The 72,089-nt window shown below is 36.9% G+C and overlaps 1 protein-coding gene across 8 annotated transcripts; it reads right to left on the bottom strand.

The window, feature by feature from the left end:
• Positions 1 to 25,764: 25,764 nt before the first annotated feature.
• LOC18421384 (DHHC-type zinc finger family protein) lies at positions 25,765 to 64,771 on the bottom strand. Of its 8 annotated transcripts, none has more exons than XM_020672964.2 (9): positions 64,289 to 64,771; positions 39,402 to 39,515; positions 38,893 to 39,297; positions 32,242 to 32,310; positions 32,048 to 32,119; positions 31,825 to 31,953; positions 28,321 to 28,401; positions 28,019 to 28,222; positions 25,765 to 27,613 (listed from the first exon to the last, which is right to left on the bottom strand). In XM_020672964.2, exons 1-9 carry the CDS (start codon positions 64,331 to 64,333, stop codon positions 26,540 to 26,542), a joined length of 2,193 nt encoding a protein of 730 aa, XP_020528623.1. In that variant the 5' UTR covers positions 64,334 to 64,771; the 3' UTR covers positions 25,765 to 26,539. The 8 variants fall into 8 exon arrangements, with proteins under 8 accessions (XP_020528623.1, XP_011628961.1, XP_088716172.1 ...); XM_011630659.3 differs by having other exon boundaries at positions 25,765 to 27,610; XM_088860046.1 differs by lacking the exon at positions 38,893 to 39,297 and having other exon boundaries at positions 64,289 to 64,669.
• Between the last annotated feature and the right edge of the window lie 7,318 nt (positions 64,772 to 72,089).

Genomic DNA, 72,089 nt, shown 5'->3' with positions numbered 1-72,089 from the left:
TTCGAATCACCAAGAATTTCATCATGCTTCCAAGACCATTTTCAAAATAGATTCATACATATTTCATTTAGAAGTGTTTTGAGCTCATTTTGATAGATTTTTGTCAGTGAACAATGCCTCACAAAAGTACACAATGTTCCGGGAAATTCATTTCACACTTATGGCATACTTTAGAAAATGGCTGATAATTTTCAAATCAAAAGAAGTATTCTCATGACGTATTTTTTATCTTAAAATAGACTCAAAGAGGCACTTTCTCATAAAATTTCATGATCAACAGAGACATTTTCGATGCTCAAACAATTACACAAAAGGAGTCACTATTCTGAAAGAACAAAGCACATACAACAAGATTTCAAATTCACCACCACTTCCATGCTCATACTTGAAATTTCACACTTTGATAGGCTAATTAAACAAAAGCATGGAACATGGAACTAGATCCACTTGCAGCAGCACTAAGTGAGAGTCCCAAGTGCACCACACAAGTTTATCTTCAAAGTGTCAAGCTCCAAGGGTGGCTCAAGCTTGGGGCTCAGAGTTGGAGAGGGAGGACATAGGTGAGAGAGAGAGCAAAGCCCCTTGGAGGGGGTGTGAAGGTGGGTTTAAATATGCAAAGAGAAGGGAGGCGACAACAAGCAACAAACAAGTGGCAATCAAGGGGCATGGAAAGTACACAAGAGGCATGCAACAATCATGAGAGAGAGAGAAAAATCCCCTGAACTATCGCGCGCTCGGCGGCAACTCGCACTGCAGCAATGCGCACGGCGGCAACGCGCACGGAGGCATCGCGCATGGCGGCAACATGCACAGCAGCAACGCGCGTTAGATCACCTGTGTCGATGACTAACCGGCGCACTACCATATGCCGGAAAAGTCCAAGTCCTTACATTAAATCTCACCCATCTGAGGATAGCCATGGATGGTGATGAATAAGACTAGGATCAAATCCTCTCTCAACCCTAGTATAACTAAATTGATGGTTTAGATTAAATCTAGGGTTAAAACCACATCTGAACCACCTATGTAAACACCTTAACCATAAATCATTTCATTCCTTTTCAAAGTGTTAAAATAAGCCTAAGAAAGTGGGATGTCCCTACCATGGTATACCTCCTTGCTTCAATCACTTCATGAGTGAATGGTTCATAAAGAAGAGGGAATAGTGCACACTATTTAAATGCTCTTTTCCTCTTCACCTTGGCTTCATTTCTATATCATTCCAAATCAAACCTTGTTGTAGAATCATCCAAAACGATAAGATTCAGCTTCACCTTTAATCCTTTTCTTAAGTTCCTCTTCATATCTTAAAGCTAGGTGTTGGGGTGATTTTAAGCTAAAATGTGTGAAGAACATAAGATAAACTTAAAAGTACTTCAACAACCACTCTGTCAAGGTATATTCATGAACATTAGCTTTATTTTATTTTCATAAATCATATAGTTCCAAGGTATTCGTGGATGTCTCTTATTGTAATTCTATAGGCTCAAAGAACTTTCGATAGTCTCTCATGTCAATATCTTTTAGAAATAGAAACTACATTATTTAGAGCATTGCAAAGAGTCTTGTTGAACGCTTTAGCCTGGCCATTAGCTTGACGATAGTACATCATCAAATATTTTTAGGATAGACGGAACTCTTGTTGTAACTTACAAATATCTTGATTCTTAAACGGAGTGCCATTATCTAAGATTATGGCATTCGGTACCCTGAAAATGATACGAGTCTGAATAAAATTAGCCACAATCTTCCCTATGGCCTTTTTATGTGGGACAACTTCTGCCCGCTTGGAAAAGTAATCGGTAGCAGCCAAAGTTAATACATGGCCATTGGTCGAGGAAGGCATAATATACCCCACCACATCCATCCCCATTTGGCAAAAGACCAGGAGGTGACTGTCGGATTGAGTGGTTCTGGTGGAATATGTATGTAATTGCTATAGAACTGGCAAGAAGAGCAGCTCTTCACATAGTGTAAATTCTCTTATATCATAGTGAGCCAATAGTAACCCAAACGTTTGGTCCTTTATGAAAGGATATGACAAATTGATGTAGCCCACATATTCCTTCATGGGCCTCTATGAGAACCCTATGTGCTTTGTCTTGATTAAGCACCACAACAATAAGCCATCAAAGCTTTTTCGGTTCAGGACTCCATTCAATATCGTAAATGTAGAAGCCTTTCTTCAAATGAAATCTCTTTCACTCTTTTCTTTTGGGAGGAGTCCATATTGTATAAAATCTACAAATGGTTGTCTCCAATCATTGGTCTCAACGGATCACAATTTATTTGTGCAGCGAGTTGAGTTACTGCTTCAAGATGTTCCGAGACTTGTCCATCTTCTAGAGGTTTTGGGAGTGAATCATCTTTGATAGAGAAGGAGAGCAACCTTCTTTCTTGAGTCCAAACTTGCAAATTTTGAGATTTAGAGAGCATTATGGTCACTCCGAGCTTGGCCAAGGCGTCGGCCTAGTTGTTTTAGCTTTGTGGGAAATGTGTGAGGAATATCCTTTAAAAATTATGTATTAGGATCATAACTTCTTGGTGATATGGGAGGAGTTCTCTTTCACACTTAGTAACTCCCGTCAATCTGACGACTCACTAGCTGTGAATCACCGAACATGGCCAATTCTTGAATTCCCGGGGCGAGAGCCATTTGAAGCCTGGTAATAAGAGTATTGTACTCGGCTTGATTTCACGAAAATTTACTTTCAAAGTAAAAGAAATAAGGGAGTAATCCCTTCTCGGGAAGTTATGAATAGGATGCCCATGTTGGAGCCTTTGATTAGGGAAGCACTATCGAAGTACATTTTCCATTTTGGATGTTCTTTGTTCAATAGAACATCTTTGTCCAGCAAATCTTCCATTAAAGGCACCTTTCAAGCACAGGGTGAGCTGCTTAAAAATCAACTAATGCTTGTCCTTTCACTACTCATTGGGTGACATAAGTAATGTCATACTCCATGAGGAGTATCAACCATGTGGCCAAACGACCGGATAAAACTGATCAGGTGAACAAGCATTTGATGAGATTGGCTTTGGATATGAGCCTCACCGAGTATTCAAGGAGATAATATCTTAATTTCTGGACTGCAAATACCAATGTGAGACATATCTTTTTTATAGGGGAGTATTTATGCTCTACACCCACCATCATTATGAGCTACTTCCTTCCCTTCCTCGTTATCTTGTGCAAGAAGTGTTCAAAGCGATCTTTCTTGGGCTACAATATAAATGTTTATGCTAAAAATTCTCAAGAGGGACTACGGTCCCCACCTTGTTTTTAGGCGTAAACTCATCAAAAGAGTTGGTAGAGAAGAGAGTATTGTAAAATTGTAATCTAGGCAAGAGTTGAGCCACAAGACCTTCGCCTAGTCGGATGGCCAGCAGAGCTGACATCCAATATGCTTTAATCCGAAGTTCGAGAGGGTTTTGGAACTTAGGATATGAAAAGAGAGGGAATTTCCTAAAAGGACTTTGGAAATAAAATAAAGCAAGTAAATAATAATAATAACAATAACAATAACGAAAGAAAGGAACAAGGAGTACCTTAGGATGGGACCCTAGTCCTGGGGACCGGAGTCGGCGCTAGTTCAAAGCCAATGGTCGCATGAGCCTTTCTCGATCCTTTGGGGTTTTCTTGAGTGAGGTTAGTATGGGTGGAAGAGGGTCTAAAAATTTTGGTTATTTTGACTACTTTCAGTTTGGGGAAGTCGAGTCTAGGTCCTAAGGTCCAAGACTTGGGACTTGGGATTCAAATTTGGGTTGGATAGGGTCTGGAGTTAGAGCAACAGAGCTTCGGTGCTTTATGTGAGAAGTTCATCTTTTGAAGTTGGGGGATGACCCCTTATTTATAGGAAAACCAGTCTTGTAATCGTCGTTGAGTCTTGATATTAAATCTGGGCTGTTCAGATTGTGGTGCAATTGCTAATTCCTCCAACACATTTGTCACAGGCATCACTCTAGCATTAATGTCATGACCCTGCCCCACCGTACTTGCTGAAGGGCGACAGTTCGCTACCTCGAGTCGCGATCTTGTACTTTGTCTCCCTCCTGGAAGTATAGTAGGGGTCAAGGGGCGGGGTCGTGACAGTTAATTATAGTCTTAATGCTTAAGCAACCCATGATCATCATAGGACATTGTGAGGGCGGGGTCGTGCACCCCTAATCACCTTAAGACGTCTTGCATGGGCCTGGTTGTCCTTTTTAAACCTTGGTATTTGGCATCTGACTGCACAGATTATCGGGTTTCTCCCGAGGGTCTTGGGTTGAGCCGAGTAGATGGATGTAGGTTAGTGCACTTGTGGGTAGGTTGTTGCCATACGGGCAGGAGGAAGGGAGGTTGTTGTTGATGGTAGTAAGGATATTGTAGATCGAATATGGGTCCCTTCCTAGTGTCAGGCTAAACTCAGCTGAACTGAGGGGGCCATAAATTAGGTTGGGCCGAGACGTTTTCTATATGCCTTAGGCTAGGATTTCTTATAGCCTGGAGAACAACTTGGACCATGGCCAGGTCTACCATGCTACCTATCGTATGTGGACTAGCCCTAAGAGGAATTTGGGCTACGGTCGGATATCATATGTGGACTAGCCCTAAGAGGGATTTGGGCTATGGCCAGATCTGATACTCCTCCTATATTAGGTGGGGTCGCCCTAAGGGAAGGTGGATTAGCCCTACAACTACTATGGATATTGGAGGACTTATACACACTAGGCCGAGAGGGAATTTCCCTATTACCCTGAGCAAGGGCGATTGGCATCCTAGGGTTACTTATGCTAAAGTCATCAACCTGGTCACTGCTAAAAGCTTGGATATCTACCCTGACCTAATCATAGCATCAACGGTTATAATATCCTGGATTCTTTGAGGACTATGCCCGGCTTGACACTCTGGCTATTCAAGGTGTTCCTAGAATGCACACCTGATGACAACTAGCATCCAATTGGCAACCTAGTTGGTCACCATTGAGATAACTAAGAGACCTGACCATGTTCTCTGGCTGGTCCAAGTCTATTGGACGAGCTTGAGTTTGATAATTCTAGGGGATGACAGCGTATTGTCCCCCTAAGCGACCGGCTAACGCACCTGACCTGTGGCACGATGAGGCGGTGGACTTGTATCCGAGTCACGTGCTCTCACGCTCAGGTCAAAATGCATCTCTCTAAGTTATCAAATAAGATACACAAAAATACCGGGTACCTCTAGACCGCTATTGGGTGAGGCAAGGCCAAGGATTCTTCTCAAAGGGTAAATTTTAAAAATAGGGTCGGATATCAGGATACGCCCACCTTTGGTCCGAACCACTCCTAATAGAGCAAAGTAAAGTAGGTTGTTCTTAGAGGCCAGATATATATAGAGGGTGCGCTCCCGTTGGGGCCCGTTCTCCCAGTTGCCCTTCCTTTAGGAACTAGGTGCTTGCTCGAAAAACCTTAAGGTTTGATACAGGCTTTTTGAAAAATAGATTTAGAAAATGTTTTTTCACCTTGCAGTGTGTGTGAGTAAGTGTGTAAGATAGAACAAGCATGCGTGCAAGAGTGTGATGAGCAAAAAAAAAGTGTGCAAGCAGTTAAGAGAGCGAGGCACGATTCATGTCGAGCAATGCATGCTTCGAGCCGAGGGGTCAGTCGAAGTGCGATCGATATGGAGGGGTTCAATGCCTCGACAATTATTGAGCATTGGGCAAACTAATGCCTAGTGATGTGCACCTTGGGTCGGAACCCGATCAAAGGGGCGGCCCAAGTTAGAGGCACGACTTATGCCTGGTCGGACGCACTTGGAGTCATGTGTGATGCTTCTCGGAGCACGGTGTAGATGAGTGGGTAGAGGCTCTCTGTTTTGGTCTGCCTAGAAGGCAGAAACAAATGTAGGAAAGTAGTAAAGACTAAACTAAGCTACCACAGAAAAATTAGAATGGTCCAAGATAGCCAGAGGCCAACGAAACTGGCAATTGCATCAATGCCTATGGCTAATGCCTCGATACCATGACGTACTTAGAAGCAATAGAGATGGTCCCAATCTTGGTGCATATGAATTTGCTGAAATTGAAAAGAGAGTCAAAATGCCTTCTCACCACTTCGCAACATAAAAGCACAAAGAGCATAAAGAAAGGGATGGTAAGAGAGGCCAATGACTATGCTACTGTCACTGATGATTGTGGCAACTACACCATGCCCATACCATACTGAAAGGATCCCAGGAACGATATGATTGACGCTCTCATCAACGCAAATCGCAGTTGTGTTGTCTATGGTTCTCTCTGAACCCAACACAAGAAGCAATAAAGGCCTTAAGAGGTAGCTTAGATGCTTAAAGCCTCAGTGGCTTGATGTTACTGGAAAATGCGCCGATGTAGTTGCCAATGGCATCTCGCCTTTGAACTTCCAAAGAAACAGGGACCGTATCAAAACGAACGCTACTGGAACTTGCACCAACTCATTTTCCAATACCATTTGTTTGTTACAGACCCTAAAACAACGAAAGGAGGGGTGAATCAAGCAGACATTATTGGAATATACATTAATGCATTTTCCAATGGCGTTTGCTTGTTTCATGCCTCTAAAGCAAAGAAAAGGGGCTCGAAATGAGCCAAACGAACTTTGGGTTGATGGTAGCCTGTTGGGACCAAATCCAGAGGGTCGCTTCAATGATTAAAGTATGTTAAAAGCTTGATGGCCCCCACAGTAGGTACCAGACTATTTATACTCGAAATTCTCGATAGAGAATGCGGTCCCCACCTCGTTTTCGAGTGTAAAATCATTGAAAGCATTGTAGAGAAGAGGGTCCCATTAAATTTCGATCCGTGCAAGAGTCAGTTCACAAGAGTTTCTCCTGCTCGGATGGTTGGCATAGCCAGCTTTCAGTACTCTTTAATCTTAAGTTTGAGAGGGTTTTGGAACTCGAGATCGGAAAAGAGAGGGATTTTCTAAAGGATTTTGAAAAATAGAATAAAGCAAGTAAATAAAAGAAAAATAATGTAAGAAATGAACAAAGAAGTACCTTAGGCTGGGCCCCTAGGCTCAACACTCAGAGTTAGTGTCGGTTCAAAGCCGATGGTTGCACGAACCTTTCCTAGTCCTTGGGGGTTTTGCCGAGGGTTAATATGGGTGGAAGAGGGTCTAAAAAGTCAAGTTATTTGGATCGCTTTTGGTTTGGGGAAGATGGATCTAGGTCCTAAGGTCCGCCACTTTGGACTTGGGGTTTGGTTTTGGGTCGGATAGGGTCTGGAGTTAAGAGCAACAAGCTTTGGAGCTTTATGTTAAATGTTTGTCTTTTGAAGACGGGGGATAGCCCCTTATTTATTGACAAACAAGTTGTGTAATCGCTGTTGAATCTTGAGATTAAATCTGGGCCTTTCAGATTGTACTCCAACTACCAATTCCTCCAACACAATTGTCGTAAGCATCCCTCTAGCATTACTTATGGTTCGCATAATTAATTATTAAGCAACCGATGATCATGTAGTATGGTGCGCTTTTAGAGGCGGATTGTCAGAGATTCTACGAAGCTAGTAATGGTGTTGGCACAATTTGGACCTCTGTTCCTGGAAGACTGCCACATGTCCTGCTCTGGCCGTTTTCTTAGACGGTGACCGGTTAATCAGGGGCTGACAAAGTTGGGAAGGGTGTTAAAGTAATAGCCACCTACATCACGATCAACAATCATTGGGCACCTGCATCCCAATGTCAAGTTGATTTGATGTCTGACGTGTCAGTCCATATATCTAAGTTGTCGGTGGTTGATTTGACCTGTCAGAGACTAATGTCAATGCCATTGTTGTTGACATAATTGGCAACTTTGTTGCCCGCGTTTTTTGCATGTTGATCTTCGTATCCCAAGGTATTTGCTATCATGCATTGTCCCATCTATTTTGAATATTTGGACAGATGTTCATTTGATGAGGTTTGGATGCGTAACACGGTTCTCGGGGTCGTTGGAACTTCTTGCTTCCTGTTTGCTTCCAGACTGGTAGCTTTGTGTTCCAGTTTGCTTGGTTCGGCCATTCGAGGCATTCTTTAGTGCTCTAGACTCCACCAAGTGGTCTGGGTGTTTAGGGTGTGGTTCATGGTCACTCATGAATTGTTTAGGTTTCAGGGTAGCTATCCCGAGGGATTTTGGTATCCTACAATTTTTTCAATCGGGATCTAGGTGTCTACAATAAAGTATCAACGTATACCTTTGACTGAAGCAGAAAGAACCAGAGGGGTAGACAAGTAATTTTTTAGGCTATCAAAGGCCTTTGGACAAGATTTATCCCACTCAAAGGGAACTCCCTTTTTCATTAGTCTAGAGAAGGGTTGCACCTTCCAGAAAAGTTGAATATAAATATCATGATATATACCAACTATCCCTGTAACAACCTGGGCTCCCTCAGATTTCTAAGGGTGGCATCTTTTGAATAGCTTTAATTTTTGTAGGATTGATCTCTATACCCCCGTTGTCGTACAACAAATCTGCGGAACTTTCCAGACTGAATGCCAAAAGCACACTTCAGAGGGTTCATTTTGAGCTTGTATTTATGCAGATAGTCGAACACCATATGAAGATCTTCGGTATGGTGGTTACGCTTATCCGACTTCACTATCGAGTCATCTAATGTAATAAACTTTTATAGATAGTGGCCATAGCCCTTTGATATATGGCTCTAGTATTTTTAAGGCCGAAGGGTATGACTGTATAACCGAGTATCATGAGAGGAGTACATCTAAATTTTATCATAAATATAATAATTTTGATATAAAAAATTCTTAGGATGCTTGAGAATCTATTTCCATCTCTAATAATAAAAGTTTAAACTCTAAAAATGGTTCAAATCAAGTAGACCTAGAAACACATGAAACTCTTGAAAATTAATTGTCAAGATAATGTGTTGCAAGATACACTATTTGGCGGACTTGAAATATTTTTTTCTTTTCATATTCATACATCTTGATGTCGAGATGATCAACTAGAGGGTTTTCCAACATCCAAACAACCTTTTATGATGGATTTTTGAGGTGCACCTTTTAAGGTTGTGAAGCTCTCATCACCCTCTCATCTCTCTGCGCTGCTGCCACAAACGCTACACATGCCTTTCATCTCTTTACGAAGCTGCTACCACAGATGCCATACACGGCTCTGTTTAGGGCATCAATATGGGTGAGTTTGTGATTTTTTTTGCTCGAACCCAACCTCCAATCTCTGAATAAACTCCAACCCCAAATCATGAATAAATTTGATTTTGTTTCCAAAAAAGAATCCAAATTTTTTTAGTAGATCCTAAAATGAAATATTCAAATAAGTCCCCACGTTTTTTTCCTAATAAATCATAAAAAACGTGGGAGAAATCACAGTCACAGAAAATGGATGAGAAAATGACATATGAGAGAGGAAATTTTGGATTTGGATTAAAAATATTCAGGTTTCTTTGATAAATTTAGTTTCACTCACTATTGCAAGGTTTACTTCTTATGGAGGTCCATGGTGCTTATTGCTTTGTTATATTGCAAGGATTACTTCTTATGGAGGTCCATGATGCTTATTGCTGTGTTGCATTGCTAAATTGTTTTTGTCAAATACATGTTTATTAAGGCCCAATTTATGAATACTTGGTATTAACTCTTAGGTTTAGAATTTCAGATTATTATGATTTGTAATAAAAATATTAAAATTCAAACACTATCAGACATTTGTGACTGTCTTTAAATTACAATAAAGTCGTAGGTGAAGTACTGTAGAACTTTATATATATATATATATATATATATAGGAAAACGCTACAAAACGCCTATAGGTGAAGTTCTACAGTGCTTCACCTACACTTCATCATTGTCCAAAGTTCACCACATGGTCACAGTTTTTCGGTAGTAATTGAATTTTTATAATTTTGTACTAATAAGATTTATCTAAAATTTGGGCATGCGTGCATATGACCAAGTCACACCAAAATAAAATATTAAAAAAATAATAGTCATCAAATAAAATGATGAAACCCCTAAAACTTTATAGGGGTATTTTGCACAATTTTTATCATTCAAATTATTTTTTTTATATTTTATTCATGTGCATCTCACTAAGGCGTACACACTACAAAATTTCAGATCATTATGATTTGTAAAAAAAATATTTAATTTCAAACACTATCAGACATCTGTGACGGTGTGATAAACTTTGAACGGTTATAAAACCATAGGTGAAGTACTGTAGAACTTCACCTATAAGTGTTTTTCTATATATATATATATATATATATATTTGGGTAGTTTTGTCAAAATATCTAGAAGGTACTAGTCCTTCATTTATGCAATTAAGATCAGCTCCTGAATCTATTAGGGCTGAAGTTTCAAAACTATAATCTTTTGCAACAATTATTTTGATTTGAACAAACCATTTTTGAATTATTATTTTGTCTATTAAATTGACAGAGGGAAGTGGTATTTCTTGTGGTTTCGCTTCTGAAACTCCTGAGGATTCTGGAATATCTGGTGAGAAGCCTGTCTCATGTATCATGAATTGATCAAAGTCTATTTCGTCAGTATCTGAATTTGGTTGAGATAAGTTTTGTAATTCCAAAGTTCTAATTCTATTTTTTAATTGAGATACTTCTTTCTTGATTTCTTTGATTTCTTGTTTGAGATCAGAAATCGAAGGTTCTTTTTGTTGAGAACTATGTTGTTGACTTACTCTTTTCATTATTGAGGCGAAATTGTATTCTTCCGATTTATTATTAATTGGAAGTGGTTTTGCCTTATTTTTTGTCAATGAAATAAATTGAGTAATGACAGATCTCTTTTCATTAGGATCAGAAATCTTATCAATAATGTCTAATATGAAATTATCCTCTTGGGTAAGTGTATGAACATTATGTGTAGGTATAGGACAACTACAATCATTATCTTGTATTGACATAGAAGAGTCTGTATCAGAAGTATTGGAAGTATTAGATGACTCTGTCCATATCAGATCATCATCTTGGATTTGATCTATATGAGAATCAGTAGAAGTAGAAGATGAAGAATCATAATTGATTATATTATATAATTTTGCTTTTATTGCTTCTTCTAGGTGTAATGATTCTATTTTCTTTTTTAATTTACATTGGTGTTTATAATGTCCTACTTTACCACACTTATAATATACAGGTAATTTTCTTTTCTTCTTAGTATTGGGGGAAAATTTATTGATTAATTTTCTTTTGGACTTTTTATATGAATCTTTATTTTTGGATTTATATTTGTCTTTTTTGTATTTTTTGTATTTTTTCTTTTTCTTATACAATTTTTCTGGCATATTTTTTCTATCAAGGTAATATCCAAATTGCTCACAGAAGTCACCAAGTTCTTTTCGTTTGGTGATCTTTTGTTTATCTAATTGTCTTTTGAGCTTCATATCAGTGCATAAGGCTAAGCCTTCTGCACATATTTCTGCGGAGAGTTCTCCGAGTGTATAAGCTGAATATATGATGACTCCATTATTTTTCTTTCGCAATCTTTCTTCGACTTTTTCTGCGAAGAGATATGGTAATCGGGATAGGAATTTCTCTTTCCAATGGTCTAATTGACAATCTTCTCTTATTAATAATCTTGAGAAAAATACATCTTTATACCATTTGTAATGGGATAGTGTAGGACAGCGTAAATTAGAGAGCAGGTCTTCTGCTCTTGCTGCTAGGAGTACTGTACTTCCTACAAAGTGAAGTGTAATGGTATATATGAGCGTATTTACTGCATCACTTTCAGTGTATATTATTTCCTGATTTTGTTCATTTCTGGCGGTCCATTGCCTTGTATTGGTTAAGATTCTTTTCTTGGTTTCATCATCTACATAGAAATCCCACCAGCCTCTTAACCAGCCAGTAAAACCATTCACTATTGCCTTGGCAACTTCTTGATCTGGGTTGCTGGCCATTTTATTTGTAGATGCAAACATTGTCATCTGTCTCATGACATCTAATATTTTTAAATCTGATAAACCATCTATTGACCGATTAACTATTGATCTTCCTGAATAGGATATGACTTGTTGTATTGGATCCTCTTCTAATTGAATATCCACAGGAGTTGGTCTCTTGTAATATGGTAAAGCTGTTATCGGCTTCCAATTTTTTTCATAGGCTATTCTATTCAAATCAATAGGTGTAGTATCCATGAAAGCATTTTCTTGGTTTTCTATTGTATCTTCAATTTTTTGTTCTATTTCTTGGAGCATCATAGTGTCATGCTCTGGGATTTTAGCCTTTCCTTTATCTGAAGATTCAGGTAGGGGACTAGATATAACAGGTGTAATTGGTTTAGGAATACTGATTTGAGGAGAAGGTATTCCCTTTATATCAAGTTGTGATAATTTTGCTATCAATTGATCCATCAGGGATTTGTTATTATCCCCTATATGAAATTTGTTTTTATTTAACTCTGGAGGAGGTTTGAACAAGACTGCCTTAGGAATAGTAGTAGGAATAGTCGGAGTTTTCTCTATTGAAACTAACCTTTCTATTCTTTCTGCTTGTTTTCCTAAAGATTGCATATACAGATTTGTATAATTATTTTGTTTTACTATATGAGGTATTAATTCCTGTTTCTTACCAAGTTCTTTAGGTAAGATTTTGTATGGAGTAGCAATTATATCATACATCGATTGAGGTTGTGGTGGTTCATCCTTTGATGGGATGATTGCCTTAAGTATTATACTTTTTGCAGGTGGATGTGTACTAGCAGTTGTAGTACCATCAGTACTTAGATATGTTTTTTCTTCCAATGTTTGGAGTTTATCAAATGAAGGGATATGGAGTTTATGTTGATAATTACTTATTAACCATAGAAAATATCCTTCTGTTTCCTTTTCTTTTTTAAGAAATTTTTTATATTTTGCTTGTAATATTTCTCTTAGTTGTAATGGTACTTTTGTATGATACCATTGTCTTATGTGTTTATTTTCTTCTGACATATAGTCTTGTTTGATATAATTCCGATCAATCTTCTTCTTTTTTCTTTCTATTTTAGCTGCTAAATAAGCTGCTATATATTCATCTGAATATTGATCATCTATATTGTCTTCCATTTGTAGGGTTAATATTTGAAATTCCTCTAGGTTGGGTTCAGGAGCAGATACTGGAATATATGTGGATTCAGTATATGTGGGAAGAACAATATTATCTGGTGTTCTTCTTGTTCCTGAGAATTGAAATTCTGACTGAGGATTTGTATGGGAAATAGATTGAGAAGAATGTGGAAGTATAATAACATTTGAAGATGTTGAACAAGATTTTCTATTAGGAAGTATTTTATTTTTATTCCTTTTTCTATGAACATCTATGTCATCTTGTGATTGATTTGGAAATTTTATTTCTATATTTCCATCAGGGTGTTCAATGATTTGATTTGGAATATTATTTCTTGGTACTTCTTGAAACTGAAAAATTTGGAAAACAATTGAAATATATCGGTCCACTACAAAGGCTGGATTCAACCATGCTAAGTAGTGAATCTGTGAAATTATAGTGTCTTGTATCTCTTAGGCATACAAGCACAGAGGTGTTTAACCCAAGTCGGGTTAAGGGTTTCACTGCTATTTGGATTAATCCAATGTGTAAATATTTGTATTTATTTGCTATATGTTTTTCAATAACCTTTTTCGATAGTAGTTGAAAGTTTTCTTGATTCTGAGTTACGGATAAACTTTCTTCTACTGTTTTGATGGCATAACCCATCTTTAATTTGAATGATCCTTTATTATAAATGTCAGTAATTGGTACCTTGGGAATATTCCAATTTTGAATATGATCTTCAATATCATTGATTATAATTTGTTCCTTATTTTTTACTCTAAGTGTTGAGATGAAGTTGGACTATTACTTTTAAGATTCCTAATTAAATTTGCCATCCGTAGGTTGCGGATAATGACAACTCAGGACAATCAAGGATCCAGCGTTTTCCCTAAGCGGCTTTTCCTGGCCTTGGCGGTACTTTGCAATAGATTCCTTTTGTCTCGTGTCTTAACTCTCGGACCAACTTTCTTGGTGGTAAATTTAAATAGGTTTCCTTAGTAATGGTATAACTTATACTCTTACGACTTAGTGAACTATTCAGGACGTGTAACAATAAACTTGTTCATGTACTGTATAAACAGTTTCCTGTTTGCACAGTTCTTACTGTATGGCTCTGATACCACAAACGCCCAGGATCTACAGTCTGATCCTATTTATAATATTAAAGTACTAATTGAACAAGCAGTCTTATTAAGAGATGTTTAAAGTAGATATGTGAATATCAAACTATTGTATTTAATTAGTTCCTGTAAAATCCTATAATAGTTTAGGATGAACAGTAATATGCAGATAAGCGGAATAATAGAGATATCTATGACAAACCATTGAGCATAATTTAAATTACCAATTTTGATACTGAATAATATTTTAAATTGCATAATTGATGACAAACATATCAAACTTTATTCATAATAGAAATCCCACACGTTACAAACAACTTGCTGAACTTACTGTTTATACAAACTATTGAACAAACAAGCAAGAGCAAAAACAGAAAACACAAAAGCAGGAATTAAAATAACTTACTGGGTGCATATACAGTAACTGGAAAATAACTTCCAGTGGTGTGGACAGTATGAAGGTAAAGAAGTAATATTGCAATCACACATATTGAGAGAGAAAAGGTAGTGAAGCTATGAGGTCAAGATAGCTTACTGAAATTGAAACAATGAAGAGAGAGATATAGCAAAACCTGTTACTGGGAGAGAAGACAACAAGTCTGAAAGGATGAGGGAAGGTGCTACCTGAGACCTTGTGACGACTTCGGAAGGATGGTAGAGAAAAAGAAAGAAGCTGAAGAGAAAAAGAGAAGAGAGGAGCAGAGGAGAGAAGACCTCTGAGAGGTTGAGAGAGGGGAGAGGCGACCTTCGGGAGAGATGGGAGCCACCTCGGGAGTAGGAGCGACCTGCCTTAATGGGAAGGAGGAGGTCTTCTTATATAGGTAGGCTTCCTTCGTCTCGAAGCAAAGGAGAAGGGACGTAAAGGTAAAGCAAAAGGAGACTAGACGTAAAGGTGAGTGACGCGACATAAAGGAATAAAACAAAATAAAAAACGACAAAAGGAGATGCTTTTAAAAGCATCTGCTACAGTGATTTTTTGTTTTTTCTACTAATGGTCACAGTGAAAGTATTTGGCACAGTGCTTTTCTTGTCTTTTTGTGTCGGTGCCACAGTGCTCTTCTTGTCTTCTTATGTCGGTGCAGAATCTTTGTACAGTGTTTTGTCGGTGGGATGTTGGTGATGAGATTGGAAGAGAATCTTCTTTTGTTGGTATTCGTCGGTGGTACTATTGACAGCATTGGTGATTGAGTATCGTAGGAATATTCTTTATGGTCTTTGACTGAATTCATGGATCATCTTCTTCGGGATCAGTTTCTTCTTCCGGATCTTCCATAGGGAGATTGAGGTATTGATTGGTATTTAAGGGAGATGATTGTACTATTTCTTCAGAGGAGACTGGCTTTCTCCCTGCCTCGGCAAATATTTCTTTCATCTGTTTTTCTAATGTCTCTTTGGAGGCATTAGGGTTTGATTGAAGCATATTTCTTAGGTATGTGGGAAAATCAAAGGAAGTATTGGCTGTATTCTGGCTTGGTGGTTTTTCCAGGGTTTTCTGAGGTATTCTTTTTGGAGTTAGTGATGCTGGGTCCATATTGAATATGTCCCACCATTTAACTGAAATGGTCTTACCAAGTCTAGGGATATATGAATAATCAGAGGTAGTATCAAGGGAGATAGAATACTCCCATTTCATTATCCAGGGTATTTGGTATAGGGCCATGAAATATAGGTGAATGTCTATGGTATTATCACTCTGGTTATATTCTTGGAACTTTTCCTGCACTGTTTGGAAAGCAGGAGGTAAAATTTGAGAAGTTGAACCCCACACAAAAAATCAGTTTTTAAACCAAGTGGGGAATCTTTCGAAAACAGGTAGTCTGAACTGGATGTACCAGCAATGAGTATAATTGGGATTTTGATAATAGAAAATTTTATGCCATGCCTCAATGTATTCGGCATACTTGAAATATTTATATGAAAAATCTGGGTTATGAAGTTTTTTCCCATACGCGGGATTGCAACCCCACTCTTCATAGGAAAGTATATTTTTAATTTGGACCTTAGAATATGCAATGGTCCTTGTATTCTGTTGGTAGTAATGGACAACATATATGGATCCTGTTTCCATCAATATTGCTTCAAAATATTCTCTTGTTTTAACCCCATTGGAAGGGTTAAGATGATTGAGGAGATAAAGAGGAGCAAGTTTTATGGGCTCAGTATTTATATGTTTCTCATCGATAGTAATATCCATGAGATAGGCTCTTTCAATATAAAGGGATCTGGGTATATTGGATTGAGAAGCAGATTTGCTTTGTGCTGGAGAATATATGGGTTTTGAAGCCGTAGCTTCAGGATAGATAATTTGATGGACTGGAGACTGGGAAGGTGAACCGATTGCCAAAGGCAGTTGTTCCCCTTCATATGGTATTATTTTACTGGTCATGGGTTGTTTATTTCTACGAGAAGTGTCTCTAGAACCCATATTAGTAGGTGAAGGTAAAGGTAAAATATTATTATTATATATATGGGATATTCTAAACTTTACAACCCTTCAAATTACAAAAGTCTAAGATAGAGAGAGATGTGAAGGGTGGATTTATTAATTTTGTTTTTTATTTTTTTAAAAAAGTTACTTTTGTGGGGCAAATTTGTAAATATTACTATAAGACAAATGGTATTTTTGTCCATGAAAGTTTAACTAAAAGACAAAGGTACTCTACAAATAAAATTCAAAGACACTAACTTCCAAAATGTCATTGTTCTTTTGTGAAAATTTCAAATATGCCCTTGCTTAATAGTAAAGTTACCTATTTAAATAATTTTTTAATAAAAAATAATGATTATTTTGATAAATACACCCATCACAACCTCTTCTAACTTGAACCTTTGTATTTTGAGGGATTGTTAACTCTAGAAAAACCCACATATATATATATATATATATATATATATATATATATATATATATATATATATATATATATATATATATGGTATCAGAGCCAAATCTAAATTCAGTGGTGAACTGAAGCTGTTTGGACAATTAGATTTTTAGTCAGAACTAAAGTCTCTGTGACCCAAAGATCACCGTTAAGGCAAAAGGGCAGGAAAGGTGTAAGGATTGTTTTCAGTTGACTCAGATTAAGACTATAAAATCAAATATGGCAAATTTGTTTAGAACACTATCGAGTATAACCACTTCTACCAGTATACTCCGTATTAATAATAAGGAAGATGTTATTATCGATAATATCGAAAAACAAATAAAAAATTGGAACATCCCAAAAGTTCTCATAGCAGATGTTTATAGAAAGGAACTTTTGAATTCAAAAGTAGCTTCTCAATTAAAACTATTGAGAAAACTATTTCTGTCATGGAAACTCAAGATAGTTTCCAACTCCTATCCTCAATGATGGTTGAAGAACGTAAAAAGAAAAATTTCAACTATATGCATATTAGTCTTATCCAAATAGTTGTTAAACCTTTAACTAGGACGGGGTTAAACAAATATGTTTTGCTTTGCTTGAGGGATAACAGACATAGAAGGTTCATCGATTCTTTATTGGAAATCATCGAATTAACTCTTTGTAATGGTCCTATATATTTTAATTGCTTTCCAAACTTTTGAGTGGCCTTATCTGATCCTAATCTATTAAAATTTTTAGCCTTAAATCTAAAAACTCAATATTTTGATATGGTTCCTGGATCTCAAAACTTAGCTTTTGTTTATAGAATATGTTATAAAGTTATGAACACTCTATACCCTGACGCTAGGCAAATGGATACTAAGGTCAGACTATTTTCTTTCAGTCAGTCTAATATGAATAAATCTAATTTGGTTATACCAAGGTCTGTATCTTGGAAACAGGTTAAATTACCAAAAAGATGGTCCCTTCAATTTGAAACTCAGACTAAGATTCCTGAAAATAGAGAACCTGAACAAATAATTAAATATCCGGATGGAGAGATAGAAATACAATTTCCTTTATCTAGAAAAACTAGGCTGAGTGTTTCTAATAAACTTCATAGGAATCCACCTAGAACCTCAACCTCCTCAATTCCTCAATCTGATTAAAAGAAAGCCCATAATGAGAGAATAGTCCTTGAAGGACTAAGAAAGGATTCAAATCAAGTCCAACATCCAATATATAAAGTTGACACTCCTAGTTCTTCCCAAACTGAACCAAAAGAGCCAACCCTATCTGAATTTGACTTTGAGATTCTTACAATCCAAAATCTAGACGAGTTTGTCATTAATAAAGAATGAATTAAAAAAGATTTCCTCTCTAACGAAAATAGACAAATAAGTAAATAGTTTTTCCAAGAATTTAAAGAAAAATTAAGGGATGTTTTCCATAAAAAGTTTAATAATTTATGATACAACATAGAAAAAATGTGAAATTCTTCAAATGGCTTAAGTACATCCTTAGAAAATAAGAAATTAAACTTCCAGAGTTTAAAATAAATATGGCTCAAAATTTCTTTCAAACCTTTCACACAATCAAAGGTGAAACAATAGAATCTATCCATCCCCTTGAAACAAGTTTACAATTAAGAGGAGAAAAACTTGAAGTAAAAGTTTCGCCTTTTAAGTTGGGGCCTAAACAAAATGAAAATCAAATAGCCAAATTAAAAAGAATACCACACATTATAGAACATAATAATTATACAAATCTCTTCTTACAAACTATAGAAAAACAAACCACTACAATTGAAAGTGTCTTGAATAATTGGAAATCTATACGACAAGAAAATAAAGAAGAGAAGGTTAAGGAGGTAGTTTTATTTAAGCCACCACCAAGTATAGATACAGGAAAATTCATCTTACAAGGAATCAAGAAAAAAGAAGATAGTAAAGAATTGGTTGATGAGTTAGTCAAAAGACCTGCAAAACTGAATATTAATGATAAGGGTAAATTAGTGATCGGTGAACTACAAGTCCTCCAAAAAGATCAGAATTATACAAACCAAGAAATATCTGAAATAGAAAAACCTTTTAAAACTGACAGCTTAGATCTCAACAAAATAGATTATAAGAGAAAGACTAGGCCAGTTGCCCAAACTAGAATGTATTATCCTAAACCCACTCCTATTGATGTCCAAATAGAAGAAGATCTTATTGCTACTTCTGTGTCCTATTCAGGAAGGTCAATTTTAAATTGAAATATAGATGGCATGTCTGAAAATCCGATCATTGACCTTATGAAACACATGACAATGTATGTCACCGCTTATAAAGCAAGTAGGAATAAAGATCATGAAATTATCAAAGCTATCATATATGGCTTTACAGGATGGCTTAGAGGATGGTGAGATTTTCATAAGGATGAAACTGCAAAAGATCAAATCCTAAATGCTACTAAGCAATGGCTTATTAAAACTAAAATCAGACCTAGACAAGTCCAAGAAAATATAACTGACGAAGGAGATGCAGTTAATACACTGATCTATACTATCACCCTTCATTTCGTTGGAAGTACGGCCCTCTTATCTACTAGATCTGAAGATCTGTTTTAAATTTACGTTGTCCAACTCTCTCTCACTTTAAATGGTATAAAGATATTTTCTACTCTAGATTATTATCCAGGGAGGATAGTAAAGCTGATCATTGGAAGAAAAATTTTATAGCTGGACTTTCTCATATTTTTGCCGAAAAGGTTAAAACACGACTGAAAAATAAACATGGTGGAATTATTCCCTATTCCCTTTATACCCTTGAAGAATTATCAGCGAAAATCTACGCTGAAGGTCTTGCTTTATGCACAGATCTGAAACTTCGAAGACAATTAAAAAAACAGATAATGACGGGGAAGAAAGAATTATGAGACTTTTGTGAACAATTTGGGTATAATACTTTACCCACTTCTAAACCCACTCACAAAAAAAAATATAATAATTTACAAAAATCAAGATCTAAAACATTCACATGAAAGAAAAAATACATTTCTTAAATTTTTTTTACAAGATCACTCTTTCAAGCAAAGGGGAAAAGAAAGATACATGTTTGCTATAACTGCCGAAAGGTAGGTCATTATAAGAATAAATGCAGAGTTAAAACGAAAATCAATGCACTCGAAATCGACCCAGATATCAAAAAACAATTATTTGATATTCTATTAATAAAAATAGATGATTCTGATAATTCTTCTTACTCTGATGAAGAAATGATAATTGGAGAAATCAATGATGAGGATTTGATCGTCACTAGCTCTGACTCTGATTCTAATTGTGATGATAATCCTGAAAATGATTGCCAATGTAATTTCTTCAAGGCTATCATTGATATGAATAGTTTAAATATAAATATTCTCACAAAAGAAAAAAATTTAATCATGGACTTGATTGATAAAATTAGTAACCCAGAGGATAAAAAATAAAATTGATTCAATACATCGATATGGCAAAAGATCCTTTTAGACCCACTACTCCTAGACCTTCTCTCATTCCAACAAGAGAAGAATACAGTTTCCATGACATCCTTAAAAGAGTTCAAAACAAAACTCAAACTATTAGAGGACCTTCAAAACATGAAGTAAATGAAGTTCACAATGAACTGCTATCTTTGAAAACTAGGGTTCAAATCTTGAAAATGGGAACTACCACTTTTAAAAAGGAAGGTATTTATGTGGAAAATACTGAAGAAGAATTCAGTAACATAATGAATGATTATCGCCATAATCTTCTACCACCTGAAGCAGAAGATACTTTTCCTAGAGTTCTAAAAAATGATGACCCTGAGACTTCAAACAATTGTAATATGCTGGGAAAAATCAAAATTCAAAACTATAAATATGTTAACCTATTAGACAAAGTCATAACTCAACGATGGTTTACTATCGTTAAAATCATAGTTCAAAAAGAATATAGTTTTCAAACCACTGCTCTTATTGATTCCGGAGCAGACTTAAACTGTATAAATGAGGGCTTAGTCCCTACAAAATACTCTAGCAAAACTACACAGGTTTTAAACACCGCTGACGGGAGTAAGATGTTAATAAATTATAAACTATCTGATGCGGCAGTTTGCAATAACGGAGCATGCTTCAAGTTTCTTTTTATCATGTTTAAAGGATTAAGTCAACCGGTTATTCTTGGAACTCATTTCCTAAATATGTTTTACCCTATCAAAATTGATGATACCGGTCTTGAGGCCAACATTGAGGGACATGAGGTAAAATTTACCTTCATAGATAAGCCTAGAGTTCATGAAATAAATAACATTAAAAATAAAATCTCTATCAAAGAAAAAAAAAAATTTTATCTAAAAGAGGAAATCAGGTATAACACTATTGAGGAAAAATTACTCTCCTTTTCAAAACTATTCTCCAAAAATAAATATGTTCTGATGTCCCTAACGCTTTTTGGAATAGGAAGCAACATATAGTTGAACTTCCCTATGAACCACGTTTTGAGGAACAAAAAATTCCTACAAAAGCAATACCTATCCAAATGAATAGTCGGCTCCTTGAAATTTGTAAAACTGAAATACAAGAATTGCTTGATAAAAAACTTATCAGAAAAAGTTTCTCACCTTGGAGTTGTTCAGCCTTTTATGTTGAGAAGACTTTTGAACGAGGAGCCGTTAAATTAGTTATAAATTATAAACTATTAAATAAAGCATTAAGATGGATTCGATGTCCAATTCCAAATAAAAGAGACCCCTTAGATAGATTGGTTAATGCCTGCATATTTTAAAATTTTGACTTAAAATCTAGATATTGGCAAATCCAAATAATTGGAAAGGACAGATATAAAACAACCTTCAATGTTCCATTCGGGCATTATGAATGGAACGTTATGCCTTTTGGTTTAAAAAATGGACCTTCTGAATTTCAAAACATCATGAACGATATATCCAATCCTTATACAAAATTCATGATTGTATATATCAATGATGTTCTTGTTTTTTCTGAAACCATTTATCAACATTGGAAACATCTAAACACATTTTTTAAAGCTGTTAAAAATGCTAGGTTAGTTGTATCAGCCAAAAAGATAAATTTTTTTCAAACGAAAATAAGGTTTCTTGGACATAATATTTATCAAGGGAGGATAATTCCTATTGATAAGGCAATTGAATTTGCGTCAAAATTCCCATATATCATTAAGGACAAAACCGAACTTCAACAGTTTCTTGGTTGCTTAAATTATATCTCTGATTTTTATAAAGACATTGCTTTAGATGCTAAACCTTTGTTTCAGCGGTTAAAAAAGAATCCTCTTGATTGGACGAGCGAGCATACCAAGGCACTCAGAAAACTAAAATTGAAAGCAAAAGAACTACCTTGCTTGGCTTTGTCTAAATCCTACAACGTTTAAAATTATTGAAACTGACGCCTCAGAACAAAGACTAGGAGGCATACTCAAACAAAACCTCCATGAGCAAGAACAATTGGTTCGTTATACTTCCAAAACCTGGAACCCAGCTCAACAGAACTATTCTACTGCTAAAAAAGAAATTATGGTCATTGTTCATTGTGTAACTAAATTTTAGAGTGACCTACTAAATCAAAACTTTCTTATTCGTACTGATTATAAGGTATCCAGAGATATCCTTGAAAAAGATGTAAAAAATCTTGTCTCAAAACAAATATTTGCTCGATGGCAAGGTATTCTTTCATCATTTGAATTTACAATAAAACACATTAATGGTAAAAACAACCATCTTCCTGACTTTTTTACTAGAGAATTTTTGAAGGGAGGGTAGGAAAAGGCAAAATCACCCAATGGATATAGTTCTCAGTCCGGGTAAAGGCCTGATTTCACCAAATCATCCAATAAATATAGTTCTCTGTCTAGGAAAATACCTGTCTACACCATCAACTCCAAATGCTTTAATAAGAAAGCAAGTACAAGAGATTGATATATCTCCCCAACAATCCCCTTTAAGCACTAATAGTCCGAGTGCTAATAGAACTCCTTTTCTTGAAACAACTTATATACCACTTATAATTGTTGAGAATGATCACAAGGCAAAAGACCCTACTGAGATAGCATCAATATATCTACGAAATCACCTTCATTCCAATTTGGGAGAAAATGTAGAGAATGATACGAAATCATACTCATGGAAACTGGATCTGTGACTATAGTGCACCACTATAGAAATAATGATGCTGAAATTGCATACTCAAACTTCCAAATTCATAAAGTTATCTCCTATAGAGACTGGGGACTGGATCATTTAAAACCAAAGATATTAAATACCAGAGGATTTAAAACTAAATACTATCATTATTTCGAATATATAAAAGCATGGGATGAAGTATTTGCATATCAAAATACCAAGACTTCACATACTTGGTACATATAGTTTAAAATAACTGAACTAGTTGAATTCCCTAACTGGTTAAAAACTTGGTTCTTTTTATGGGGATCATGTAGCCAGATACGTCCTTCAAAAATGTAGATATTATAGAGAAAGTTATTTGACTACAATAAACATTGTCTAAAAAGAGACTATCATTTATACTTCATGACCTTATATCAGGTCACTTAGATGCTTAAATGGACATATCAGCTTTCAAAAGATGATATGGACAGATGAGATTATATTCCAGAATTACGCTGACAAATATCAGTAAAATTGTGGGACATCTATAAAAATATCTCCCTGGATCCAAAAAAAATTTATATGGAAATGACACCATCCTCCTCGCCAAATTCCAGTATGGATATAACAGCATACGTTGCAATGATACAACAAAAGAATCCTAAATTATCAAAGGCAGAACTTAAAAGAAAGCTCCTATTGGCACTAGAAGAAAATGTTGATCAATTGTCCACATCAACAAAAGAAGAAGGAACTGAGGATTATAGTCTGCTCAATGGTAATGACTGTGCAGGAATTGATTTTCCTCAAAATAACTAAAAGAGTGTAGCATAGACGGTACGACTCCAAACCTACGTAGGACACGTGTCCCTAAAACCGTCAACAAAAGATAATTGCATTATAGCCACCGACAAATTATTGCTATCGACAAAACTTTTCACTATAGCAAAATACGTGGTACCATTTCCACCATGCTAAGGGAATCTTACTTTTCCTAAAGGTAAGGGAATCTTACTTTTCCAAAACGTATCGTTGCGGATTTGAAACGCTTTGGAATCCAATTACTTCTCATTTATAAAAGGAGAAGGCCAGAAGGGAGAAGGGCATCCGAAAAACAGCCAGAGTATTTGAGTGTTTGTTTTGTTTGAGTCTTTGTAAGTTGAGTGCTTGTAAGTTGGAGTGTTTGTCTGAGTATTGGTGCGTATTGGTTTGAGCAGAAGTGAACCACTTTGTTGGTGCATCAAACTTATATTATCTGTATCATGTAAGTTTCATGTTTCTATGTTCATTAGCTTTCATATGTTTGCTGCTGTTGTTCTTTAGTTCTATTTACTGCTATTAATTGTTTGTTTATTTGTTGTTACTTTTATTTTTATTTATGGTATATATATATATATATATATATATATATATATATATATATATATATATATATATATATATATATATATATATACTTGTAAGTTGGAGTGTTTGTCAGAGTATTGGTGCGTATTGGTTTGAGCAGAAGTGAACCACTTTGTTGGTGCATCAAACTTATATTATCTGTATCATGTAAGTTTCATGTTTCTATGTTCATTAGCTTTCTATGTTTTTAGCTATTGTTCTTTAATTCTATTTACTGCTATTAATTGTTTGTTTATTTGTTGTTACTTTTATTTTTATTTATGGTATATATATATATATATATATATATATATATATATATATATATATATATATATATATATATATATATATATATATATATATATATATATATATATATATATATATATCATACACAATTATAGCATTGAATAATGTTAAAATTTTAGATAAAATCATTAATTCATTGATTGACTTTCAATCACCTACGAGTTAGTCTCCATCCATATGCTAATTATTTATAATTAATAACAAAAGTTGTTCATATTGCTGTTCTTCTTGTTGTTTGCTAATTATTTATTACTAGTAACAAAAGTTGTCTACATTGTTGTTCTTCTTTTTGCTCTTGTTGTTATTGCGATTATTAAATCAATGTCTATCACATTAATTATTTGTTTTAAAGGGATAGACCAATGTGATGGTAAAAATTTTTTATGATTAATTAATTTATACGCACTTATTTGTGGAAAATACTTTGCTTTTTTCTTCAATCACTATATGATCCATTTTTTAGCTCTCTTTTACTCTCCATATGTGCGACCTGTGCACAACGGAGTTATGTTTTAATTTTTTATTGAAATTGATATGTTATTTATGCATTTTGATTGTATACTTTCTGTGATAAAATTATTTAAGTAAACATAAGATTTTAGGATTTTTATTAAGTAATGAAGCAACAATACATGCAGAAAAAAATTTCTTGTGCTCCCCTCTCAATATGCTCATTTCGCTTAACAAATATCTACTATTCAATTGCATTGCATAAAGAGAATGGCGTAGTTATATTTCCCCATGCACAATATTATTATAATATTTCTATCAACATTACATTATGTATAACTTTGTCATAAGACCTGTGAGGTAGGTGTAGTTATATTTTCCCATGCACAATATTATCATAATATTTCTACCAATATTACATTATGTATAACTTTTTACATATATAAAATGAAGAAGGGGAAGGGAATTCTGTCATGTCAAATTTGACAAATATAAGCAGCTATAAGCACTTACCTCTGATTTTAATGATATCAGTACAAGGATCAAACCCATGATACATTTGGTTTGTTGGAAGGCCACACAAATTCGAGCAGAATGCCCATCAGAACCAGAACAGTTATTACTGACAAAATATCCAAAGCTACAAGACGAGCATACTGCCAGTGAAGGCTTTTCATTAGGTGTAATTTAAAACAATGGAATTACATTATTAGAATTGCTACCTTGCATGTTGTGTATCTCCTATATCATAAATCGCATGTGAGATCACACGACATTCTTCTATATGATACAAGCTACAATTCCATGAGGCTTCATTAGACAAAATGGAGCCACCTGAGTAATAGCACCAAAAGAAATTCCTTGATTCCACACATCTTACATTTTGTTCAATTCCATTTTCTATCACAATCAAAATTTGGAAGCCAAAGTCATCATCACTTGGAATTTAAACCCCTTCAAATTAGGGTCCTAAAGCTGATTGCCTGTTTCTCAACTAGAGTCACTCATCCAACAGCATCAGCATAGGAGAGAGACCCTTTGCTTGATAAATTTAGTATGACTGTGAGTTAGATATCCTCTTGCTCATCATGTAACCAAACTGAAGCGTGAATCCAATTAAGCCTTCAATGTTTTCCTCATCTGCCATCAAGAAACACTTGGGTGTGCTGCAGTCCGGAACTTGAGAATGAACCCTGCAATAGAACTTTTGAACTGCCGATGGAATCAAGATCCCTACTGAAATGAAAGAGGAGAAACTAAGGCAAGCCAGAGGAAGGTTTTGCGTGAGATGCCTTTGGGACAAATACAGCCGACCCAGATTCCCTGTCTAAATCGCTAGCTTCCAGTGGTAAATTTGGCGCTCTCTCTTGTGCCTGCCTCTCCCTAGAACCTGAAGTTCCATCAGCTCTTGCATTCACCCTAACTGGCACGCTCAAAAGTGGGCCGCCAAAGAAAATAGATTGGCCAGTGTAGGTCAGCCTCTCAGCTTGCTGATTACCAATCTTCACAGCAAAAGAATCAGGAAGAGACCCCCTACTTTTCACATTACCACTACTACTAGCTTCCACAGCTTGGGTTGAAAATCGATTCGTTGCTTCTAAACCAACATCATTTCTTGCAGAAGTTGGAAAAGATATATAGCGACCTGCTTCTTGGTCCCATACAACAGAAGTCCTCTTATTATCCTGAGTAAGAGAGGAGGATTGGATTGGCATGGGCAGCCCAGTGACATTATTACTTCTCTGTGCTATTCTCCCGTCAAAGTAAACTTCACTAGATGACTGAAAAACGGGGATCTTTTGTTTGGGAAGGTTAAAGGGAAAGGAAGCACGAACAGTGCTTGTAGGACCTGCTGGTCTCTCTAGTGGAGCAGGGTTCAGAGCAAGTGAATCATGGTGAGTGTGAGGGGGGCTGCTGAAGCTGCTCATGCTTTGAGTCCCAGTATCTAAATCTTCCATGCTTGCTTGACTGGGTGGATATGAAGCTTTTAATGGAGATTGGCTTGAGGCAATCTTGATTGTCTCCTTATTTAGCACCCCAAATTCTGTGCTCGTACTACTTTGACTGCTACTGATGTTTCCACTTGAATTGTAATCATGTTCATGCATAGGAAGACGATGGTCAATTGGGCGGAGTACAGAGGATGATGCTCTAGCCTTGGCTGCCGCTCTCATGGCCTCACTTGAATCAAGCTTGGCTAGTTTCCAAGCACTCCTTCTAATTGGCCTCTTGGGCATCTTGTTACCTCCCCTTTCTGGGAACCCACCAGCATCTGGGTCCACTGTGGAAGGTACTTGTCCTGGCCCCAATTGTGGGACAACTTCATCCTGCTGTAATCAAGTAAATCCATTAAGAAAAGAACAGAATAAAAAGGGGAATATCACTGCAGTTTCATGGAAAACCTGCACAGATCATGTTGGGGCTCCACAAATTTCAAATGTAATGACAATGCATAGAACCATTAATGATTATTTTACCAGGATCTGGTACATATAATCACATTGGAGAATTGATGGTAAAAAAGTAATTTTACAGATAAAATCATAAGCTCTTAAGAAATTGACAGGTACAAGTACTGTCCTGAGATTTAAGTTTCTAGACCACCTGTGTGATACATACAGGTGTGATAGGTGCGGTCGTAACGTTTTCCAAGAAAAATGAAACAGATACAAATATCTTGTATGATCATAAACCACAAGAGTTGATCAGCAAAGGTCAGCAATGGAAAATGTTACCTGGTAATCAATAAAAACCCTTGGAGGCGTACACCATACTCCTTTATTTTGAAGGCCTCCAAGAGAGCTCCCTCTGCTCAAGCCTGTTGCTGCGGAACTAGTGGGAGACGTCGGCATGCTTTCCTCCTGATCCCCATCAATAGATGGCCCTGGTGGATCACTTTGTGCCCTCATTGCAACAACGTAGTCATATGTTGTAATACCCTGTTTTGTTATTCGAAATAAAAATGCACATGGTCATATGGCTGCTGAACTGTTTTAAAAGAAGAATTAGTTAGCTTTCAACTAGAGGAGACTCTGACCTTTCGAATTAGTATCATATGAAAGAAGAAAAGTTCTCCAAGAGGAACACATGCAAGCAATGAAACTGCCGTACATATGACCTGCACAAAGAATTTTACATGAGGCAACAGTTATATCCTGCTTAACCCATCATTGGTACAAAAAAACTGGGTCAACCACATTCTACAGGTACTCTAAAGCCAAAGCACAACATTCAACAGAGTTGCTGGATTGGATATGCATGTCTTCAGACCAAAGAGCCTAATAGATGGAGGCATAATTACGATGAAGACTATATGGTTAAAAGGCATGTGCATTGAAGGGCGTGTCTCATTTTGGGAGTCCAAGTGCTTGCTTAAGTAAATGTTCTGGTTCCCTAAAGAGATTGCTTTGGATAGTCTATTTTCCATATTAATAGATCTATTTAGATAGGGGAACACAATGGTTAACTCGTAAAGTGAGGCCCATTATGCATGGGAAATGCAACTAGGGAAAGGATCAGGTAATTCCAGGGGTGTAATAGACTAATTATGTTGGTGTGTCTCCAGATGCAATGAAGATAATGAGGTGGCTGCTCTTCTTTGTAAAGTTTATCTTCCATGAGTGGTTTCCTGTGGCATGTTACATATGTATTATGCTTTTCTATTCTAAACTAAATAATTAACATGATCATTATTATTATCAAGAAGAAATAAGGTTTCTCAGTATCATAAATCTTGCATATCAGACTAATAATTTAGAAGTTCACTCATCAGCATTTGCATCAGCAATAATTTGATAAAAGGTTTTGAAGACATCATCAATATGTACCATCAACTAAAATCTTTATATCAATGTTCCAAAAAATGTCAGGCGGCACCTAGGCAGCCAGCGGGGAATATGAGTATAGATCATTAGAATATTAAAAATCTCATAATCCAAAAACTTCCAAACCATTGTATATTGGTAATAAATAGACTACTAGCACAAACAAAAATAAAATATAATAGTAATCAATAAATTAGTAATACATGCACAATCTATAATCCATACTCCATAAATCATACTCCATACACCATAGTTCATATCATTCCATAATCCACATTCCATACAATAATACAACCATAAAGGCATACCCATAAGAGCATAAGAGTAGATCATAGAAATTAGAAAATAAGCAAAAAAAATATACAGTCTAAGACTCAACACCAAGAGTCAAGTGTATTCAGTCATCATCAAAAAAAGTAGGGTAAGCCCCATCATATACATTAGATTCGAGGCCACCATCATCAGAGTTATCTCCTTCTTCAACATAACGCTCGTCATCCTCTGTTTCTTCTTAATTTGCCTCTTTCTGCTCTTCTTCTACCCCCCCCTTACTCTGTGCAAATGAGGCCCTAGGAGTCTTGATTGCTCTACCTAGTGCCACTTTACCCTTTTCTTGCTTTATGTGTTTCATTGAACTCAAATATCGCTTAATCTCCCACCTAGCAGCCTCAGGAACATTTTTACACCGGGCAACATCCCCTTTGATACTGGCAAGGTGTTTCTTGAATCGGTAAATACCCCATTAGTATCCTTTCCACAATAATAACACCTTATACAATTTTTGTCATTCAGATTCGGGTTATGACCATACTTCTAACCTAGATCATCAATTCTAGAAGAACCTGGAGAAGATATTTCCATCTAGCAAGGCTCCTTTTCTTTCTTTTCTAGTTTTATTAAATTCAAATATTGTCTAATCACATCCCTAATAGCTTCAGAAACCTTTTTACATGAAGCAACATTCCCTTAAATACCAGCTAGGTGTTTCTTGAATAGGTTAAATACCTCCATTGATATCTTTTGCACAAAAATTACACCTTATACAATTTTTATCATTTGGTTTCGGATTATAACCATATTTCCAACCCAGCTCACAAAAATTACACCTTATACAATTTTTATCGTTTGGTTTCAGGTTATAACCATATTTCCAACTCAGATTAGCACTTCTAGAAGAACCAAAAATAGACTTATCCAAATGTCAAGGATTTTGTTTTTGTTTGTATTTTACTGAACTCATTTATTACTTAATCTCCTCTTTGATAGTTTTAGGAACATTTTTATATGGGGCAACATTCCCCCTAATACGTGCAAGGTGTTTTTTGAACTAGTTTATACCACCAATAGTATCTTTTTCGCAATAATTATATCTTATACGATTTTTGTCACTTGGATTTGGGTTATAACCATACTTCCAACCCCGATCACCACTTCTAGAAGAACCCGAAGAAGACATTGAAACAACAAATAAAATCTAAAATATGAAGATTTTTAACTAACCTTTCTACTCGATCTTCAGTCTTCAATGTTTGAGATGTTGCCAATGTCAAACACTTCCAAAAACCCTCTAAAAAGCTTAAAAAATCATCAAAATCAAATCCAAATAAAAAAGATGATGTTTGGATCGATTTTTCAAAACTCTAAAATATCCAATCAATCTCTTAGAAAAGTAAAAGAAATTATTGTTTTTAAATTTTTTTGAACTCTAAAGGTAAACAAAGGGGTTTAGGTCACACAATAACCTAAACCCCCTGTTTTCCCCTAATTTAAGGGTAAGAAAGACAAAGAATGCCCCTCAACGTGGGGCATGTTCATCCCTAGGAGGGCGCCCAGTCCGGGAATGTTCATCCCTGGGCGACCGCCCAGGGCTGGGAGCTAGCTTAGGTGGGGTCCCAGGTGCCTAGGTGGCTGCCCAAGGACTCCCCACTCAGGATATCCACCTAGGCCTAAGCAATGCGCCCAGGACCCCTGACCCGCCTAGGCGCTAGGCAGTTTTCGATTCACTGCTCTATGTGGTTTGAACATTTCATATCGATGTCATCAAGTATGGATTCTATTAGTTCTTTATATATCAAGGAATTCAGTGAGTTTGCTTTTATAAATCTGAAGAACTAAGTACATCACTATTGAGATGTGAAGGACAAATTGTATCGGTGAACTCAAGTGAAATAGTTTCACGGATAATGTGCAAGGAAGCACATATAGAAGCTATGACGCATATCCCTAAAAATTTAGTTCCACTAGAATTTCTTCATTTCTTCTCATCCTTCTATTACTGTAAGTGAGTATAAAAAGATTGAAACAAAAGCATGCATCTATCTATGAAAAACATTCATCCTGATCACTGAAGGTGCATTTGAGGTCTCCCAACTTATTCACAATATTAGAAAAAAATAAATCCTGCAAAACCAACTATGACTCCAGCAGGTAATTAATGTTTATTGAATGATTCATACTTGTTATGAACTATCATTCAGAGATAATGATAGTCAACCGTAATGCTGGAGATTCACTAAGCTGGGATCGAAGTAAGAGAGGCAACTAGTATGCACGTATCTATTTGCATCAAGCTTACTAAACTCTGAACAATGAGAGAAAACGACCCAAAATTTGTAGGATAAGATGCTAAAAGAAATTGGTAGGATAAGAAATTGGATAACTAGTGCATGACATTGTTCTCATATCAATGTGGATTAAAATCAAGATTTGGTATTTACCACGATAGTCACAAATGGAGCACGGGAGAAGCCATTCCCAAGCCTTTCAACAATATGATGCTCTGCTGCAGACTTATCCACAAAACAACGTACAACAACAGCAATACCAACTCCAATTTCAATTGCAAGCTGGCATCAAACACATTTTCATCAAGAAAAAGAAATATGAGAGGAAAGTTCTCAGTGAAATACAATGCGAAACTAAGTTCTTCATGATACTTGCCCATATGAGACTAGTAGCCATAAGTGACACAAATGTGATGTAGTTTTTCCTCCCCACACAATTATTGAGCCACTGCAATAAGCACAAAATAACAGAAATGGATATCTGCAAGTGTTCTGAAACTTCCAATGCAGTCATATAAGAAAGGACAAAAAAAAAAAACAGTCTAATCAATAACTGCATTAAATAGATACCCGACAATGATGATCAAATCCATCGACACATTTGTCACAACTTCTACAGTGCTTGCTAAACTTGCGCACCTGAAAAGTGAATCGTGTGAGATATTTACATATAGAAAGCACAAAAATTGGAAAAGCATTATTGCAGCCCCAAAGCAAAGGCACTCTGAAACAAGACTCTAAGAGAGGTGCGTTATATTCTAATTTGGGAAAATGACATCATTCCCCCAGTTTTGGGAAGTGGGACAACACAACCGATTCCTTTATGAAAGGACATGACCCTTCCCCACTTTTTAAAGAGTGAACCAAGGATCCATCTCCATACTGTCAAAGGGAGTTCCAAACCATTTTTTTGGTAATTGCCTATCCTTTCTCTGTCCACTCTGTCTATCTCTCTACCCCATCATTCACCACCACAAAATTCTGGGGACATGCAATTTTTTAGCCACTGCTATGTTTCGGCTCGTTGTTTAAAGCAGTCTTTTGCATTTTAATTGCTTCAGCTCTTTGATTTTTGAAGACCAAAGAGAGAGAGAAGCCTTGAAGAAGTTCCAAACTGCCCATCCAGGTTCAGCAATTTCATGACCAAGTCCTTTCATGCAACAGTTGTATAGTAGCATAATGCAACCACACCTCTAGAGAACCATGTTTTTGGCATTTGTATGACCCCAAATTTTGTACACACATTCTCTTCATCTTCATAATCAACCCTACGGAAAACAATAAATAAATAAATTCAATTTGCACCCTAGATATGGTCAAAATTAGCACCCTCCAACGATGAATCTTGACTGTCCATTTGGGGAATTTCAAGATCTAGGCCATAACAAATTCAAAATCATTTTTTCCTTTTTTTAGCATTGTTAATCTAATGATTATAACGCTATATAAAAATTTTGGGAATAAAAAAAATCCTTCTGAGGCCTAATCTGACCATCTCACTAAAATGGACGGCTTATATTAACTGGGCTAGAAAAACACTTTCTAGGGTGTTTTTTCAAAATTTTCTTTTTTGTAATTGTTCTTTAGAATGAAAAGAGTGTACATGTAAAACTGTGTCAAACAAATGCCTCTAACATGGTTTTTGAAGATGGTTGCATTATACTACTATACAACCGTGCATGAAATCATTCCCTTATATATATCTATATATATATATATATATATATATATATATATATATATATATTTCGTTTACCAATTATGGAAGTAGATATAGTTTCTAAATCTACAAATTCAGGGAGGGAAACCGACTATAGCTTCCTCCTGATTGGCATCATCCTCAATATTACTTCTCTACTGTAGGTATCGTAGGCGAAAATTCAGCTATTTGTGTTTTTTCCTGGCTTACTTTTTTGGGAATCTGGTTTGATTGTATTCTCTATGTTCTTTTCCTTCCATTTTCCCCTCTTCAACATCTCATTTCATGATAGTAGAAAAGTCATATGATTCAATCCAAAAAGTTCAGAGGCATTGTATATATTTCAAATTTCAACTAAAAAAGACTCCACTTTATTTGAGTGGGCAATTGCATGTCCAAGTCCTAAATATAGGATCCTAAGATGTTCAGAAACACGCCTGCAGTACTAGCAAGTGCTTCTTCGGTACTAACAACTTATTAAAAGCAATGCGAAACTGGAAACAGAAAACATGGCAACACAAAAAGCGTCATTAGCAACACTGCACAAGCTCTGGTTATAAATACGAAGAACATTTCAAGTAGCATGGAACACGTATATCTCTATCAAAGTAGCAAGAGACAAAGAAAGAAGTCCCTCTTTTATGATTTCTTTAATATGAAGCTGCATGCATTAAAAGCAGACTTCCTAGCCTCACCAAAATGTTAAGATGGAATCCACGATTCACCCAAAGTTCAGTCCTTCAAAAATTCTAACAGATGTCTAAGCACTGGTGATATCAAGAAACATACACGAAAAGGTCTCATCTTCACCTTAGTATTAGTCAAATAAAGCAACACTCAAGTAGCACGCTGGGTAGTTTGCATGCTTTGTTGTCCATTATGGTGAGGGTTCGAATCCTTCCATTATCTTTGCCTTTTTACTTACCCAAAAAAAAAAGTACTAGTCAAATAATGTTAAACATAGTATTTATCAAATGTAGTAAAATGCTCTTGCGACTTCACCTTCGACAATAGGGGTAGGTAGGGGGCAATTGGAAGCTAAAGCACAGATAGAATAGACTAGTGTTTCTCGAACAGGACTGAAGTAGACAGTTAGATTAGACGAACCAGGAAATACAACTAATAAACACAAAATGTGGTCTTCACAGAAACCAAACTAAAAGGCAAAAAAGAAGCAATGGGCTGTTTAATAGCATGATCAATAATTAAACCATTCAGGTGATCTTATGGTTCTCTGGATTGTCGCCTAGGCAATAAGCTCATGGATGCAATTTCAAACTTTGTTTCCTTAGCCATTTCAGGTGGAACAGTCCTGCTAAAATACCTCTACGAAAATGCCCTTTATGAAGTGGTGGTCATGTGAAACCTCAAACCTTAACCCTTTGAGAAAGCTAAGAGTATTGAATTTACGTGTTTAATGTTTTAATATTGATACCCTTACTATAGGTGGAATTCCATGTCCTGGCAGGGATTCTTGTGCACGTCCATCAATAATGTCCAGACCCTCAACATTAATTCTTCAAGTGGATCGATAAATTGCTTTCGTTTTCAAAGAGTATTATATACTTCTGACTTGATAAATAGTAATTATTGTTATAGATGATTGTAACTATATCCCTTTTATGGAGGCTGATGAATTGCATGGTTGATCATAATTGTTTCACTGGATCCTTCAACTCGACATGAGACGGACAAAATTGATCATTCAAATATCTTATGATTTTGATTTCTCAAATAAGATTGTCCATAAGAAATTTTGTTTATTAACTATCATAAATTTTAATTTGCTAAATCATTATGGCATTTTTGACAAAACAGAATTTAAATATTCAAAATTTGAGAAATATGTATCTAGCCAATTTTTTATAACATTAATTATATCTTTAGAAGGTGTATATTCTCTTCTCTTTAGCCTACCCCTAAGGTCCCTCTTCTATGAGTGTGTTACATAGAAAGGTCATCTTTCTTTCTTGCATCTCTGCTCTGCTTCATTTCCCCTGCATTTTCACCATTGATGGGGAAAGTTGGTGCTCTTGCATCAGTTGTATTTTCTTCTCCCTCATGGAGACTGATGCTTTTGTGCTGCATCTCCACCATCTCTCAATTGACTTGACCACATCTCATGTTCCAATATGGGTCCTTAACTAAAACATCCTCCATTTGAAAACCAATCCCCATTCCTTCCTCTGAAACAAAGTTATTTCATCTATAGCTCTGCTCTCATCTATCCATGGCGGATAACAAAAGATTCATGCAAACAACTCTTGAAGTAAATCAAGCACATCCTGCTTCACTGTGATGTTGTGCTCTGCAGAAACAGCCTCGTTGATTATGTAAAATCTCACGCATTGTTGTTGGTTAGAGAGGGAAAGACAGGTAGAGAGAGAAGATTCTGACTAGTTTTTAAAGAGGAGAGGGTAGCCCCACTATGTTTCAAAGAGAGATGATTGAGAACCTCAACCACTCTCATTCTAGACAGAGAGGCTCAAAGAAGCAGCTACTATGGCTGGTGGGCTTTAGCTTTATTTCTAGAAAGAGAAAGGTGTAGAGCATAACCTGGCCCCTTATCTAAGAGAGAGAAAAGCAAAGAGTTGATCATCTTTTGAGGGGAGAGCTTCAGCCACTGTTTTCATAAAGAGAAAATCAAAGAGTTAGTCATCTTTCGAGGGGAGAGATTCAGCCGCTGTTTTCGTAAAAAGAAAGACTGAGCTTTAATTTGCCCTCCTTTTGAACCATTGAAGCTAATTCATCGTAAGTGCTTGCTGTGATAGATGATCGGCAGAGAGGATCATTCAGTCTCCATTTACAGAGCTCGCTGGGTCCAGGTTACCTTGGCAGTGAAGAAATGGAACCATAGCGTGGCTGAACTAGTATGCACTTCTTTTTATCGCTTTTGAAAAATAGTGCATTAACGAGAAGAAGAATAAGATAGTAGAGGGAAAGAAGAAGAAGAAAAGAAGAAGACAAAGAAGAAGAAGAAGAAAAACACGAAGAGAGAGAAAGAGAGAGTGAGAGAGATTTTGGCTCAGAGAGAGGGCCCTAATGAGACCCTAAGAGAGAAAAAGAGGAGGTCGAGAGTGAAACTAAGGCTCATAAAATTCATTTGACAGAGTGTGATATGATTTGCATAATTGCCAAAAATTCAAGTCTAACTTGACTTCTCCTTGATCCTATCACATCTAGAAGACCCTGAATGGTCCATCTCCTTTTTTGCTCTGGACCACAGAGGTTTCCTAGGACACTAGACGCCTTTTTGCTCCTTGTATTTGGGCGTTCTTATAAGCCCCATTTTTTGAAAGTTCAATATATTTTTGTATAGGATCAGATACCTGTCTCGTGGGTATCCTGGTACTCTCCTCCCTCTATCTACTGTATTCCCGCTTATGTCCAAGTAATACAATGTTAAATTTATCAAAAACGAAAATTTGGGCCTTTATCAAGATATTGTGAGACACAAGTTGCATTATCAAACGTGCTTTTCTTGTTTTAGTATTATAAATTTTTTTAATTGCCCAAAATTTTGATATATTCGCATATTTACGTTCAGTCAAACATACCCTTCTATAAACCTTTTGAATTTTTTTTCTTTTCTAAGTTTTATGTTTTCATAAAGAAAATACAATTAAAGGGCTCAAATTATCTTACAAAATATGTCGTTGCAGGGTTTACTTTTTAAATTTCATTTCAGAAAGGCACCTCCTCAAAAACTTTGGGAAAAAATTCCCTTCTTACCTCTGTCAGGGTTGGGAATCCTAAACAACTGCGGGCATTTTATTGATTTGGTCCAATTAAATGGATAGCATCAAATTACAAAATTATCCCTTGTTGTTTAGGGTTGGGAACATGGAACTATTAAATGATGAAAATGTTGTATTGCTAAACTTGAACAACCAAGGGCATTATGGTCATTTGGCTTTCCGTAGTTGTGGGGAATGGGATCGGGAACGGTTTCAGGATCAGGGACGGGAACACGGATCGAAGCTACCCCAAAGATCCCCATGCTTGGAATCGATATCCGTACAGCCTCAAACATAGGGAACATGATTCACATGTGTTAGGGATCGAGTTCCTCTATTAGATGGGATCAACTATTATAACATTGGGGAGTGAGATCCTCTGATTTGGAAACGAAGTTTCTGAACGCATCTGTTTTTTAACTTAGGGAGTGCAATAGGAAATGATCCAGCATGGAATGGAGCAAGGGATAAATTTTATAGGAGCGAGCTCCATTTACTCGTAAAACAAGATCCTCATCTAAGTTTAAATAGGGCTCCCTGGCTATACAGGGTAGTTCCCATCGTCATTAATTAACAATATGTAATCTTAAACTTCTATTAAATAGATAAGGAACTTTAAATTACTCCATAGTCCATTATATTAATATAGTAGATAAATCAATTCATTGAATAAATTATGACCTTTATAGTTTAACTTTTAAGAGCAAAACTTATGCTGCAATGCGGACGTCTTTCGTGGAATAGCTAGGTGTAAGAAAATATAACCCAAAACTATATATACATGAAATAACTTGCTTTTTATTATTGCTTACTAAATCAGCAAAGGAAGACAAAGCATTCATTTTGGATGATCATGGGGAATCTAGATACACTATACAGTGATCCTTGTGTTCCAATGTAATGGAATCGATATCCAACGACTCTTAGGATTGAGAACCATATCTCTCAGGAATTAGATCCTATAGTAGCTGGGAACACAAACACATACTCAAGCGAGCAAATTTACCAAAATGCCCCTGGCTTTAAAGATGCCCAACCTTTCATAGGGGTGATTTGGGGTTTTTTGACCAAATCTTTTGATCAGTTACTTTTATGAAATGAAACTTAAAACTATAGAGGAAAATGAGATATTTTGGCTTAAAGATTTTGTAACATTATATAAGCCCTTTAATGATAGTTTCGCTTTTTATATTTCTAAGTACTTTATTTTATTTTATTTTTATTGTCGGACCAAGATGAGTTTCCCAGTCCAAAATGTTTAAAGTAACAAATAGATCAAATAGTATGGTACCAGTCCCAATACAGTTATTTACTGGAACAGATGAATGTCCTGGACTCTTAAGATCAAAGTGGTAATGGCGATACAAAATTAATCCCTTGTGACTCAACCTAGCAAGTAGCAACTATGCCCTCTACTAAAAATTAATGCCCCATGCTCTCTCACAAACTTATATCCCCAGTTCTGTGTAGCCATAGAGTGTTGCCACTTAAACAGCGTCATGTTACACTGAGGCATAAACATGCCTTACATTGGTGGAGAAAGTGGCACACTGCTTTGGCTATGGACAAACGTGTGGCACTTGTCCAACACCAACTTGATCTGCCATTGCATCTACATGTTTTCGTTTAGCAACATAGATAGACACGTGTACAGAGAAGGTGAATATTTTAACACTTACGAGCTAAGTCCCTTTATCTAACCACTCATATTAGTTCATTTCTGATCAAGCAAACAGAATTTCAGTAAGAAACAGAATAGTAAGAACCAGTGAGATAGTCCAATACCTCTGCATTGCACAAAGTGCAAAACAAAGCATCGTCTTCACCAGCTCCTTCCTCAGGGATTCCATCATGTCTGCAGTAATCTTCTTTAACAAATAATGCACAAAGAATCCCTCCAATGTTGAATTTAGAATAAGAACTATGCTGCCCAGAATCCTCACTGTATCCTACCCTTTGAGCATTACCAAAGGAAGACTTATCGCCAGATGGCACACCCATGGAACTTCTAGATGCTGAAGAAGGGGAAGCTTGCCTAACATCACTGGGGTCTCTTGGCAAATGCTTACCCAATAACCCCAGCCTATTGTCTGCTTTATACATTGCACTATTCTCCAATTTGACCAAAATCCCGGGATCAGAAGGGTCAATGGCAGTACAACGGATGTAAAGTATAAAAACAACCAGTGCCTGTGATACCAACTAAAAGATTAAGAAAATAAAAGATGCAAACTAAAACATCAGAAATTCACTGAGAGAATGCAGTGTTCTAACAGCATAGAAACAGTACGTACCACAGGAGTATAAACTGCAATTGCTGCATACTCCCACATACTTCTTCCAAGGAATGGAGCGAAAAAAGCATAGAATGCAACAACTAACAAGAAGAAGACAGTAATAGCAATTACCTGTCCAAGAGTAAAGGCATGAGTTCATCAATCTGACATGCATCATCACAACAAATCTTCGATTGACTATTTGCTTAATTTGTAAATAGTACAAGTTATTACCACAGAAAAGAAAATCCAAAGAGAAGAACGGAAACTCTGCACATTTCTCAATGGTATTGGCTTAGTAACAGAAAAATGTTCAACTAAATCCACCTCATTATCATAAACAGAATGGTCAAGTAATCTCTCCAGATAATTACCAACACTGGTCATATTTCTGATGTGTAAGGCCACTAGTCTTAACTTATCAAGGATATCATGATCGAAGACTCCAACTTAAAAAACATATCAAGGACTCCTGTCTTTCACTGTTTGGATATTAGAATGCTTAAAGAATGATTTTGAAATCTGAAGGTTGAAACCAATGTTTTTCTACAACATAAATCATCAAATTTTCAAATCTGATGTGTAAGGCCACTAGTCTTAACTCATCAAAGATATCATGATTGATCACTCCACCTTAAAAAACCTATCAAGGACTCCTGTCTTTCACTGTTTGGATATCAGAATGTTTAAAGAATGATTTTGAAATCTGAAGGCTGAAACCAATGTTTTTCTACAACAGAAATCATCAAATTTCCAAATCAACTTTTTACTGAGTTGCAACTCAAAGGAGGATAAATTGTTCACATAAAGATAGGGTCAGGTTGCAGAACTATATGACCCCTCAGTTTCTGATATTTTATGAAGGGCCTTTGTAATTCTGATTTCTTTATTGACATAATTGTTCGTCAAAACTAAGAAAAAACTTAAACCACATGGGGTTCTTTCCTTAACAAATCCCAAAAATAAATTGCAATCAATATCCTTGAATGGTTTGAAAAAAACAGCTGTGCTGTGGAAATCATGAATTCATTATGCAACTTCATGGTTTCAACTACATTAGTCAATGAAATTTTTGGATTGTTTATGAAATTCTCAAACTAAAGCACCATAGTGAAAATTTCATTCATATCATACCTAACAAACAACATATGATTGGGAAAAATAACAACTAGGCAACAAAATGGTCCACAAATCGTGGGAAGCTTCCACATTGAGTACCAATATGATACCAAGTGGTGAAGAAAAAACCCAAGTCAAACCCATAAAACAACAAACTACTCAAACCTTTCTCTTATGTTTTCCATCTCTAAAAATGTACTTTAGATGTCTAATTTGGTCCAGCAAATCTTTCTGTAGGATCTACAGCTCAATTCCCAAAATACCCATCTTGGTGTATGTTAAGTTTGAGGAAAAAGAGAGAAAAAGGACATTCAAGCACAAGGATTGAATAAAACATAGATGTCTATCTCATTGTTTAAATCATGGAGCAATGTGCCCCATGCATATACACATGTATCAGGGTGGGGTTTACAATACAGGTCAAATGCACTTATATTACGGCTATTAAAGAGTCCATGCATAGTAGGATACTAAACAAAGGACCTTAGTCAACATTGGCACAGACCGAGTTTCCAAGAATATGAGAATTCTCATGAGTCAACTTTGGTACCAATTGAGTTTTCAAGAATGTGAAGTTTCTTGGTTAATCTGCCTTATCATCACAATTTCAATCATAGGAGGTTTCGTTAATAGCAGCATGGGGACATAATATTCACTACACTCCCCCTCAAGCTCGAGCATATATATCAAGATGCCCAGCTTTCCCAAAGTGTCTTCTAGTGAACTCAATTAGAAGCCTTGCTGAGTATGTCTATCAATTGATTCTAGGAGGGAAGAAATAGAGTACATATTATTTAAGTGACCTTTTCTCTTACAAAGTGATAGTAGACCTCAATGTACTTGCTTTTTTGATGGGTTAGAGGGTTTGAGGCAATATAAATTGCCACTTGGTTATCAAAATATAAAAGATTATGAGCTGATACATTAACACCCATCTCTTGAAGAAGAGAACAAAGCCAAATTATTCACATGTATCACTTGCCATTACTCGACACACAGCTTCTGCTGAAGATCAGGGTACAGCATTCTTTTTCTTACTCTTCAAGGTGACTAGATCACCATTCATTGTCATGTAGTGTCATGAAGTAGCCACTATAGATCATTGATCAAGAGAACACATGGCCCAATCTACATCACAAAAAACCTTTTATATCAAGGTAACAGTTATTGGTATAAAGTAGTCATTTCCCTGGCTCTGATTTTAAATATCATAAAATGTGATAAACGGCCTCCAAATGATGGAAGCATCCCGTGTGCATAAACTGACTTGCTAGGCTTATGATATACATTATGTCTGGCTGTGTGACAGTCAAATAGACAAGTCTTCCAATCAATCTCTTACTCAAAGGCTCCAAGTACTGATCATGCAATTTGTGATTAACCTCTATGGCAGATTATGCCAGTTCGGTTCTAAGCAAAACTGTATTATTGGGGAGATCAAGAGCATACTTCTTTTGAGACAAAAAAAAAAAAATATTGTTTAGACCTCACCACCTCTATTCCTAGGAAGTATTTCAAATGGACCAAGATCCTTGATGTCAAAAATACTCTCCAGAAAATCACTAGATGTTAAAAATACTGTCCAAAAAACCATTGATTTTTTGAATATTCGTGATTATTGTTTCTTGTGAGCACAATATCATCCATGTACACTATAAGTATCATGGCAGAACAAGAATCTCTTTTAACAAATACAGAGTGATAAGAAACATCTCTTTGAAACTCAATCCGGCATATTGCCAGACTAAATTTTTTTAACTAAGGCTGAGGTGACTGTTTTATTCCATTAATAGCTTTCCTCAACTTGCAGACCTTCCCTTTCTCCCCCCGAGGATAAAACCCAGGTGATAATGCCATATACATTTACTGTTGCAGATGTCCATGGCGAATGACATTCTTCACATCTAATTGGTGGAGTAGCCACTTTCTGATAGCTACAATAGATTAAAGTACTCTTACTAATTCCAAGTCTGCTAGAGGAGAAAAATTTCATTGTAGTCAACCCCATATATACTGTGTAAAACCCTAAGCCACCAGACGATCCTTGTATCTCTCAATCAAACCATCTAGCTCATGCCTCCAGGTGTCCCGTCGCATGTTGTCCTTCTATCTGATAAATTACATCCTAAGTTCATTGCATTTCTAAAGCAATCGTTTCCTCAATCGTGACCACTTTCCGCAATGGATGAGCCAGTGCATTTGCAGCGTTGGTGGGAATAAGTACAAATGAAGTAGAGTGAAGATATGCACAAAAGGTGGGTGAAAGTGAATGATAGGAAACAATATCACTTATTGGATGAGAAGTACAAGTCTTTTTTTATCTTCTTACAGCAATAGGTAAATGGGTTGAGAAGGCATAGGGCAAGAAAGAGAGGAAGTATACTTAAGAAGACAATGAGTTGGGGTTGATTGGTTGTAATAAACTCTCCCTTGTGCTTTTCCAAGTGTACACTTCAACTGTTTCTCAATAGATTCAACATGTTTGTGTATTACTAGAACTATTTGTGACCATTGAAGAGGAAAAGGATTCTCAGGTGGCATAGTGGATACCACATCTTTCAGGGAAGAGAAATACAATATGTTCTTAGAACGCAACATCTTTTGATACAGTTTTAGTCACTGGACAACAACTGTAACCTTCTTGAGAGACTATGTATCCTAGGAACACACATCTTGTAGAATGGCTCCAAATTTATTCCTAGCAAGCCAATTTATTACTAGCCAGCCCTAAGGTATGTACAAAGCAGACACGACCAAAGGTTTTTGGGGAAGAGAAAAATAGAGGAAGTGCATCGGGGAGAAGTTTGAAATGGTAAGCACCATCGAGAGCAGGTTAGCCGTTCTATTTATCATATAGGCAGCAGTAAGAACAACTTCATCCAAATGTCTTAAGAACCTCCATTCCAATTAAGATGGATCTTACAAGTTCATAAGTGTCCATTATTTAGTTTGGCCACACCATTTTGTTGTGGTGTGGACATGATGTTTGAGTTTCTATGCAGTGTTCAAGAAAAGAATTCTTTTAAATATGATGCTCGTGTGCATTATTGGAAAGGAAAAGTTTGGTTTTGCTGGGGTCCGTGGCCTTTAAAGGCTTTGAGAGCATGTAAAAAGTCGATATGTACTCCAATGGGAGTGTGGTCCGTGTAGGACCAATACAATATTTTATGATTTGTTGTTTTGACAGACTTGGGAGTGAGTCCAAAACCTTACCCCTTTTCCTATGGCACCACCGGAGATGGTTCTACAATAACGTCATCTGTCATCGAGGTTAAGATACTCAGGGATGATGTTGTGAGCCAAGAGGCTGATGGTCTCCTTCATGTGGTTGGACACTTGTGAGGGCAATCCTCAACAACCACCGCATTACAAGCACACATGATAGCCGAATTATGGGAAATAGCCAAGGATAGGTCATGTGCGTTTTCAGAAGAGAGTACCCCTTACACTATTGCAAAATTGTGCCTTCATCCTTATGGATATGACATGTCCTTGGGGGGAACCTGAAATCTAAGCACTAAATTCATGTCCCCAATATTTATTGGTCAGTTTTGATGGGCTAATCATGAGCCCCTGTGATGGACTTTGGGTCGTGGGTCCCATTGGGTTTGATTGAGAAGATAGTCTAATGGTCACAGATTTTTAGCATAAGAAGCGTGCCTTAGAAATTGCATATTCTTGTCCCATTGGACCCAATCCTCTTTCAATAGTATTTATTTGTATTTTGGAAACTTATGATACACTAAAAATATATTTCTAAGTTTTATTTATGCCCTTGAATTTGTAATTCAATCTAATATTTTTTAGCAATTAAAATTTATTTTATTCTTTAAAATTATTCTATGTCCTTTTGGATATTTTATAAAATTTGTTTTCACATGGAATAAATTTTTGACCCATGTGTGGGGCCAAAGACCATGGCCCCACACATGCAAGGGCCCTTCTTGTGTGGGATATCAAGGCCACATGGGACCCATGCCCCACACGCCCTATCCACTTCTCTCTCTTTCTGGGATAAGGTTAGCTGGAGAGAGAGAGAGAGAGAGAGAGAGGATTTTAAGTAATACGGGAGTTCCAACTTCATTTTGGATTATTATTGAAATAGAAATTAAGAGATTGTTTTTAAAAAGATAAGGACATCTAAAGAGAATTGTTTCTAGAAGATTTAAAAGGTCCTAATCCTAATGAAATTTGGATTTTGGATAATGCCTAATCCTACTAGAGCTAGAAGAGGATAAGGGTTATGGTTATAAGGGACTATGGTTTTGGGATTCATCCCTTCATCATGATGACTGATCTAGGGATTAGGAGGCTTAGATCTCTCTCTACCCCACAGATTGCCTTGGACAGCCGGTCAAAGTTGAATCCTAATCAGACTATGCAACCCTGGACCCCAAAAACTAGTATAAATTCTCCCCTCATTGCCAGTGCTAGAATTTGGAGTCTCTCCCTCTCTCCTTTCTCCCTCCTCTCCACACCATTCGCTCCCTCTTCTCTCTACCTCTTTTGGGTGGGTGGAATGCACCAACCTAGGTAACCTTAGAGGGGCATGCCCAACCCATAGTGAGGGATGGTGCCACACTGCCTAGGTTAAACCCTAGGGTGGCATGCTCCATAGCTAAGTGTTGAAAAGAAACCGTAATTGTGTTTAAGAGGGTTGAAAAGAAACCCTATGTCCATCTTAGTTATGCTCTCAGCCCAGTTTGAGTTGGGATCTACCATGAAAGCTTCGCATGGGTTTTGTAAGCTGCTTCCTGGTTCTTGATTATCATTGCTTTACTATTGCTTTAATGCAGTAAGGGTGTGATCTTTAGATTGTAGTAGGTTTTATTTTCTATTTTTGTATTCTAATAGGCACTTGTGAATAGAATTGCCGGTATACTAAGAGAAAAAGAAACAAAAAATTGATTTATACATTGTACTATTCTACACTGCCATCCTCTCATGATTTGGGTTTCAAACTAGGTTTGAACCATTTTATGAAATATTTCAACTATTGAGCATACTTCATCTCTACCTTCATAAGATATATAACGAGAGTAGTCCACAATGAAAAATATAAAATACCGATATCCAAATACATAAATAACTAGAGGAGGCCCCCATACATGAAAATGAACAAGGTGAAATGGTTTATGTAAGGACCGAGCCTTTTCCCGGCTAGGAAGACACGCGCGGCAGGAAAAGTCCGATGGAGAAGGAGCACTCGAGGCTATGAGTTAGTGTTACTGCCGCTCGTGCTATCACCCTATGAAGAGGGAGAGAGGGCTATCGTCGGTTGTGAAGAAGAAGAGAGAGCATGCGACGAAGTGCGCACGGCGATAGGAAGAAGAAGAAGAGAGAGCACGCGGCGAAGTGCACGCGGCGATAGGAAGGAGAAGAAGAAAGAGCGCACGGCAATAGGAGAGGAGAAGAAGAGAGAGTGCACGGCGAAGTGATCAAGAAGCATTGTCGTGTGCGTAGCGCCGGCTGAGGCACTGCCATGCATGGCGACATGCCGGGCTGTTGCAACCCTTGCCTGTGACTGAATGGAAGTGGGAGCACATCACTATGGACTTTGTATCCGAGTTGCCAAGATCAGGCACTAGACATGACAGTGTTTGGGTTATTATAGACCGATTAACTAAGGCTGCACATTTCTTACCGGTCCGCACTACCTATACCCTGGATAAACTGGCTCAACTGTATGTCAAGGAAATAGTAAGGCTGCATGGAGTACCTGTTAGTATTGTGTCCGACAGGGACTCTAGATTTACTTCGAGGTTTTGGAACAGTCTGCAAACAGCCCTGGGGATAAGACTCACTTTTAGTACTGCTTTTCACCCCCAGACCGATGGACAGTCAGAAAGGACCATTTAGACCTTAGAAGATAAGTTGAGGGCCTGTGTTACAAACTTTAAAGGAAACTGGGATAATCACTTACCTCTGATAGAATTTGCATATAACAACAATTTCCAGGCTAGTATTCAAATGGCACCTTCTGAGGCCCTCTATGGGAGAAAATGCAGATCGCCAGTGTGTTGGGAAGAAGGAGACTGTTAGGGTCGAAAATTGTTCAAGTAATATCAAAAAAGATCGCCTTAATTTGAGAAAGACTTAAAATAGCTCAGAATTGGCAGAAGAGTTATGCCGATAATCGCCGAAGGGACCTTGAATTTGAAGTAAGTGATCGGGTCTTTTTGAAAGTGTCACCAATAAAGGGAATTATGAGGTTCGACAAGAAAGGAAAGCTAAGTCCGCGATTCATCGGCTTTGAAATACTAGAGAAAATCGGAGTCGCGGCATATCGACTGCTTTACCGCCCGAGCTGGCCAATATTCATGATGTTTTCCATGTTTCATTATTGAGAAAGTATCAACCCGATCCGTCCCACGTCTTGAAGTATGAGCCAATGCCGATCAGGGAAGATTTAACTTATGTTGAGCAGCCAATAGAGATCCTGGACAGAAAGGTTCAAGTTCTGTGCAACAAAGAGATTCCCCTAGTCCAGGTTTTATGACAGTATCATTCGAGGGAAGAAGCAACGTGAGAACGAGAGGATGAAATCCGAGAAAAATACCCCCATTTATTTGACTAACTAACGATTTTGAGGACAAAATCTTTTTAAGGAGGAGATGGTGTAAGGACCGAGCCTTTTCCAGGCCAGAAAGACACGCACGGCAGAAAAAGTCCGATGGAGAAGTAGCACCCACGGCTATGAGTTAGTGTTACCGTCGCTCGTGCTATCGCCGGCTGTGAAGAGAGAGAGAGGGCTATCGCCAGCTATGAAGAAGAAGAGAGAGCACGCGGCGATAGGAAGGAGAAGAAGAGAGAGCGCGCGGCGATAGAAAGGAGAAGAAGAAAGAGCGCGTGGTGAGAGGAGAGGAGAAGAAGAGAGAGAGCACAACAAAGTGATCAAGAAGCATCGCCATGTGCGTAGCGCCGACTGCGAAAGCCGGCTACGGCACTGCATGCATGGGTTGTAAGTGCCACTTGTAGCATGCATGCTGATGTGGGAGCCACTGTTCAGATTTTATTGCCTCTTGACGCCACATGGACAGCCACCCCACCCTCATGAGTACATAAGCCTCCTCTCATGAGTACTTAAGCCTCCTCTCTCACCCATGCCACTCACTCTTCCCTCATCTCTTCTCTCTCTCTAAGGCAAGTTTGGAGAAATAGCTTTGGAGGGCAGCCATTGTTGGGTGGGTGAGAGCTGTGAAAGGAAGTTTCGAGAAGGCACCATTGTTGTTTAGGTAAGTGGATTTCTACCCCTTGCATCAAGTTGTATGAAGCATGAATTTAAGCATGTATGAAGCATGATTTAGCCATGAATGAAGATTGAGTTTAAGCATAAGATGAGACATGAGGTTATATAGAAATTGGGTAAAAGAATAAGATAGCATGAATGTATTTGTGCTCTGGTTTTCCAAAAATTTGGCCTTCTTTGAATGAATTGTTAGGCACTGTTATCATTTATGTTGAGCCTGAAAATTTGTAGGCTGATGCTCTTGTGAGTCTAGTTTAAGCTAGATTTGGTTTCATGTCGTTATCTTGGATGGATTTGAAGTTATGGAATAATTTTTGGAACAGGCCATGCTTGCACTGTGATTTTCCAAGGAATTTACCTGCTGTTGCGATGAGATTTTGACTGAGTAAATGATATCCGATTGACCTCAAATTACCACCATTGGAAAGGTCTATGAGTCTATTTTGAGTTTGGTGTTTATGACTAGTTGAGATTCTTGATAGTTTGGAAGATATGCTTTGTTTTATGTATATATGTCATTGTTAGCAAACTGTGATAATTTCCAGGAATATTATTTCTGTTGAACTGAGAGTTTGACTAAGCAATTGAAGTCCAAATGACGCCAAACCACAACCATTGGAAAGATTTCCGAGTCTATTTCAATGTTCATGTTTTCATCTTGTTCTGATTCTTCATGTATGTAAAGTTATAGTTCAAAATATGCAAGCAGGTCACTGTAGACAGTTGTAGTAAAAACACAGAATCGATGTCTCTGATGTCACGGATTACGATTGACCAAAATGTGTCCATTTTCTTCCAAACCACTACCATTTGAACGGTAAATAAGTAAGTTTCAATTCACATGTTGAGCACTTTTTGAAATCTCATCTTGATTTCGAGTTATGGATTAAGTTTTAAAGACATGTCACTGCCTTCACTGCACAGCAGATTTCAGATTTAATATCTCTATTGTTTTATACTTTTGAGGGGTCAAACAAGGTTCAATTGCTTCAAACCACCTCTATTTGAAAGATGGCTGCGTCTTGCACAAAACTGATTTTGGAACTATCTTTAAATTCCAAGTGAATTGAAAGTTATGACCCTATTTATATCTAGATGTCACGGCTTGAAATTACAGCTGTAACACTTACGGACACTGTTACTATTATTCTGTGACACTGACATCAAGGTTCTATGACTCTGATAACGTTATCATGCAATACCGATACCGCCACCCTGTGTTTGTGATACCGGGTTTCTGTCATATGAATAGTGAATATCGTAAAATGTGATATGAATATCGATATCTGGCTGCTACGAAATGAGTCCTCCATTGGTAGTAGACCTTCCGTTTCTATTATATGAATACTGATATCTGACTACTACACAATGGGTCCTCCATTGGTAGTAGACCTTCTGTTTCCGTTATATGAATACTGATATCTGACTGCTACGCAATGGGTCCTCCATTGGTAATAGACCTTCAGTTTCTCTTATATGAATACTGATATCTGACTGCTACACAATGGGTCCTCCATTGGTAGTAGACCTTCTGTTTTTGTTATATGAATACTGATATCTGACTGCTACGAAATGGGTCCTCCATTGGTAGTAGACCTTCTGTTTCTGTTATATGAATACTGATATCTGACTGTTACGCAATGGATCCTCCATTGGTAGTGGGGTAGATTGTACTTCGACTCCTATGATAGAAGTGGAGTCGAGATGTAATTGTAATTAACTGGGAGGGTCGCGCCCCCCAAATTGTCATGGGCACTACGCATGCAACACCCTCTCGCCTGAGGGCACAAGAGAGGGTCGTGTCTTGCAAGGCCTCAGACTATCGAAAACCCCAAAGCGCGCTAGGGATGCGTACGTGAGTGAGGATATCACGAAGTAAGACCTCCACTTGTCATTATCCTCCCTCCTGAATGAGGGTAGAAGTCCCAAGTTTCAAGGTTAGCTTGACCTGATTGATATGACTTCTACTTCGGGAGTAACTTGTTCTGTTCTACTTATCTGAATTTGCATGTTTTACTTATTTGATTTCGGTATTCTCTATGAACATCTGAATGTATCTGTACTACTTACAAAGGTTGATGTCCTCTTGAGAACAAGAAATGCTCTGTTAATTGAATCTTACCATCTTTATACAGCATTCATATTTACTTTGATGTGTGACCATACTCTGTGAGACAAATGTGATTTCTGACAAACCATGGACATGTTATTATGTATTTACTGATAGTCAGGAATGTAAGGGCAGTGATCTACTTACTGAGCTTATTGCTCACTCCGCTTATTTCATCTGTGTAGAGCATTAGTGCCTGACCGCGTGTGGCAAGCAACGTACCGGCGATAGTAGGTGTTCGAAGTTCAAACCGGTTCAAGATTTTCTTCTTGGCTTTGTAGGTGCCAGGTGGCATTGCCACGTATTATTCTTTTTGATGTAATATTTTGAGATGATTGTTAGGCTTGTAAACCTCAAATCTTATTGTAAAGACTTTTGGAGATGAATGAAGTTACTGGTTTAAATTTATTCAGTTTTCTATCGCTTGATGGATGAGTTTTACCTTCTTATCGTGGTTTGCTTTCATTCCACACTTGTCATGTTGATGCCACTCCCACCTGAGTGACGTACGCGACCTCTGATCACGATCCCGCATTCTATCGCCCTCCAGTGGGGGTCAAGGGGCAGAGCCGTGACAGTTTAATACTTTTATTTTCAATAGAAGGTAACGAGGTTCTACAATACTTAAACAAAGGAGAGGTCCCACATTGTAACTGAGAAACATTCAAAGAAACAAACTTATCTGGAAATAATAATTTAAAGGATCTCAAAGACATGTGGCCCATGCAGGTGTGCCACAAGAATACTTGCTCTTGACTTCTAAACTCAAAATTGAGAGCAGTACAGCCCATTGTCTTCATGACCGACATCAATCGTTTCCTCATTCTCACTTCCTGAAAATCACATTCTAAGGGATAGAATGTTACACTGCAATTTAGCTAATTTGTCAAGCTACTAAGATAGATAAGATTGGAAGGAAAAGAAGGCATGTGTGTTACATAGAGTAAGGACAAGGATGATGAAAGCTTATATGTTCCTCTCCCAAAGGCTCTGGTCATGGATCCATCGACAAGTTTAACTACACTGGAAATAGGAGAAAAGGACATGAAGCCACCTTTTTTACCACTCATATGATCAGTAGCCCCAAAAAGAAGAAGTGGTTTAGGAGAGCTGGTTTGCATATGCATATGTACGGGTGTCTTAGAGCCAAGTGAAGCTTTGAGAGAAGCCAACTGATGTTGTAAATCTTTGATGGCCGGACCTCTTGGATCGGATACGTTGGGCTATACGGCTGAAATCTCCTCGCACTCGCACTCTATTAAAAGTCATTTTATCATTATTTCTTTTTCATTTAATTTACAAGGACTTCTAAATCATATTTCAAGTTTGCATGGGCAGTATTGCTATTTGAGAGGTACTTGAGGTCTATTGCACTCTCATGCCAAACCCTATTCAAATTCAACTCTTTCATGTCTTTTTATCTCTATCCCCCCTCTTTGACATGGTATCAGAGCATTGATCCTCTAGCTCTTTATCCTTTTTCTATCTTTTCTAACCTATATATATATATATATATATATATATATATATATATATATTCTATTTTTCTGCTTATATTATTTTTACCAAAACCCTAGCATCGATTCTTAGGGTACATGATTAAAAAAAAGAGAGAGAGAAACCTAGAGTCACCTCCTAGGGCTGTTCGATCTACACCCTAGGGTTGTTTCCTAGTGTTTGGTGCACATAAAACCACATGGGTCTGCTTTAATGTGGTGATTCTGCTATTTGTGTGTTTTTTGTTTAAAGATTGAGATCAATAGATGAATTATTGCCTAGTTTCGTGGTTTGTGGGCAATCATGAATGATCCTCCTAGTTTTGTCTAAGAAAATGTAGAGCTTTCATACGTATAGATGTTGCCCTCGTCTACTCAGAGTGGTAGCATGGTGATCCTCAGAGTTGGATAACACAATGATGTCCATGTTTGCTCAAGTGTGAAAAAGTGACTGCTCAAATCTGAATGATAAGTATATCTCTCTTTCAAAAGAAAAGAAAAAGTTGTTCCTAACATTACACTATGCTTGTTGTGAGTGACTGTATTATGTTGACCCTGATTTCCTCCTTTATCTTTTATTTCTTACACCAATAGCTAATGAAATTAAAGCTAGGACCTTCATTCTTCCTGAACATGTGAGGATACAAATTACTTCAATAAAATTAAATGAGTCCAATTATGTCGCATCGGCTTAATCTATTAAAGTATCCCTTGGTGCTAATGGGAAATTGAAATACTTAATGGAGCACAAGCTTAGTGAATCTGATAGTAGATATGAAAAGTGGATGAGAGAAAACAATTATGACTTCGTTTTAGAGAAGTATGGAACCTCAAATAATTACAAATGTGATGTTTTTTGACACTGCTAAAGAAATTTGTGACACTTTGAAGGAAACATACTCATCAAATAAGAATATCTCGTGGGTAAATGAGGTGTTTGAGAAAATGTTTCAATTACAATAGGCTAATAAGAGTGCGATTGTATATGATAGTGCCCTTAGAGGTATGTGGGAAGACCTGAATCTATATCAGCCTGTATCTAGCGATGTCGAATTACAGAGGAAGCAGCATGAAGAATTCAATCAAATTTTTATTGAGTCTAAATCCTGAGTATTATCCTGTTCATAGATAGATTTTGGCAAGCAGTGAGTTACCATCCCTCAATTATGAAAATGCGCACATTCAAGGTGTCAATATATCTGCCCCTCCTATGCCTTCTTCTGATTTCAGTGTTAGTGATAGATCATAATTGAATACATTTGCGGGGAGAGCTGCTGGAGGCCTAGGTTGGGGATGTGGTTGTGACACAAGAAGGGGACATGGTAGTGAAGCAGGGGTTGTGGAACTCGAAACTGTATGCATTGTGGGCATACAAATCAAATGGTTTATAAGTGACGTCACAAGTTTGGTAAGCCAGCTGGGGCAAATCACGTTATTTATACTATAGTTGTTGGAAATACATGTGATTCAGAACCTTTCAAGAAACAAAATCACGGAAACGTGAATGGCTAGATGATTCCTATAATCAGAATCATGGTACATACAATGCATTTCAGATGAATCCTACCATTAAGAAATCGCACTCCAGTCCAATAGGATTGAGATTCCTACTTTGTTGGAGTTGCGGTCCCATCAACTTGGAATCGAGATTCCTAACCTATGGGAACCGGGCACCAAACCACTTAGAACCAGGCTAGAAATTATCACGAGCAAGTTCCAAAAGGCAAAAGATTTAAGGTTCTAAATTATCTATACAAGAATTCCTTAGTATTGGACTCCACAAATTGCGTATCCTTCCTTAGTATTGTACTCCACAAATTGTGTATCCTTACCCAAGCTCCCCTGTTATTGGAATTGATGTCTTTGACAGCCCTCCCGTAACATTAGAGTCGATGGATTGAGTGTCATTTATCACAATTCTCAATATGTATTCGAAACAAGGTCGAGTACCTTAACTAAGTACTTTCCTAGAGTTTTTTGACTGAATAAAGAAAATAAAACTAAGTTCTTTATTAATAGTCTATTTCTCAAAAATAAGATATTTATTACAAATTATCAAAATTTAGTAATGACGTAAACTACAGTTTATCGACACCCATAGAGTTTCTGAATACCCACCATATATTAATCACAAATAAATTCCGAATAACAAAATTTTCAAAATAATGTTTAAAAAGTTCCAAGCTATTCCTAAAAATTGGAAGCAAGGTCTCATATTTGCTTGAATCACAGTCCTGTGAACCTATGAATTGCAGAGTTTGGCGAAACGAAACCTATATTACAAAGACATTGGAATGAGTTCCAAAAATGTGGAATCGTGATTCCGAACTTCCAAGAATCAATATATGTGGCGATTCCTTCACAAAAATGCACAAATTGGGATGCCAATCCTGAATCATTACCTAGGGTGGATGATTTTGGTAGTTATAAATCTGAGAGTAATGATGTTTATTTGCATGGATCTAGTGATCACCGACAACAATCAAATTATTTTGGTAACTTTGTTGTGCTGTCAAGAGAAGAATATAAGACACTTGTTAAATAAGTACAACAGGCTATTGTCCACCCTTCCATTTCTACTGCTACCCTTGCTAATTTAGGTACTTTTGTGCTTCTTGCATCTTAGAAATCTACTTCTTGGATTATTGACTCAGGAGATTCCAATCACATGACTGGTGAGGCCTCTGTTTTTGTATCTCCAAATAAATGCATTCCTAATTCCTTTGTCGCTTTGGCTGATGGACTATGGTCTAGTGTATCTGAACAGTGTATAGTTATGCCTACTCCCTTATCCCTGTCCTTTGTGTTATACGTTCCAAAGATTCCTTTCAATTTGTTGTCAGTGAATAAATTAACCAAATCTCTTGACTACGGAGTAACCTTTTATCCTCCTTCTTGAGTTTTTCGGGATTCAAACCCAGTTCAATAAGAAGTTGTGTTTTACGCTCTGATAATGCTAAAGAATATCTTTTCAGAGAGTTTTAAAATTATTTTGCTCAAAATGGAATTTCACATCAAACTTCTTGTGTGCACACTCCTCAATAATTGGGTTGCTAAAAGAAAAAATCAATATTTACTCAGAGTGGCACGCACTCCGCTAATTAATATGTATGTTCAAAAAGCTTTTGGGGAGATGTCTAGCTGACATCATGTCAATTAATTAATCGTCTGCCCTCTTCAGTTTTCAAGGATGAACGCCACACTCTATTCTCTATCCTGATACCCCAATGTTTGTTGTTCTGCCTCAAGTGTTTGGGTGTGTTTGCTTTGTTCATCTGTTAGGTACTAGTAATGATAAGTTGGATCCTCAAGCTGTTGTGTGTTTTTCTAGGTTACTCACGCTTCCAAAAAGGTTATTGTTACTATCATATTGGTTTAACAAAGAAACTTGTCTATACTGATGTTACCTTTTATGAAAAATATTCCTTATTTTTCAGAAGAGGTTGTATGCTTGCTGCAAATTCCTTTTATCCTATTCCGGAAAAAGTATTAAAGTCATCTTCTATAGTTCCTCTTATTATTCCTATTGATACTTCTTCACCTCAGTTATCTAGACCTACTAAACCTATTAATTCTACACATCGTGATGAGTGTCGGAAGCAGCCCATAAAGGTTTACACAAAGTATGGGATGGATACCAGACTAACTCAACCAGCCATTAATCTCAGCCTACAAAGTCATTTCCTCCTTCTTACATTCTGCATCTGGTGATGACAATATACCTATTGTAGTCAACATCTCATTTCTCGTTTTGCTACCTTTACAAATTTGTCTCCATCCTATCAAAGTTTTGCTTTAGCACTTTCATCTATTTCTATCCTCAAGTCTTATCAGGAAGACATTTCTCATATTGGGTGGAAGAAAGTAATGGAAGAGTAAATAGATGCGCTCAGCTTGAATGGTACATGGGAGCTCACTAAGTTACCAACTGGAAATATGATTGTTGGGCGTTGCAGAGTTTATGCAGTAAAACATTCAGCCTAATGGCATCATCAAAAGATTAAAAGCCAGATTGGTTGCCAAAGGATACACCCAAACCTTTGGCATTGATTACTCTGAAACTTTTGTTGTAGCTACTAAACTTAATTCAATTCGATTAGTTATATTTATATCTGTAGTAGCAAACAAGGGCTAGCCACTATCGCAACTTGATGTGAAGATTGCCTTCCTCAATGGTGATTTACGAGAGGTGGTATATATAGAGCAACCACCTGTATTTGTTGCTTAGGGGGAATCAAACAAGGTATGCAAGTTGAAGAAAGCTGTTTATGGTATGAAGCAATCCACACGTGCACGTTCTTAGTAACTTAGTGAAATAGTTGTGGCACATAGATTTCGATGCAACCATGCACATAGATTTCGATGCAACCATGCAAATCATTCAATATTTATTTGGAAACAGGACTCGAGGTAATTGTCTTAGTTGATGATATAGTCATTATAGGAAATGATCAAGAAAGAATCAATCATTTGAAGTTATATTTAAAACAATATGTTCAGAAAAAGGATTTGGGCCAGCTAAGGTATTTTCTAGGAATTGAAGTAGTCAGTCAAAGCATGGTATTAGCTTGTCTCGAAGAAAGTACATGATTAATTTGGTGATACAAACTGGAATATAGGTGCTAAACCAGTCGATACTTTGGTGATAGAAACCGGAATATAGGTGCTAACCAGTCGATACTCGTACAAATTCAAATATTATTGGCCAAAACGGGAGAGTTGTTTGAGGATCCAAGAAGGTACAGAAGACTAGTAAGCAAGCTGAATTATCCATACAAGGATGTTCTAAGGAGGGGTTGCTTTTGCTCTCGGATCTCATTCTGGAACGCTCTGAAACATGGGATCTCGTTTCTAGGAGATTCATTGATATTAACGATCTCGATTTCGGAAATCAGAGATCTCGATCCTTTGGTAATGTGACCCACATACATAAACCAAAAAGTTCCATGAGTAAGTGGAACTGTGATTCCACGAACATGGAATCGAGTATTCTATGCTTTGGTTGCAAGTTTCCACAACAAAGGTTTTGGTTCAAACACATTCAAGTGTCGATCTCCATTTTTTTATAATCTACAAATTTTCCAAATACCACGATCTCCTATATATTTTACAGATCCCAACTTTCACACCTTGTAAATTGTGACTTGTGTCTAGTCTCAAAGAAAGGCAACAAGAGAGGGCAAGGAGAGAAGGAAGAAGCTGGAATGAGATACAAAGGATAGTTACTTTACAGTTCTATTGAGGAATTAGGTCACAAAAATATTCCAAACTTCCTTGGGGCTAGTTCATTGGGTCATGTCCACCTCCCGACGGACTTCTATTGCTTGATTGTTAGTTAATTAAATCGCTTCACAAATGGGGTTGCCATGTGGGTGATGGAATAACATGTATGCTTGGAAATGTGAGGTCTCTCTCCATTGATAACAAAAAGTCCAAGAGATTTTCAATTACATGTTCTTGTTCAAATTGATACTTGGGTTTATGAATTTTAAACAAATTAAAAATACTATTAAATGGAACTCGCTCCCAGACTACAATACAGTGGACAATTGAACTTTGGGAATCTCGATCTTAACACGACGGAGCATGATATCTTCCTTTAAGGGATCCACACCTTCCAAGATATGGAACTCAATCCCTAAAAGTTAAGGATCTCAATCCTTACATTTACCCATGTATGGAACTCATTCCCTCGACCATAGAACTTCGCAGTTTCATCGTTCCATGCTTACACTCCCAATCTCGAAGCATTTTTCATTCTGAAGCATTTTTCATTCCTGCCCGGGTAACTATAGATTTATCTTACCATTATTAGCCCTAATATTGCTTTTGCAGTAAGTGTAGTGAGTCAGTTTATGCGCTCTCCCAGGATTCCTTAGTGAGATATCATTCATAGAATTTTGAGGTATTTGAAGGGAGCTCCAAGGTGAGGTTCGATTTGCAAGCCAAATAATTTATTGACCATTAAGAGTTCCTATGATGCTGACTGAGTAGGTTCTCCATCTGACATGCGTCCACCACAAGCTATTGTACATTTATTGGTGGAAATCCGATTACATGGAGAAATAAGAAACAAATGCAGAGGCTGAATAGAGCAATGACACATATTATATGTGAATTGATAAGGCTGAAGGCATTGACGCAAGGGATGGGATTTCCTATTGCTTAGCCTATCAAGATGTATTGTGATAATAAAGCTGCAATCTATATAGCTACCAATCCCATGTTTCGTGAGAGAACTTTAGCATTTTGAAGTAGTAACTTTTTTCATGGTAAGTTACTAATAAGCAGATGTCTTCTCCGCATGTGAAATCTAAGGAGTAATTGACAGGCCTCTTTACCATAGCCCTTGGTTGTAATTTGTTTCAAATAATTTGTTTGAAGTTAGGTGCAAGTGACATCTATCCTCCAACTTAAGGGGGACTGTTAAAAGCCCTATCATTTTTATTTCTCTTTCATTGAAATTATTAGGACCTATGTGTCCTATTTCTTGTTTGTATAAGCAGTATCACCATTTTCCATATCTTATTAACATAAAAAGAAGATATGAGAGGTGCATGAGGTCTATTGGACTCTACCACTACTCTGTATTCGATTCTCTCTTTTCTATTTCAATTAACTCCCCCCCCCCCCCCCCTCTCTCCCTCTTTCTTGCACTCCTTTATTTCGATCTCAAATGTGGACATAAGGGTGTTTCTCCTCTTCCCCACAATGGGAGCATTTTAGTTTCTTCTTTTCTACAAGAGAGAACAGTGCATGATTGGATCCTTTCATACCCACTTTCCATTGCTTGAAACTTGCTACAAAGGGTTGAAGGAAAGTTCAAAGTCAAGATGAAGGGTGGACCCCTGAACACTGTCCACCTAGCGACCATTCTACTAACCTCCCCCCTCAGAATGTGATTCAAGAGAGGGCAGTTTCTCTTTCCCTAAAACCTGTCCTCTCCGAAGTTCAAAGTCAAGTTCTAGGACTGTTAAGAACTCAAAGATCCTTCGCTGCTCAATCTGCTTTTCAATGTCCTCCACAGTGATATTAATAGGTTGATGCTCTAGTTCTTCCCACTAATGCCTTAGTATCTTAAAATTCTCTTTCATGATCGACTCCTTTGTTGCAAATTTGCTATTTCCCAATATAACTAGTAAATCCTAGCCAGATCATCTTGTTACGAGTATGTCTTAGCTACTACCTCCCATATATCCCTTGTAGTACTAAGGAACAACAAGCCCCTATTGATACATGACTTCGTAGAAAGAAAAAGCCATGCCATTATACTTAGATTCTCACTTTCCCCTTCATCATGGAATAGATCATCTACAGGAGGCTCTTTCACCTTTCATGTGATGTAAACCCAATTTTCTTTGGCTTTTTATGAATTTATAGACTGGGACCACTCTAAGTAGTTTGCACCATCAAACTTAACTATAGTGATTATCAATCCTAAGTGGCTAGGTTCACTGTATCACACGGAAATATTGTGCTTGATTTTTATCATTTTTCCTCTCTCTAACCTAAAACCCTAAGTCTTTTCTTGAGGTACTGATTCCCTAGTTTCAAAGCATAAAAGGTCTCCTTATTCTGGTTGGTTTGCGCAAGACGGATATGGAATATATTTTTCTGGCTTTTTGGGAGAGATGGTTGTGGAATATATTTGGTGTGATTTTGCAACAAGTAAAAAAAAAAAAAAGGAAAAAAGAAGAGATAGAGAGAGAGAGACAGAGTAAGGTTTGGGATGTCCTTTTCTTTTTCCCTAGAAAGAAAGAGGATTTGGGATAAACTTACATGTTGGCAAAATTGATCTTACTAAAAAAAAGAGGTTGCTGAAACACCACAACTTCAAGTCCAATAAAAAAGGAAAATCTTGATTCTAGGGTAGCTGGAAAACAATAGACATTCTAGGGTTTCAAAACCTACTCTGATACCATGTTAAGTTTGAGGAAAAAATAGAGAAAGGACATTCAAGCACCATGATTGGGTAACATGTAGATCCCTATCTGATTGTTGAAATCATGGCGCAATGTGTCCTACTTCATGTATCCACGTGGGGGCTACAATATAGGTCAGCATGCAGATAGATTACAGCTATTAAAGAGTCCAAATATACTAGAATACTATACAAAGGACCATAATCAACTTTGGTATATATTGAGTTTCCAAGAATGAGAATATTCTCCTTGGTCAACTTTGGTGAGTTTCAGAGAATGTAAGGATTCTAAGTCAATTTGCCTTATCATCATATGCTCCATCATAGGAGGTTTACTTAATAGCAACATAGAGCCATAATATTCACTATAGCGGATAATCACTTCACTCAAAACTAATAACGTAATGTTTTCTATAGCAAGACTTACTTAATCTAAGAACATAAATGCAAAACTATGGGGCTAACATGACAACATATACTATGCATCTATGGCCACAGTCAAGGGTCTCTACTCCTTTCCTTTTTGATTTTCTGATTCTTAGATCCAAACAACGACTCCACATGACATGAAAGAGTTAGACATTCATAGGCTCCCGACAATTATCTCCACTTCTTCCCACATGCATCACATGAGTAATCTTGCAGTAATTTTTGAGGCACCACCATTCCTTAGAAGCATTAAATAGATATGTCAATTCCCTGCAAGGGGCATAAACTGGTTTCAGTCTTGATAACTGGAGGCCTATAAGTAGGTTACCACGCAACACATGGATATATTAAACTACAACTATTGGGTCACTCGTGTCAACTTAAGATACTCCAACTTTTTGTGTTTGGATCAACAAGTAAGCTAGACATAGTATCACACATACAACAGAACTAGTTATCTATAAGAAACTCTCCAAACATATCTACATCTAAGACAGGATTAAAAACTGACTTCTTGAGTATATCATCGATTAATTTAATTTCTTGGATTATACTTTTCAGTATCAATAGATAGCCTTTCAATTGTTTTCATCCTCAAAGTGAGTTTTTTGCTCCACATGAAAGCAGTCTAGTTCAAAACTTCACATTCCATTCTTATTATTCGCTATGATTCCTCAAAATTATTGCCTGGAAGCCCCAACAGCTCCAACCACCAACCCCCACCCCCCCCCTCCCCCTCCCCCTCCCCCTCCCCCTCCTCCCACCCCAAAAAAAAATAAAAAGAAAAAAGAAAAAGTTATCCAAACTGCTCCTAAACAACTCCCTAAAAGTTATGTCCCATACATCCGTCATCTTTTCAACAGTATATCCTTGAAACTTACTTTGGAGTTTGTAAAGACTTCCTCTACTCAACCCCATTAGATAATTAGCTCCACCAAAGAAACTGAATAATCATGAATTATTACTAATTTTCCAATTGATGGGTAGCTCTTTGAATTTGGTAATAGGCCTCAACTTGTAAATCCAATCATTAAGGGGTTTTCCTAAATGCTTTCTCTTGGGCAACTTCCTGCAATGGGTTTTATCAATGTAGATTCTTTAATGCATCCACTTTTGCATTAAATTTTTGATGCATGGTCTTAAAATGCTTTTGCTTTTCTGGCAAATTTCATAATTAACTGATAATCAGAATCTTATATTGGTTCTTTTTAGCATGGTTTGTTCCACGCTCAGGTAAGAACATGATAAAGTGAATGAGTTATTTTTAAACATTCATAAGTGGAAGGACTGAAATTAGAAATCTCTGCCATAACAAAAAAAAAAAGAATCGATCACAGCAACTTCAAGTTCGCTATATTTTAGAAACTATTATTCCGTCGGCCAATCTTGATGCTCATGTGTAGTGATATAAAAGGACAAGGGGAATTCTTAAGGTAGAACTATACTAAAAGTTATCATGATCATAGTGCTGTCATGATCAAATAAGGAACAGAAAAACTATCACGATCATAACTTTCATATGTCAGCAGAATTGAACTAGAATAAAGAAAATATATAAAGAAATACAAACAAGTTTGAATTATGCTCTCAAATCTTTTCAAACTCTGAACAAAGTGGTAAATGTCTTGATGAATGGGAAACCCGACAAAACGCGAGTGTTGATAACATCCATCCATCTTCTCTCCATTAGTGTGCATTTGTCCCAGTGATGGTACATGAGTGCGCATAAAGAAGAGATGGTCTATATTGATGAATGTTCTCTCATTTTGAGCACAGATTCGCTGTTTACAAGTATCATGTACTTACATACAAGGCCTACAACACTACCGAGAATTGACATTGTCCAATTTGTTCAAAGGGGATTCATCTGATCATTCCTTCAATACAACAAGTATGTCAGCAAATCTCACGCATTTGTTACTCAGCATTGGAAAATGGAAATAGAAATATTCATCCAAATAGCACATCTCAAGTTCTCAACCAATATAAATGTAGCAAGCAAAGTAGAAATTTGTTCTCTGGCAATACTTAGACTGAATCTTCCAAAAACTAGAGCCACCAATTAAATAGATAATCTTCTTTTTTATTATTGATTACATAGAAAACTCACATGCTTCTATCTCGATACTGAGCTTCTTTCTTGTTTACGTATCTAAGAATAAAATACTTAGAGATAAATGAAGCTTTCAATTTACCCTCAACCCTTGTCCTAAATAGCCCATGCCAAAACCAACAATTTTATTGCTAATTCACATGTAATCCATCACAATGTTAAATTAAATTTTCTTGTGTAGCTCCAAAGATGCTCTTCTTGTTCAGCCTCAAAGATTAGAAATGTTGATCATATCCTAAACTTGGTCCTTGTAAGATCTATCTAGTTCCATCATTTTTTCCTCTTTTGAAAAAGATGACGAGCAGCTTCTTTCTCTTCCTGGTCAGCGAAAAAAGGTAATTTATTTGATGACTCACCTGCAATCTATCACAATAAATGTGTTACTTGTTGTAGCCCCATAGATGCATTTTGTTTTGCCTCAACGACAGGAAATGTTGATCATCATCCAAATGTTGGTCTTGGTAAGATTTAACTAGTTATATCATTAAAAAAACGAGGATCCTTTATCAAGATAAATGTGGATACTTAATGGAGATAATAGAACTTCACATATCCAAAGCAATTAGGAGGTTAAGTAATCCCACATATACCCCTAGATTCACCCAGCTGTCTGCCATAGACTTTGCTTCTCTAAGAACATGACATAAATCCCATATAAAAACTAGCCCCATGACTCACTAATATTGTCAAAATAGAATCTAGCCTCCATGTCTTTAGGTGTCTTATATTTACCATCTTAAATGAGTTCAAGGAATCACCCTCTATACATGACCTGAAACGATATGTATAAACTCGGTGAATCCTCAGACTCACCCGAGTCACTCGGATCTAGGCAGTTCTAGAAGACCCTAGCTCAGACGATTTGAGCGACCGAGTCTGACCATGTCTCACTGAGTCTTGACCAAGTATTTCCAGCTCTGTAAAGTAAATCTGGCTTGAGTCTTCACTAGTCGGACTTGGGATCTGGTGAGCCAACTCGGACTGCCCCCTGCCTGGTTTCTTTCAGATCCATGTTTTAGACACTATCCTGAAAAATCCATTGGTAAGAATGGAATCCAAAAAAGCCATCTCCATGCTTTAGCAAAACGAAATTCTTCTTTCTTTCCTGAACAACCCATGAGACATTTCATAATTGTGCCACTGAACTCGTGAAAGTGGCTGCTCCAAGATTATTTGTTATTGCAACCATCGAAATTCAGCTTGAGCATCCAGTAAGAGGGAGTCCACTTGATTGGCTTTATGTTCTTGAATTGGCACTCAAAGCCAAGCTCTTGGAGTTCCAATTATAATGCATATTATTTAAAGGTATATAGTCTCCATGGCCACTACAAAATCAACCCAATTTCTTCAATTTGCACTTAGAGTCACTAAGAAAGTTTTCTTCGTAATATAACTGAAAAGAATAGCTGGTGTCATCTTCTTCCACTACTTTCTCTCCTAAGATCATAGCATTACACTCCTTCCATATATTATGGAGGATAAACTCAAAGGAAAGGATCCCAAGAGGGGTTACTAACACATTCTTACCACTGAACTACAGACTATCCTCATATCCAGCATCACTAGAATTGATAGATACTCTAAAATAGGTATGCAAGAATACTTCCCTGAGAGAAACCCTAAAACTTCATCATGAAACCAAAAGGAAACAAAAAGGTTACAAATTCTCTTGCCACTTCAACCAGAAAACAAACAAACTAAATAGATGAGAATGACAACCAATGTCCCAATACCTATAAAACCACTTTTCCTTACAATACTAAAACTTCCCAGAAAAAGAGAGCAAAGAAAAGCATCTCTTCTTCATTCTAGACTTAAACTAAGCCTCGCACTAATGATGTATATAGCCACTATATGAGAGGATAGTGGGGAAGAAAGTTCATATTTGATACTTGTGTCATAAAAATTTGCGGAGCACCCAACCTGTTAAACATCAAAGAAGTATAACCTCGTAATAGCACTTTCTAAATGTCCAATTTCAGCTATCCATAGTTTGAGTCAACTTTGTTCAAGCAAGTAACCTATATTCTCATAAATTTCAGCTATTCATGCTTTGAGTCAACTTTAGTCAAGCAAGTAACCTATATTGTCATAAACATCCTCTCCCCACACCTCAAGAGAGCAAAATCCAAAGGATAGTGAAGTCAAAAGAAGACAGGAAAGCACCCAGACCCTAGTCTTGGCAAGATGCACCATTCTTTCCATACACCGTAATGAACCTGATATGTGGATAAACTTTTCATACCACTCAATAAAATATTCAAACTGGGTAAACAAAACACATAAGGCAAGAGATTTTCAAGGATGATATAAGATAACATAAAAACAGGACAATGGGAACATTATCATTCAACTGTAGTCAAAGCTCTGAGTGAGAGGTGCAACAGAGTGAAGCTGACAACAATAACCCAAAAAGCAAACACAGTAATTTACTCTCCCTTTCGAGAGAGAGAGAGAGAGAGAGGTACCTGAAAGGTATGGGCAGGGAGCTGCCATCCATGGCGCCTCACCATGAGTGCAGCACAGGAAGAGAGGGAAATTGGATACTTCTCTTTAGAGAGCAGAAGATATCATTCAACACCACTTTCACTGTGGATCAAACCCATTTCGCTGGAATCCACTCAACCCCAAAGCAACATAAGATATACCGAATCAACAATAGTACTAAAGTGTCATCAACTGTTCTGTTACCAACATAGGGAGAGGGGGGTTTCATGAATGAAAGAGTGCATAATATGAAAGCGTTGACGTTTGAGAGTACAACGGCATTAGTTGGGGTCACACCTAGTAGGTGGGATTCGTGTGTGATGGATCATGGAATCTTTAGCTTTTCTTAAGCCAAGAAAAGCTATGAAACACATATACCCTGCATATGTAAAGATATTGACGAAAATGACCATATGATCCGGCCAAAAAAAATTGAGCGGCTCTAAAAATGGCAGCGACTTTGTGGTTTGACTACTGAAGTGCCGATGTTAAAAATACAGATAAATGACCCGGATAACGGATCCTAAAAACTGGCCCGAATCATAGGATCAACGACCTGGTGGACAGATTCGAGCAAAACAAAAACTAGAAAATGGAGAAAATATAAATTAAAAATTAATAAAAATAAATGGTTGTTAAATTAAAAAAATAATAAAAATAAATGGTAGGGTTGGATCAGCCAGATCTTTAACAAAACTGACCGATTTGAGCCAATTCCCGATATATGGTGGGAACTATATTGACTCCATTAATTCTTGATCTAGATCAGGTGATTTTGATCTAGATTAACAATTTTTAAAACCATGATGACTACCATAGGTGGACGTGGAATATGAGTATCATATTATGTACTCATGACAATGATACATCATTTCCCTTTAGCCTTTGTATTTAATCCCATTACTCATTCTAAATTAGATTATTTTATAATAACTATCACTCCCCTTTAGCCTTTGTATTTAATCCCATGACTCATTCTAAATTAGATTATTTAATACTAACTACAGAAAATATCATTTAAGGGATAAATGCTTATAGCAAAGCTAAAAGAATATTCTCTTGTGGGAGTATATTGTCCATTTACTCCTTCGAGTAACCCCATTTAGGATTAATTTTGGGATCCCAAATTTGGAGATGTAACTTATTCAACTCATATAATTAACTTCAATAAAAAAAATCATAATTGCGCCCTCTATGAACTTGAAAAATATAATGCTGCAAGATTGAATAGAGAACAACTAATTTTTAGAGGGTGGGTGGTGGGCCCTGGTATTTCGTAGGGAAAATACTCTTTCTTAAAACCGCGGGACTCTTCACCTTTTTCGTGTGTTTTGAAAGAGAGAAGAAAACGTGTGCCACCACTCCCTAAGACTCGTGCGTGCGTGTGCATGTGGTGGACCCCGATACTCACAAGGATAAGGGTTGGACGGTGAGGTGTGTTCGATTCGAACGAACAAAAAAAAGATTGTGACATAAGGCTTACCTTACGATGGTGGGGTTGGATGTACCCGAGCAAACATGCCCTCTTAAATCCTAGCACCTTAGAGAGCCCGCAAAAAGCCATTCAGCCTTTTAGCTCGGTTTGAAGCCAACTCCTTCACATCCTTGCTTGGTTGTGCATGATCGAATGGTTGGGGTTGAAGACCCTTGGTTCGTCTCTTGGGTTTTGAAAAGGGTTGTGCTTGTATGAGAGAGTGTGGTTGGGATAAGGGTGAGCCAAGGTTGGATGAGAGACTAGGCTTAATAGGTCAAGGTTGAGGGGAACTACTTTATAAAATTCGCTAGCCTTCTGATGTCACCTTCCCTAGGAGGCAATACCGAAGACGGGATAAAAGTACTAGGCACTAGGCCCAAGTACGCTAGAGCCTTGTCAAGGGTACCTACCAGGCCTTACTCTGACACATGAGCCAGGCACAAGTCTCCTTAAAGAATGGGGATTAGATAGGTTCACCTTACCTAGAAGGCAATACCGGAGACGAGATTAAGGTACTAGGCACTAAGCCTAAGTATTCTAGAGACTTGTCAAAGGTGCCTATTGGATTTTACTTTGAGGCGTGACCCAGGTGCAACTCTCCTTAAAGAATGAAGTCTAGGTAAAAGTCTAGGATGGGAAAGACAAGTGAAAGGATAGAAAGGTGGAGAAGAGAGAGTAAGAGAGAAAGAAGTGGGGAAATAAGAGAGAGGGAAGAGAGAAAGAAAAGAAGAAGGGAGAAAGAGGGAGAGAAGAGAGAAAGAGGGGGTAATAGAGAAAGAGAAGAGAGAAAATGGAAGATGAGAGGAAGGAAGAGTGAAGAGAGAGAGAGAAAGAGAGAGAGAGAAAGAGAGAAAGCAGGAAGAGAGAAACAGAGAGTGAGAAGAGAGAGAGAAAGAGAGAGGAGAGCAGAGAGATAGAGAGAAGAGAGGATGAGGAGACTTGTGCCCTAGCCACCAGTGTGAGGGAGAGAAAGAGAGAGAGAGAGAGAGAGAGATAAAGATGGGGAGACCGATGGCCTAACCACTAGTGGGGAGAGGGAGAAAGAGAGGGGAGAGAGAGAGAGAGAGAAGGAGATCGGCAGCCTAGCCGCCAGTGGGGGAGAGAGAGAGTGAGAGAGACCTAGATGGGAGAGACCAACCGCTTGGAAGACCGACACCTAGGTTGAAGAGACCGACAGCTTAGGAGACCAGCACCTTGAGAGGAGTGTACGTTGGTGTGGTGTAGGGGTTAGTGTAGGGAGTAGGGAGTACATGGTATGGGTGTAAGGAGTATGGGTATAGGGAGTAGAGATAGGGAGTATCGGTATAGGAGTATTCCTCTCAACTGTAAAGTTTTCTCTCTTATCTCTTAAGGGTAATGGATCTTCAAGCAAGCAAAAGAAAAACTCTCTCTCTCGTAGGTTAAACCTCATTTCAATTCATTTCTTACCAACCTTTTACAAATGATAATGCATAAGTTTATATAGAGTTATCCCTTAAACAAGGGTCGACACTCAAAACTCAAAGAAACTGCCTAAAAATATAAATAGGTGAATTACAAGTGAAAATGAGAAAATAAAAAATAGGTCCCCAAAAAAGGGCCTCTACCCATCTATATGGTTTGGGGTCTTGTTTTCATGATTTTCGGTAGGCATCTCGAGCAATCTATCGTCATAAAAACGTAGATCGTCTCGAGAGGAACGTTTTGATATATGATTTGCATTATGTCATATAGTATTGCTCGTGTTCTTCAAAGTTTCAAAATTTCATCCAAACATGCAAACTTGAATTTCTTAAACATTAGATCTAGCTCGAATTGCCGCTTCTTTGGTCTTCTTTTTATGGTAAATCGAAGAGGAAGTCGTTTTGGTTGTTTTGCACAAAAAATCATGCGATTTGGCCTCTGATTGACCACTTTATGATTATTGGGAGTCACCAGAAAATGGTTTTTTGGCGATCCAAAGATTGTGCCTTAGTACGAGCTTCAAACAAAAGTCTTCCCGATCTTTATCTAGGGTGCATTTTACCTCAAATTGAAGCCCTTCGAGTCACAATCGCAATGCCTCTGTTTTTAGGTTTGCTCAACTTCAAGGCTTCAAGATATGTCCATCGGAGTGAAGGGAGGTCACACACACAAAAATCTGCATAATGTGTTTTTTGAACAACCTTCTCTCTAATATTTCTAGCTGCTAGGTGATCGGCTTGATGTGTAACATATGTCAAAATCTTCCTCTCAACAAGGGGAACAACATGCTAAAATTTGAGCTCGATCCGCTTTGGGATACAAACCCCGCAAAATTATCCAATTTTTGGGCAAGTACATCAGTTTTTTACTAATTTTAGTGACTGGTTATACTGGCTGCACATGAGTTGTAAATATCCTACCCTTTTTAGGAAAGTAGGACCTAGAAAAGTTTGTTTGAGCTGAAATTTGGCAGTTAAGGATTTTGGGACCTTCTGAAGCCATCTGAGGAGGTCTAGTGACTATCTGAGATCACCATAATGTGGCTCTAGTTAGGGGGTAGCTCGTGTACGTCAGAGTGCAATACTCCATACTGAACCTTCATCATGTTCCCTCACGCCTTTATCTGGTTGGGGGGAAACTTTGTAACAAACTTTGGGATGTCAAATGTTACTCTTACATTCCTTCTGGGGCTAAGATGACACCATTTCAATAGATATTCAAAATTAGGCTTATTTTCACGTGGGCTTCCATAGTCCATAAGCATATTTGGTACCTATGGGTCTGCGTTGCAACCGCCTCCTCTTTTATGCACATGGGGAAAGAAGTGCATCAAAAATACCTTACAACTTGCCCTATATAATTTTACTCTTCAAGAGGAGCAAGAAGTGTGACATTCGGAACAAAATCACCTGAGTTTATCTTTCAAATCCGTATAGGGGTATTGTTTTTCTCTCAATTTTGTTTCCCAGTTACCAGCATCAACGTGACCTTTGGAAGAGGGTAAATCACGCCTAGTATCATGTCGACAGAGGGGTAACTGGTGGGTGTTTTTGGTTCCAATATGTGGGTCATTTCTTAAGGGCTTGTGAGCCATCTTGTCAGAATCTGGATTTGACTGGCAGTTGGGGGGCCTTCTTAAGGGGTTCCCTTCCCAATCCGTCAAGTTTTGAGGAAGTCTGGTGGATAGGGGCCTTTCGAGCATGAACCTGGATCATTAGGAGTTAATTTTGATCTGCTGGTGGGGGCCGTTCTTCAGGGAATTCTTCTTAATCTAGTAGACATTGTTTTGATTCGACAATTGGGAGCCCTTCTTAGGCGTGTGGATTGCTTCATCGATATTCATATCGATTAATTTGTTGGGGGCCTCTTTCTGGTGTGAACCCAATTTGTTAGGGCCTAACGGGGAGCCTTCGGGACATGAACCAGTAGAGGGAGCCTTATTAAGGCATTGGATCCATACTGTCGAGATATTGAATTGGTTTGACAGTGCGTAGCCATTTGGGGGCTTACCCACTTTGTCGGAGTGATTTGCTTAATTGAAGTTTTGAGATGAAACATTTCGAAAGGTTGTCGATTCGATCTGCCATCTTGTTGATTTTTCTGACATTCGAGAGCCCTTTGGGGCAAATCAACGTTTAAAAAATCACCGAGTCGAACCGGACTCGCCCGGTTCGACTCGGATTTCACGAAAAATGGACCGGATCGTTTCAAGAATCGGGAATCGTCCTGTTCTAGAGAGAACCGGACGATTCCGCACAGTGACTCGCCGATTCACTGTGCGGAATCGGCGAGTCCGTGAAGAACACGGGTTGCACAGTGTTCTTCACGGATTCTTTCAAATTTGTCATTTTTTGGTCATTTTTTTTGTTTTTTTTGGCATGTGATCTGATTTGCAGGTTGTAAACAGCTTTATTCAGCTTTTTCAAGAATTAAATGGTGGAAAAATTGGTTGTTTTTGGATCACAAAAATTTCGGGGTTTAGGGTTTCCGCCTTTTCAGAAATTTCATGCCAAATAGGGCATGAATCTTTCAAAATTTGTAGGCATTTTGATCTTAAAGCTGTGAATCAAAACCTTTTGTTACTAATTTGTGATAATCGTTGAGAAAAACAGAGTTTTTTGGAGATTGAAGGCTTCGGTTCACAAAAACAGGTAAGAACTTTGGGTTTTTTTTTTTTTCCGCCATTTGATTTATTTCACAGCATATTTTGAACAAAATGAGTTCAATAATTAGGGGTTTTAATCTTTATTGTGTCTAGTATGATTTAAAATTTTCAATTTTACGTAATCTAGTCAATTACAGCAAGAAATTTGATATGAACAGTGAGATGTCTGCGGAACCAAATTCCGCTGTTTTTTTTTTTTTTTTCCGCCTTTTGATTTTGTTTTCATGATATATTAGAAATAATGTGTTAAAAATTTAGGTTTTTGATTCCTTATATTGTTGTTTATCAGAAAATATACTCAATTGGATGTAATTTATTCACTTAGAGGTGAATTTTACAGTTAAAATCGCTTATGTAAAACGACTCTGTGAAGAACAATTCTTTTTTTTTTTTTTTTTTTTTTTTTGTAGCCCATGATAGAATTTTTTGTAATCCATGATCGAATTTTTTGTAATCCATGATCTAAATGTTTGTTTTTTTTTCTTGTAATCCATGATCGAATTTTATTTTTTATTTTTTATTTTTGTAACCCATGATAGAATTTTTTATAATCCATGATCGAATGTTTTGTAATCCATGATCGAAATGTTTGTTTTTTTTTGTAATCCATGATCGAATTTTTTGTTTTTTGTTTTTTATGTAACCCATGATAGAGTTTTTTGTAATCTATGATTGAATTTTTTGTTATCCATGATGTAAATGTTTTTTTCTTTTTTTGTAATCCACGATCGAATTTTTTGTTTTTTTTTTTTTTGTAATCCATGATCGAATTTTATGTAATCCATGATCGAATTTTTTGCAATCCATGATAGAATTTTCTGTAATCCATGATCGACTTTTTTGTAATCCATGATCGAAATGTTTGTTTTTTTTTACTTGTAATCCATGATCGAATTTTTTGTTTTTTTTTTTTTTTTTTGTAACCCATGATTGAATTTTTTGTAATCCATGATCGAATTGTTTTTTTCTGTTCTTGTAATCCACGATCGAATTTTTTGTTTTTTTATGTTTTTTTTTTTTTTTTGTAATCCATGATTGAATTTTATGTAATCCATGATCGAATTTTTTGTAATCCATGATCGAATTTTTTGTAATCCATGATTGAATTTTTTGTAATCCATGATCGAATTTTTTGTAATCCATGATCGAATTTTTTGTAATCCATGATCGATTTTCTAGAAAATTTATGGCTTTTTTTTTTAATCCATGATCGAACTTTTTGAAAATTTGTTAATTTTTTTTTTAATCCATGATCGAATTTTTTGAAAATTTGCTGTACTTTTTTTTTTTATTTCTTTTTATCCATGATCGAATTTTTTGAAAAATGATGATTTTTCGAAAAGATGTGAAAATCGTGATAAAGTTTTGATTATCATGATGTATTAAACATTTAAACCCAATTTTTAATTTTTATTGTTTGAGTTTGCTGTAATTTTTTTTTTTTTTTTCCATGATCGAATTTTTTGAAAAATGATGATTGTCCGAAAAGATGTGAAAATCGTGACAAGGTTTTAATTATCATGAGGTATTAAACCATATTTTAAATTTTTATTGTTAAAGTTTTTGTTGAAAAAATTGTATGTTGATGGATTATTTATGCAAAAAAATGCATGTTATTATATTTTCAATACAAAACTGTATTTTTTTTATCTGTTGTTCATGGATTTTTTAGTTGGAATGACTGATGTTAGCCGGCTCTTTGAAGAATTGTTTTTATTATTAATTTTTTAATGCAAAAAATGTATGTTCTTGATAATTGAGTTGTAGCCATGTTTGGAGCTTGCATTTTGTATTATTCTAAATGTTTGTAATTGATATGTACGAAAATATTATTGTCCTTTTGCAATAACAAATAACAACGAATATGACTACATAAACTACCGCAACATATTATCACTACATATGGTGATTATTTTTCTTTTTGAACTGTCAGGTTAATTTAAACTTTTTACATCTTAAAACAGTTGAATCATGTCAAGATCTACAGAAGACCCTGCATGGCAACATGGGGTCAAACTTGATCCCAACAAGAAAGACAAAATTATTTGTAATTACTGTCAAAGAGTGATAAGTAGTGGGGTACATAGGTTCAAGCAACACTTGGCAGGGGTTAAGGGAGAAGTTTCTGCATGCACTAGTGTCCCTAGTAATGTAAAAAAACAGATGGTGGCAATTCTTAATGCTAGCAAAGGTAAAAAAA

Source organism: Amborella trichopoda, chromosome 2, assembly GCF_054954075.1.
Source record: "Amborella trichopoda isolate Santa Cruz 75 chromosome 2, AtrichopodaSantaCruz75HAP2 v2.0, whole genome shotgun sequence".
NCBI classification, from domain to species: Eukaryota; Viridiplantae; Streptophyta; class Magnoliopsida; order Amborellales; family Amborellaceae; genus Amborella; species Amborella trichopoda.
The sequence above is the reverse complement of the archived record's forward strand: the minus strand, read 5'-3'. Positions and strand labels throughout refer to the sequence as shown.

Coding starts and splice junctions, on each gene's coding strand:
- LOC18421384 (XM_020672964.2), bottom strand. CDS start 64,333: ATGGTGAGGCGCCATGGATGGCAGCTCCCTGCCCATACCTTTCAG. Junction 32,311..38,892: donor GCACTTTGTGCAATGCAGAG/GTATTGGACTAT, acceptor TTCACTTTTCAG/GTGCGCAAGTTTAGCAAGCA. Junction 28,223..28,320: donor ATATGATACTAATTCGAAAG/GTCAGAGTCTCC, acceptor ATAACAAAACAG/GGTATTACAACATATGACTA.